Raw genomic sequence first — 72,089 nt, 5'->3', positions numbered from 1 at the left:
GGACATGTTGTGTGGACAAATTGTTATCATCTGATGTGGCATTCCTGACCTCATGTGGTGAAAACTGGCTATGGAACTGAGGTTGATCCTGTACCTACATTGACAGCATGATACAGATATTCAGTGGTGTTAGTGGCATCTGTCCATACAGGGCATGTGTACAAGGCATGGTATTTCGTTTGTGGGTTACATTTGCTGACTCTACAGTTGTTGCAGGTGTCCAGTGGAGAACATAGCAAAGGAACACTGTAAGCAATTATTTTCCTATTGTAGGGATGGAACAGGGTGCCATGTTCTCTGTAGTCCACTGCAATCACACCGTGGTTACTATCTGTGGGAAATATGCAGGGAACTGCCAACATAGTGGTTGTTGCCTAGCCAAGTGGTGTTTGTGTATGAGACATGGGTGGAGAGTGTTCTCTGGGTAATACAAGGGTTGCCTATATTGTTCCCCAATCCTTAATGTCACATGTAGGGGTATGGATTGTCTACACCAGCCTCTCTGCTGTTTGACATCGGTTGTCCTTGTAAGATGGACATTGTGACATATAATAGGCCCTCAATATAAGAAATTTGAAAAACCCTCTCCACAATGAGTCCTGTTATTACACAATCACAGCTACCTCCACACAGGATACCAATGACAAACACACACACACTTGATAGTGCTGAGATTCAAACCCCTACCTAGTTATGTATTGTTACTACAGGTTACTGCATTTATCGTACATGCCACGGAGCTTATAGGGCTAGTCTTTCCCAAAAAATATATTTCAAGGTGAATGACATCAGCAGGCTTGCCAAAATAGGGCAAAGGAAATTGTAGTGACTGTGAATGGCATCAAAAGCATTGATCCCTCCACAGACAAACACACACACACACACACACACACACACACACACACACACACACACACACACACACACACACACACACACACACACACACACACACACACACACACACACACACACACACACACACACACAGAGTTTCACAGTTGCCATGTCTGGGATTAGAACTCCTACCTAATTAGTACATCACACTATAGCATTACACAGTTATAGCATGCGCCACAGAGCTTATAGGGTTAACTCTTCTGCAAAGGTGTATTTCAAGGTGAATGACATTAGCAGGCTTGCCAAAGTAGGGCAATGGAGAGTAGTGACTCTGAATGGCCTCAAAAGCATCGATTCCTACACAGACAAACACACACCCACAGAATTTTACAGTTGCCATGTCTGGGATTAGAACTCCTACCTAACTAGTACATCACACTATAGCATTACGCAGTTATAGCACATGCCACCGAGCTTATAGGGCTACCCTTTCCCCAAAGGTGCATTTCAAGGTGAATTACATCAGCAGGCTTGCCAAAGTAGGGCAATGGAAAAGTGTAGTGACTGTGAATGGCCTGAAAAACATTGATCCCTATGCAAACAGATTCTTGTAGTTGCCATGTCTGGAATTAGAACTCCTACCTAACTAGTACATCACACTATAGCATTACACAGTTATAGCATGCACCACAGAGCTTATAGGGTTATCCTTTCTGCAAATGTGTATTTCAAGGTGAATGACATCAGCAGGCTTGCCAAAGTAGGGCAATGGAAAGTGTAGTGACTGTGAATGGCCTCAAAAGCATTGATCCTTACACACACATACACACAAACAAACACACACAGAGCCTTACAGTTGCCATCTCTGAAATTAGAACTCCTACCTAACTAGTACATTACACAGTTATAGCAGGCACCACAGAGCTTATAAGGCTAGCCTTTCTGCAAAGGTGTATTTCAAGGTGAATAACATCAGCAGGCTTGCCAAAGTAGAGAAATGGAGTGTGTAGTGACTGTGAATGGCCTCAAAAGCATTGATCCCTACACACACAAACAAATACAAACACACAGAGTCTCACAGTTGCCATGTCTGGAATTAGAACTCCTACCTAACTAGTAGCTCACACTATAGCATTATGCAGTTATAGCATGCACCACAGAGCTTATAAGGCTAGCCCTTCTGCAAAGGTGTATTTCAAGGTAAATAACATCAGCAGGCTTTCCAAAGTAGGGCAATGAAGAGTGTAGTGACTGTGAATGGCCTCAAAAGCATTGATCCCTACATAAAAACACACACAGAGTCTCATAGTTGCAATGTCTGGGATTAGAACTCCTACCTAACTAGTCCATCACACTATAGCAGTATGCAATTATAGCATGCGCCACAGAGCTTATAGGGTTACTCTTCCCCCAAAGGTGTATTTCAAGGTGAATGACATCAGCAGGCTTACCAATGTAGAGCAATGGGGAATGCAGTGTGTGTGAATTGGCCATAAACCATTCATCTGGAAGCGCACACACAACACTCAGTCACACACAGGTTTACATTTAACAGGAACATGTATACAACTGCTAGATGAATAATGACTTGTACAGTCATGTTACACAGTTATCACAAGCACCACAGTCACTATAGTGCTGAGGGATACCAGAAGCAATTGTCTACAGTGATAGACATTTGCACATCATGTTGTATTGGCCAATTGGATGTGTGCTGGGTGGGACAGGCCTCATGATGGGAAGCTCTTTGTCACTGTCTGTCACTCTCTTCCACACATCTATGTATGTGTATGTTTGGCCAATTATAGTGTGTTGTCCTTGGATATATGTGTGTATTCCTATCTGATGTGTGTGCAAAGCATGACTGGTGTGCAATGTGGAGTGTGTGCACAAACATCTGCGACTGAGAGATATGTATAGTCCACTGTTGTTGCCAGACATGGAGTTCATTTCTGTAAGTGTGGGAGCATGCCCAGTATGACCTTTCAGTATTTTGTTGTCAGACACAGGCTTTGTTTCTCTAAGTGTGGAAGCATGCCCAGTATGCTCTTCTGTACTGGATGTGTGAATCCATTCCAGGTATGTTGTACTCCACTGCAGGCATTTGTGTTCTACACCTACAGCTAGCAACTTGTTTCTGCAGGATATTTGTAGATTGGTTGACAATATGGGGTCACAATTGGGAAAGGATAGTGGGATACTGTAACTAATTGTGTTTGTGCTGCTTCTGTTATGTGGTTTTGGTGTTAGCAGAGATATTCAGACATATGTACTGTTTTACACTGTGATGTTTTATGTCATCAGCTACTGACAGGTGTAGATATTTGCTTGCAGTAATTTCCTGGGGAACACATGATGAATAAAGCTGTGTCCTGTATTGTGGTCTGCAGCCTACATATTCTTGCTCAATCATGCCATTCTGGAGGGGGAGCTGTAGACACTTACTGATGGATCTGTGTAAATGGTTCAGCACCTTGGTACTGTGGTGGTTGAGGATCCCATGCTTGTACATCCATCATCATGACAGTATGGCCATATCCTGCTGTGGCCATACCTCACAGCTGTACAGATTCACACAGGTTACCCAGAGGCAGGGCTAATATTTCTGGTCATTACCCCTTCACATTGTGGTTTATGAGCAGGTTTGTAGCCACCCATTCCTGTGTTTGCAGGCAGGGATAGTATGTGCACACATCTGAGTTTCAGACTTCACACACTCCATGGCGTCCATACTTCTACCCCCATTATTCTATCATCTTCTGAACATTATGCATACATTATCTGATAAGTATCCCTATAGTTATCACTTCATCCCAGCAGTATTTAGGGGTTGGTCCACAGTTCATGCAGTAGGACATGGTGGACATGCTACTGGGATTTGTTGACATGGCCTTGCATTTGTGTTCTGTGGACTGTGTTATGTTATTAGTGAGTCCATGAGATAACATACATTGGCAGTATGGGTAAGACACAGGCCTTTGACAGAGGAATGTAGGGCATTTGGTAGTGATGCAGGCCATCTGTAGCAGGCCGGTGCATTGTGTCACTTCTACAGTCCCAGGCTGCAAGCCACTATATTCTCCTGTGGTGACAGGGTAGGTGTGCAAGGTGTTAATGTCAATAGTTTCTGTCCTTATTGATCCATTACAGCTAGGGGACACACTTGCATGGGGCACCTCTTCAGCATGCTGCATTCTGCGGCTATTCCCATACAGAGGTATTGTACTCATTCCCAACAGCAGGGATAATATCTGTGAGGTACCTGTGGCTGATGGTGGGTTGAGCTGTGTGCATGTGTGCTATGGAAGCTACTTGCAGCTGACTCACAGATATACGTAGGGCATTCCACTTGTGTTGGCTTTGCAGGGACATCAGCAGTTTCTCAGTACTTCATACCTGTGCCTTTTGTGGTCTGCCAGTGTTTGGCCACACTACATCAGTATTCCATACTACACAGCCAGGTAATGTGCTGCTAACTTTATGTACAATTCCAGTGTGTCCATTTGACAGTAACATATTATACACTCTCTGTCTAGGGTACTTCCACATGTGTACTGTTTGTGTGTCTGGGTCCACATTCATGACATTTCCATCTTTCAGATGGTGACAGATATTACATCCAAACAATTAGTATGGATTACTGCAGGATTGTGTCTTGCTGGGATACATTTTGTTTGGCACTGCAGTTGTGAGAACTTGGCCCTGTCATCAACAGTACTGGCCACCAGGACACAAACCTCTATGCTTACATGCTGACCACTTTCACACATTATACAACACACAACAACCTAACACACAGAGCCCTGCATATTGTACACTTGCTACAATCTATCCTGCTACTTAGGCCAGCTCAGGTAATCTGTGCTCCACTGTTTTTATACCTACAAGTACATGGTATATCTACATTTCTACATAGGATTGTGGGGGGGGGGCACACCTGACAACTGTAAACATTTGCTATGACTATACTGGCATTTCAGGTACTCCATTTCATTCTGTATTCTGACCTACCATGCAGAATAGAGGCATATCAGTGTATTACAGTTCTTAGGTTTTATTGACCTACATTTCAGTTTCAGACTTCTTACCCTTCAGAACTAACATCCCATTGCCTGATCTGTTGTAGTCTGTCTGTGTAGGTCTGGAGGGGGGCTGTTCTCCATAGCCATCAAGCAGAGGCCTTGACACAGCATTTCTTTGTGTTTGTCTACACCTGTCCTGCTGGCTGACACTGTTGTTGGGTATGTGAGCCTCACTGACATGCATGTGTGCATCCTATGGACACACATTTGGCCCACCACATATCCTGCAGTGGGTTTTATCATCTTGTGCAGTACTGCCTACTATGTTGACACCAGTATTCATCCTATTCAGCCACCCAATTCCCTAACATGCTCACATTCATACCATAGATACAGGTAGCAGAACATACTACTACATTCAGCAATTGATAGTGAGTGTGACTTACCTTGTGGCTGTGCCAGTACTGAGGATGGTGCTGGAGGGCTGACTATGTTGGATGCACATAGTACACTCCCTATACATGGTTAAGCACAGGTAGTGTCATGTTTGGCATCTGTTTTAATGTATGTGCGAGTCGGAATGAGGTGTCATTCCCTGGGTTCCTACCATGTCAGTGTATGTGCTATGTGTTGCCTCTTTGCCTATGCCTGGGCATACTGGGCATGCCTCCTTCTGCCTACTGGGGAAAGCTCAGGTTGTTGCTCCTCCGAGTCATTCTGTGCCTGTTCTGGCCTTGGCAATGGTGGGGAGCTGTGTGGCCCTGCCCCATGTTGTTCCTGCTGCAGCTGTTTAAACAGGATCATATTGTGTAACATGGCACATACAATGATAATTTGGGTACATGTAGCTGGTGAGTACTGCAAGGCTCCATTGGATATGTCCAGACACTGGAACCATGACTTGAGCATCCCAAGCACATGCTCTATTATGATTCAGGTCTGTGTGTGTGCCTTATTATGGAGTTCATGTTCAGGTGTGTATGCATTTCTGATGGGTGTCATCAGCCATGGCTCCAGTGCGTAACCAGCATCCTCCATTAGGTGGCCATATGAGATGTCCCCATTGGCAAATCTCTAGTACAGCTGTGTCATATGCCAGATGTGGGAGTCATTATAGCTTCCAGGGCTGCCAACACACACACACATTCATTATAATGCTCTGGGCATCGCACATGATCTGGCAGTTGATGGAGGGGAAGTCCTAGCAGTTTATGTAGACCCTACTCTGCTCACTGGGTGGTGCTTTGATGTGTATGTGCATGCAGTCTATAGCACCCACTACCTCAGGGTATTCTGCTATTTGGTGGAAGAGATGCATATTGCTGGTCAACGCCTCACAGGTGTTGAGGCAATATATGTGTTCACCAGCATGTGCTGAAATGGCATCCAGAAACTGATGGAGTACCCCCGATGCTGATACCTGTGAGATCCCCATGATATCCCCAGTTGGCCTTTGGAAGATACCTGTGGATAGTGTTCTTAAGCCTACACATACCTTGGTATCCACTGGGATGTTTTCCCCTCTGTTGGTTCTGTGTATGAGGTGTGGCTGGCACAGCTCAACAATTTTCTGTAGGAGGTCCCTGTCCACCCTATAGCACTCCACTATCTCCAGCTCATGTAGCCCCTGGTAGATTTCCCTGGGCCTGTACACTCTTCTCCTTCTCCTCACTGTGGGTTGGTCATCAGCATTCTCATCCTCACCATCCTCAGTCTCTTCCACATGTTGATTTATGAAAGTGAAAGCAGCCCCCTATCATTTTGTTGCTTTTGTTAGGCAAAATTTCCCCATTTGTGTACACCGGTGGTATAGAGTTTGTGGGAAATACCAGAGAGAAAGGTGTTTGCATAGTTTATAGTAATGTGCTGGGCTGGGCTGCTGCCTGTGTAATTGGCTGATTCTGATACAGTTCACCTGCCAGCTATACTAGCTCTCCTTGATTACCTTCCTACTGCTGTTTTCCCATCCTATTGCCTTCCTGTTTAAGCCCCGAGGCACGCTGCACAAACCCAGTGCTCAGATGTGAATGGAGCTGCTATTTCCTGGTTTAATTTTTTTTTATTTCAAACCCGGTGCACACACCCATTTAGGCAATGTAAGGACTGCTAGGCAGCTTCAGACACACCCCCTTCCTTAGCTCTGCTAAGCTAAGGGCAACCCCGAGCCACAGAGCTCCAATAAGCTTACAGTATGCCTGACACACCCCTCTATGATGTCAGTATGGTTTTCCTGCACCTACATGGTTGGATGCAGGCTAGCCATGAGGGGAAATCTGTGATTCAGTATCATTCACCTCATTTGCATAGAATTGACTCCTAATGCCTAGTTGCAAGTCTGACACTGAGCCTTCCCCCTTAGCAATTACTATTCAGTGGCCTTGTTGTCTTCTGCCTGCCATTGACTATAATGGCAAAATTGCGATTTTGCCTAAAAAGCTTTTTTCAAGGTTTTAATTTTATTTTTGGGCCAATCCTGTTTGCGTGCCACTGCCCTATGCCTAAACGGCCAAAATCGGCCCCCAAAAAATGAAAGTTATTTTTTGTTATTTTGAAACAATGTTCCATGCCAGTGGCCATATATCCATTGGCATGCCTTCCACATTATATACGCCCTTTATTTGGAGCTGTCATGGCTCAGTTTTTTAGTTTGCAGTAATGTACTCGGTTACTAGCTCATTACATTTCTGCAGGTTACGCTACTCCTGCACTGACTACTGCCAGCTTCCTGGATCACTAATTCACCTCATTTGCATGGTTTTCACCTGAAAATGGGGTAATTAGCATACAGGAGCTGTGTCCGTGCAGTAATAGTGCAGGAGCACTCGTGCACGTCCCGGGAGCTTGTTCCTGGATCTCTCGGCAGCCATATTGCCTCCAGCAGCTCTTGCACTATTCCTGCATGCTGTGCAGAGCTTGCTGAATCCCGGGGTGTAACAAATGTAACAATTTGATACTCAAAATGTATACAGTGTAAAAGTCAACCTTACCACACTGCAGTCCAGAATGCTAACATAAATCCTGCTATCACTTGTAAATAAGTCAAACTGATTATGAATGTGTGGGTAAATATTGAGATAGTCTTGAAAATGGTCATGAAAAACAACCTCCTGCATGAGAAAACTTAAATTGCAACTTTCCTACTGATATAAGATGTTATAAATACAAATATTAATGCCTGTTTTTCATAAGCTTTGATTTTCAATAAACTATTAATTGTTATAATGTCATGAAGCCCAGGGGTATTGAAGCATTTAATTAAATTTGCCACAATAGTTTGTGTTGCTCAAGGATAATTCCCCCACAGACCGCCTCTGGGATTCCATTCAACTTTCTCCAAAACTGTAAATAAAAAAACGTGGTCGGTATTATCCTTATCATTATCCTTAATGTGTTTGTACAGGGCATTAGTGTTTTTTTTTCTTTTTTATTTAGTAAATATGGTCATATATATGCTCCCTTAATTTATGCTGTCTTACCAATATAAAATCTGTAACATAACTTACATAAAGTAATATAGACCGCACCACAAGTATTACAGTTGAAATGCCCAGTAACTTTAAAACTTTTACTTCCAGCTCTTATAATGTTCCAGTCTGGATATAGTGGCACTGAATACAAACTCTACATATAGCCATATTACCCATAATATTTATTGTAACATTAGTTATATTATCAAATATATCCTTACAATTGGCACCGCTTTTGTAAACTATCTGGGTAATCCACCTGATTTTGCCCCTACTTCTCTTTCATTTTGTATGGCTTGCCAGTTTTTAAATAAGATATTACAGATACTTTGATTGTCAACAGAAAACGTGGTAACAAATCTATGACTAAGCTGGCTGTTGCTGTAATTGATATTGTTTCCACTATTACATGTCCTCCCCTGGTCAATGGAGTGGGAATTATTCTTACATTGTGTTCTGTGCTTGCATCTAAAATACAATTATTGCTCAACAATGAGACATTATTGTTATAATTAAGTCCCATTGTTGAGAGGTAATAAACATATGATAATTCACTCCCTGAAGGACACCACAGCAAGCTTCAATAGCATATAGGAATGAATCTGTTGTCTACAGCCGAAGCAACCCAAGTTCATTTAGTGACTCAGGTGACTTGAAGCTGATATGGGGAAGTGAGGCATGAGGAGACTTACCATTTGGAGAGAGGGGTGTGGAATGTTTGTCTGAGCATGCTGCCCATGGTTGAACTCTCAGTCAACACAGGGGGTCAAATGAGGGAGGGAATTCTACAAGAAAGTTCAGGGTCACTTTATTAACTCACACTTGGAGGCATTAACAAACACTACAAAGGTCCAATTCACAACAACCCTTTGGATTTAAATGGGCATACAGAGGAAAATGTAGGGCATAATGAACAAACTCCACTTTCCCAGCATAGAGGTGACAGACCCTGCTCTAGGTTCACTTGACTATCAATCCAGGAAATGAACAGTCACTCAAAGAAGCAAATAAGTCAGCAGTAAGACTGGTAGTGTACAGCTTGATGGTCTGTATGGTGGGAAATGAGCAAAAAGAAGGCCTAAGGACACTGTGTTGCTGTATGCTGCATCTGCACTTGACTGGGGCAGGATGTGCATATTTTCTTTCCTTAATTTAGGTCATGTCTGTTAAATGAATCAAACACAAGGCGAAAGCAGATCCTATGCAGCTTAATTCTAATCTATGAGATCACTGCTAGGGCTCATTTACATGCAGATTAATATACTTGTCTTCTTGTATAACCATGTTAAGGTAACCATGACCATAGAGGCAACAATAATACTGTTCATAGATATGTAAAAGACAAGGGTGTAATGGAATGCTTTACAAACCAGGTAACATACGGCTTTTCAACCTTGGCCTTGTATACCTCCCTCCCTAGCCTCTCCTTTTAGTCTGTTACTTGCCATTTAAGTAAATCAGTGGGAAGGCTGAATGGAGCACCCCTTATCAATTAGATGAAATTATTATGATTGAAAAGACTGACATACAGGATTACATTGTATAGAAGTGCAGTGTAACTGAGATGAAATATGTTGTGTGTTGTATGTTTTCTCTTTGATAGGTTATATTCTAAGAGTGTCTTATTAGCTCCATCACCAAAACTATTTAGCCCACTTAGATTTATTAGCCAAAGGGATTTCTAGTTGTAGACGTAATAAAAGAACATAATTGTTGAGGATATAAAATAGTAGAACTGTTAGTTCAGTAGATCAAATAGTTCGTTTCCAGGGGATTTTAGAAAACTGACTGATATAAGCTTTCTAATTTGTAATGTTCATCATCATTCAAGATTCATGGTGCTTATCACTCCAGGAGAAAGGTTTTCACAGGAAATGCAGCTTCTTATTCAATTGCAGCAGCAGGATTTTATGACGCACAGCTGTAAAATGAAAGGTTATTCATAGGGAACCTGGAACCAGGAAATGTTATATTACAGTAAGTTAGAAGGGTCTGTATTTTCTTAGGACTGACTCCAGAAACAAAGCCATTCTTCTAACACTCACCAGGGAGTGGATAAATACCTTGTCACTTATGATATATCAACTCTGATTCAATGGATATGCAAAAACTGGCACAAAATAACTGCTGAGTAAATGTTTCAAACTAAAGTAGAAGAAGTACTGTACATACCAGTATTGTTACTGTAGTGTGTGCAGTGTAGTAAAGGAAGGTAACACACATACCCCACATTGTAACTCATGAATGAGGCCATTTATTATGTCTCTAAATGCAGGTGATAAAACCTCCACAAATTCTGGCAATGAATAATAGAATATCAGGGAGCACACAGAAAAAGCTTGCGTAAATAATGCCTTATGTTAAATATGTTTCACTTTGTAGAAAAAGTCTTTAGTTTTATTAACACATTTTAGAACAGTCTAAATAAGGCCGAACATGGTGGCTCCTAGAAAACTGCTATACCTTACAAAGAAGCAGAGTGGGAGGGTTAAGTTTTGTGCATATAACCAACTGGTTTATTTGACAAGGTTTGTTTGATGCCAAGGCTAAAACATCACTTTATGAAATGCCAAGAATTAGCTTCTGTCTCAGACATCTTATGCTATCATTATGTTGTATGAGATCTTATGAAGAAAAGATGACTGTAGAAGCTTACAATTTAATTATATTAAGCAGTCTGCTATTCTTTCATTGTGTTTGATGTTTTTTTTTTGTCTAGAAGCTAGACAGTTGCATTGCTGTACATGGAGGGTGGCTTAGAAGACTATCTTGTTGCAGTTTGATAATGTGGTTACCACCAGTGTTAACAGGGGTACTTGTAGGATGTAGTGTACCTCTTTTAATAATGTCTCAGATACTGTTCTTATTTATTTTATTTTATATGTTAACTTTACTGACCAGGTAGTTGGGCTGGTCTGCAGGCCATTTTTAACCAAGACCCAGGACATATAGGCACCTACATGTTTCAAGAGAGAATACAATTCTTTATTTGTCCACTTCAAAAAGTGAAACAGTTCATTTGCAGAATAACAGAGGTGTGCCATTGGCAAGATAAATACAGATGACAATGATACAGTATAAATATATTATTTGTACAAGTAAATCAGTGTGACAGTCTGTTTGCAGAACAACACTGGAGTGACATTTAGAGGATATAATTAAATTCCAACAACAATGATAGCTGACAGTTTATAGATACACAGAGATTTGTGAAGAAAAGCTAGAATAGACTAAATAAGGAATAGAACGCAGTGTTTCCATATGTGTGACATATCAAGCAATTGTATTAATACAGTTTAGAAATAAAATAGTGTTAGCTGTGCAAGTATGAGCTAGTTGTTATAGTCATCATTTAGTCACTGTCAAAACATTAGCTTCTTTTCAAATGTACTTTAATTTGTGTTGTTTTTTTTCCATATCTTGAGTTTGCCAGTGGCAGCTGGTGACTTCAAATTAAAGGGGGGCTGCAGGAGACAGGTAAATGGGTGGGGCCAATGGGAAGGAGTGTGGCCAAATAGAAAAGGGTGGAGCTATGCTAAAAACTGCAAAAACTGGGACTTTAATTAAATGCGCTGCCCTGGGTGCCACTGCCAAACTGTCATTATGAGAGTCCAATCAGGACAAAATAAATTGTAGAAGAAAAAAATATTTCAATCCATTGGCTACATGACAGCTTACTTAATATCTAGATGGAAACAAAAAGTTTGTGAGGCATGAAAAAATAAATTACTTTTTAAATACATTACTGGAATGCAAGTCAAAATCAAGTATAAAAAAAACAAGCAGCACTCAACTCAAACCACTTCTCCTTGCACTGCAGTTCTAATTATAATTTATATTCAGCTATATAAAAGTACCAATTAACATGCTGAAAGTAGCAATCTCTGTGATACCTCCACTTGTAAAAATGTTTATTATCCAAAAAAGATCTGCTGCCTGGCAACAACTATCTATTGTTACATGGGGAAAACATGATCAAAGTAAAAAATAAACAGCAAACAAGAAACAAGCTCAAGATAAATTGTTTAAAGGATTACTGCACAGGTTATAGACTACAAATGATAGACTGGCATTCTGTTTAGTTTATGGGTAAAGCCTGCAATGATGACTACAAGTCTCAAACAAATGCAACAAGCTTCTGAAAATACTGTAATCCTGTCCATTATTACAAATACTGTCATATGTATTTCAATACCTAAGGCTTATACGCTATCTAAATATGTAAATATTCTCTGCATGGCAACAACAAAAAGGCTTTCAATATTGGTAATTCTTTAACAGTATGCTTATTAAAGCTAACTTGCATCTTACAGTCTCAGACAAGCTTACCTGATGGTCATTAAAGCATTGCTACTTAAACACAGAGCAACAGGCTCTGCAACAACACGTATTTTCTGAATAAGAAGATGCATAAATCAACAGTTTAAAATATGACAGAAAACCAGAACATTCTGCAAAATCAAGGACAGATGAAAAGCCACTGTAGTACATGTGTCTACCTTGGATGGGGGGATACTCTGCACACTTACACTGCATAACTGATCATTGCCTTGTTTGGACACATCCAGAGTCACTACATTGGGGAGTGGGCTGCAACAAGTATGTCACGATTTGAAATGTCTCTGGCTGACGGTAATGGCCTTGACACATTTGTCATACCTCGCAGCCTCAGAGCAAGAAATCTGGACAAAGCCATAAACAGAAGTGGGACAAAGGCCCAAAAATAAGGACAATTTTTAAATATTGCTCTTATAAACTTAGAAATCTAATAGAATAGTAGGTCTTGCATTAGTATGAACTTTCTGAAGGGTATGAAATCTGAAACTCAAATGTCTGTCATTATCTTCTAACTTCAATCTTTAATGATTTGCCACTAATTTTCCATAAAACCACAATTTTATGAAAAATGGACCAAAAATTTGATGCAAAAATATAAAATAGCCACACGATACAGCTGGGATCCTATCAAAGAAGGGACACTTTTTTTAATATTAGTACTGTTAACTTGAGCAGCTGGCAAAATAAGAGAATCTACATGCATTTCTGAAATTAAAAGTGATCTGTAACAATCATTACAATTACTTATTAATTGTAAACCCTCCACGTTTTCTTCCAAGTTTGCCATTTTGCAGAGAGATTGCTAGAGGGAGAGCAACATTTTGAGCCAAAACTGGGGATAGTTGAGAGGTTTGGATATACCTAATTCTATAAAGCAATTTATTTTCCCATACCTCTCATCCTCTTAATGCAGGAAATCTGGACAAGGCCAAATATATTGGTGGAACATACAAGCCATACTAAAAATTCCTCTTGTATAAACTTAGACAGTTGACAAAACAACAGGTCTTGCATTAACATGCATTTTTATGAAGAGTATGAAGTCTGAAACTCAATGTCTGTCATTATTTAGTGACTGCATTCCTAGATGATTTGCCAGAAAACCACATATTTTATGAGGAACAAACCAAAAATAAGAAGCAAAAATCTATTCATTCTGCAAAAATTTGGACAGTTAACAGGTATAGTTCAGCTGGGGCTGTCTGAGATTGCCGCCCTTTCCCCCTCATAAAATTGTGGTTCAATGGGGCCTACCCCCTGCAGCTATTCCAACATCCCATTACTTGGCTATTTCACCCCATTTACCATAAACACTGTAATGTGCATACTCCTTTACTTCTATGATGATTTGGATTTCATTTAAAAGTTTTATTTTACACCACAAACACTAATAGATATCTGCTAAACAAAGCAATGCAGTTTCACAATGAAAATAGACTTAGCATTAAAACTTCTCTGCCCTTGAAAGTCACATTCATTAAAACAGCATTGAAACCCACATTCAAAGAAAATACATCTGGCCAGTGGCAGATACAGATTAACTTTGGGCTGCTTTCAAATCATAGGCCCCATGCACATGAAACATGCATATGTTCTTTGATACACCTTCCTGATTGTATTAAATTATATTCCTTGTATAATACAGTACAGCTGTTAGACAGCATTTTAAATTTATTGTTTTGAACATTTTTCCAGTAAACAATGAAACAAAATGCATGCACCAATAATGACAAAACTGGCCAGTTCAGAACATTTCCATCATAAAACTCTACTAAAACTTCTATAATCTACCAGTATCAGTAAATATGCACAATCTCTGCAGAAGTAAAAGTCATTTAAATAATTCCACATTAAAGAGATCTGTAACTAATGAAGAGGTTGCTGCTAGCAAACAACTTTATATTTCATTGTTTAATCTACAAATAAAGTTCCTATTGCCATTGAGGAATAAATTGCCTTTGTTACATTAACAATGATAAGCTAGTAATATTGCAATAGGGAATGGATGGCAAACTGAAAACAGGTTTATAGTTACTAGGTATCTCCTCCAAGGAGGATATTCCCAGGACTTTAGAATACACCCCCTTTAAAACTACAACACAGTACACTATCAGCAATGCATCTATATACTGTGGGAGTAGAACCCACAGCCTTCTGCATCAAAAGCAAGTACACTACCTGTTGTGCTATTAACAATACAAGATGACTCAGCATAAGCAGCATTAAACTTCTCTTCAAGCTCTCAGCTCCTTGTAAAATCCACTTGACACTCAGCTGTATCTCTCACCTTCGAAGCACAAGAAATCTGGAAAAAAAGCCAACATTTATTGGTGGGGGAAAAGCCAAAAACTAGGGACACATTTTAAACATTGCTTGTATAATCTTGGAAAGTTGCTAGAATAAAATGCTTTGTTATCACCATACATTTCCCTACCAATTCTTGAACCCAGGACCCTGTGCACTACTGCCAGAGCAACATACCACTATACCAAATCAGCTGCTGTTTGAAAGGCAGGTAGACTGAAACTTAAATGGCTATCATTTAGTGAATGCAATTCTCACCATAGCTCTCAACCTCTTAGCACAAAACCTAGACAAAGACAATAATGGGGGACTGCACCCACAAAATAGGGACAAATTTCAAATATTGATCTTACAAACAGAAAATTGCTAGAATAAAGGGTTTTGTGTTACCATGTACTTTATGAAGAATATGAAGTCTGAAATTCAAATGCCTGTCATTATTTAGTGAATTAAAAATCCAGAAAACCACAAATTTCACAAGAACAAAAATATGAGGCAATAATTTCACAAGTGGTGGGGGGTAGGGAATTCAAGCTCTTGTTACCTGCTCCCATGCTACAGGGTTTGAGTCTAGCCACCAGGTATGAGTTCTCTCTAGCCACCAGGTATATTTAACTGGGCCATTTCACACATGCACATACACACCAATTTGAATGCAATGAAAATAGAACTCCTAAGTGCACAGTGTACATAAAACAGTACTTCTCACTGGCAGAAGTCTGATGTTGACCGGACTGCAGGTGAACTTACAGTAGATGACATAGACAGGCCATGTGTGAGACAATAGTTTGAGAGGCCTGCATAGGTACATTGCTTCATAGTGTCATCTGAAGCTAGTAGCTTAATAGGAGTAGGCTGTTTGGAAGCCTAGATGTGAAACAACACAAGTTCCCTTAGTGAGCATACTTGGCTCTTTGGGTTTTGCAGAGCAAGGCTGTGAGCACCACCAAGTGGCCCTGTCCATGAGTGAGCACACAACATTATATATAACACTTTGTATTGTGGTTGATAAATGTGTGGAAAAAGTAATGAGACCCCCCCCCCAGGGTTGTAGTCCTGGTTTGGGGGGGGGGGACAAATGAATGCATTGTAAATATATCACATATAGTTATATTGTGCCCTTAGTTTACAATTTTTCTACATGTAGTTTTATATCATAAAAAGCAACTGGGTAATAAATCCCAATAATAAAATATCATATATACAAGCCCATAGTGCAATGAGCATTGGATTTACACAATGGTTAACAAAGTATACATGCATGTGAGATAGGTCTGTTTGCACAGATGGAAGCAGTGCACAAACGTGAGCCACATTGCTAGTCTTTGCCACTATATCTCGGTCCCATCTGTACTCCATGCCGGCTTTTAGAGATGGCTAAGAGCATTAATTGAATGTGTCCATTTTCTATCTGCTTTCTAGGCACTCTGTATTCTCCCTGTTTTCATAATATTGCACTTTGCACAAACAAGATAAGCTTGGCCAAACTGTTTTTCAGGACATGGTGCAGAACACAAAAGTGGAATTAAAAAAAGACAAAGAGAAAAAGATAATAAAAGTAAGGGGCTCATAGGCAAGATCTGTGAAAGCATATGAGAGGATTTGAACCCTCACACCAATACAGCTTCAGGAAACAGGAGGGATGCCTTAGTCCTCTTTGCCACACAAACAGCTTTGCATCAATGAAATGAAGTCATTCTTCACACAACCTACTGCATCAGAATGTACATTGCTATCAAACCATCTGCTGTGATTTGTATATTTAATTCTCTACTATATTTGGACATAGAGCAGTTTGTAATCACACAACCTATCATAATTATGCTTACAAATATAAAGCTCTGTTTTACCTTTCTGTGTTTCTTGGTCATTCATCAGTTATCAAACACATGCAGTGTGTAAGCCATCCCGTATCTTTGGCCTTAACATGTGAGAGGATATTAACTGGGAATAATATGATATGCAATCCAGGTTGGATGGCACAAACACTCTTATACTGTCCTATTGTGGGTAGCATAGCTGAGTTATTGTTACGGCAGGAACAAGGGTACAATTTTATTTTGGGCAGGACAAAGCTCAGTTACTGTTATGACACAAACAAGTCCTAAGTCTGAAACTGCAATGTGTATCATCACCTTCTAACTTCTGTCTTTAATGATTTAATAGTACAAAGGTATATTGATAAAATGAGGCCAAACAGGGAACATCAGAATTCTTCAGAGGTATGACTGTGTGAATCTTTCATGCCTACGGCCTAATAATTACTAATGTACAATAAGTGTCTGGTGTCACATGTTAAGGTACATTCTGTACAAATCCACCACTATTTACTTGCTTACTGTACCAAGTTAGGAAATACAAGTATATGCCATAATGTTATTAAAAAATGCACTCTATGTTCAGGACTTACCTTGCAAATGCAGCAGTTGACACACCTTTTGTTCAGGGCTGATTCTGTCCAATGCAAGCAGTACACAGCCAATACACAGGGAGGTAAAGGTTGTGTGAGTTGCCTAGTATCAAGTTTACTATATATATATATATATATATATATATATATATATATAGGAGGAAAAGTATTAGGTCCCTGGGTGGTCAGTGAATGTGCTATGTGTTGTCTCTTAGACAAAGCAAGGGCATACTGATCATGCCTATGTCTGCATACAGGGACAGCAGCTGGGGGTTCATCCTCTGAGTCCTCCTCTGACTGTGGTGACCTAGGCATTGGTGGGGGATGTCTGTCCCTTCCCCTTGCTGGATCTGCTACAGCTGTTTCTGTAGGAGCAGAGCACATACTGTGAATATCTGTGTACATGTGCCTGGATTATACTCCAGGGCTCCACTGGCTATGTCTAGGTACTGGAACCGTAACTTCAGAAGCCTAAACACATGGTCTTTGATGGTTCTAGTTTGAGCGTGTGCCTCATTATAGCACTATTCCATGGTTGTGTGTGCATTTCTCATTGGTGTCATCAACCATGGTTCCAGGGCATAGCCAGCATCCCCCAGTAAATGGCCCCATGGGATGTCCCCCCTAGCAAACATCTGTACAGCCATGATGTGTGCCAGATATGAGAATCATGATAACTGCCAGGGCTGCCAGCGCAGATGTTCAAGATAATTCCCTGGGCATTACAAACAATATGGCATGGTATCCATTGTGGTTAATGTAGATTCTACCCTGCTCACCAGGTGGTGCCTTAATGTGTACATGAGTGCAACTATCTATGGCACCCTGTACATTAGGGTAGTACCCTACATGGTAAAACAGGTCCATATTGCTGTCCCTATCTTCAGAACTATGGGGAAAATATGTCCTCACTGACATGTATGAGCATAACATGTTTGCTGATGTACAAGGCTGACCAATAATAATGAACTGTGACATGTTTAATTATGTCATTACTTATTAGCATTCAATTGTCTGTATATAACTGTGTGTTACTATATTTTAAACCAATCTTCATGAGCACTTGAGTGTTGCTGCTAATGCAGACATTGGTAAAATGAAGCAGTGTCCACACCACCTGTAATTATTCCTGGTGTAGTTACCATCTTCTGTATCACAGTTGTCCCCATGGATGGACAGAAGATAACAATCATCTGGTGTTAACTTAATAAGAGTCAGAGGACTCCAGGCCATGTTCCTCTCAGATTGTCTTTGCCACTTTTACCAAAAAGAAGTTTCCCATACTTCTTAAGTGCTGCCATGAGGTCACGATTTTCCTCGTGGCTAAAGTTGTCTTTTTTATGCTTTGATCCCTTATTCTACATAACCACTACATGTAAAAAAGGGCTACAGTCAGACAGTATGAAGTAATGTTTGGATGTAATCATCTGTTAAAGTACAAAGAACTGTTTGTTTCTTCCTGCTACCCACAGTAACTGTTAACACAAAAAAGTGAATAACTAATAGAAAACTTCACTCCCCTGTCCCCACCATATGTACCCCATGACATCCCTACCACCTGCCCTCTACCTTGTATCACTAAAGAAAAGGTTGTGAACACCCTCTCTAAGGTCAAAAACACAGCATCTATTGGACTTGATAGCATCCCAAGATGTGTCCTACATAGGCACAAACAAAAATTAGCAACACCATTGGGTACTCTTTTCAATCATAGCCTAAGCAATGGCTTTGTCCCAGCTGAATGGAAAAAGGTCACCATTATCCCCCTACACAAAGTTGGAGCTTCCACTGACCCTAGGAACTATAGACCTATTATCCTGACTAGCCTTATCTGCTGTATGGAGCATATCATGTGAAGAGCACATTTGGCTGCATCAAACAATGAAACAATACTAATTTCATGAACTTTAATCATACTTTGACTTAGGAATGGGGTCCATTCCCATCATGGTATTAAAAACTCAAAAGATTTGGAGAAATTAAAAAGGGAGAGACCTTATCAACAAATATACAGGTAATGTCCAAACACTTGACCATACTCAATTTGGATTTGTCAAAGGGAGATCATGCCTGTTAAACCTAGTTCACTTATTCAAGACAGTCACCAAGGCCCTTGATGAGGGGAAATCTGTGCATACAGACTACCTAGACTTCACCAAGACTTTGACATTATCCCCCACTCAGACATCATTGACAAACCCTCCCAGCTAGGTATCAACCGTTATATCATTAGATGGATTGCTAACTGGCTCATTGATAGAACCCATATAGTCAAAATAGGGAAATCCACCTCCAACAGCAGACCTGTAATCAGTTGTGTTCCCCAGGGATCACTCCTGGGTCCTCTGCTATTTGGAATCTATTTATCCAAAGTACAAACTAAAACTCAAGGTCTGTGGCTGAGAAAGTGTGCCGATGACTGCAAATTGGGAGTAGTTATATAATCACCAAACAATGTCAACATCCTACAAGAGGGTCTTACAAAAAGAAAGGATTGGTGCCAAAGTCATGGCCTTAAACTCAATGCAAAAAATGTGTTATCATCCCCTTCAGTAAGAGTGATGTTCCTTCTAACTACCACATCAATTACAACACCCTAAGTATGCACTTAGTGGTGAGAGACCTGGGTACACAGGTTGACAACAACCTTACCTTTGATCACCATGTCTCCTCAGTGGTAAGAAGGACATTCTGTATTGCTCATCTCATAAGTAAGGCGTTGCTTCCAGAAAAAAAAAAAAAGAAGTTATAACCTCTATGCACTTCTCCCTCATCAAGTCAGTAATTGAGTATGACTCTTTTGGCATATTACCTTTCCAAGCACTTGCAGCAATTGGAGAGACCACAAAGGTTCCTCACAAGGAAAATTCGAGGTCTTCAAGATCTGTACTATGAGGCTCATCTGAAATCATTGTTATTTTATTCTGTTTCATACAGACTACTCAAAGCCAATCTCTGTCTTGCAAATAAGGCATTCTTTGACACTGCTTTATTGGAAATGCTGCATATCCATAAGTCAAATACTACACGGATGACCCACTCTAAAGGCCTTAACCTGGTATATGACATTAATAGAACCTACTTGAGGGACATATTTGTCTTCCAGAGGTTACCACATCTTTGGAACAGACTCCTGCTTCATGTCAAGCAGAGCACCTCATTGGCCCTCTTCAAACACAATCTGGATGATTGGATGGGTAACCATAAATTCATAGCAGGGGTCCACCTGTGTCCCCCTTGGACAGGGGTCAGAGGTGCTGATCATGGAAATAAGGGTAAAACTTGGCTAGGCTTAAAAGGGCCCTAGGGTCATTAGCCTAGTAACCTCCTATGATCTTAAGATCCTATGCAATTTCAATATATCCATGCAAAGAACAATCTAGTCAATCACTTTAGTCAACAAAAAATCATTGCCCTATCCTCTGCCATGCATCTTCTTTTCATCACTGTCAAACATTATAGATTCATCACACATGCCTGTTCATGTCCTTTGCATAGTAAACTCTGCGGCAAATTAATGCATTTACTCCAGTGGCAGCTGGTGACTTCAAATCAAAGGGAAGCTGCAGGAGACAGGTAAATGGGTGGGGTCAATGGGAAGGGGTGTGGTCAACTAGAAAAGGGTGGAGCTATTCCAAAAACCGCAAAAACTGGGACTTTAATTAAATGCGCTGCCTTGGGTGCCACTGCCAAACTTTCATTATGAGAGTCCAATCAAGACAAAATAAATTGTAGAAGAAAAAAATATTTAATCCTTTGGCTACATGACAGCTTACTTAATACCTAGATGGAAACAAAAAGGTTGTGAGGCATGATCAAATAAATTACTTTTTAAATACATTACTGGAATGCCAGTCAAAATCAAGTATAAAAAAAACAAGCAGCACTCAACTCAAACCACTTCTCCTTGCACTGCATTTCTAATTATAATTTATATTGAGCTTTATAAAAGTACCAATTAACATGCTGAAATTAGCAATCTCTGTGATACCCCCACTTGGAAAAATGTTTCTTATCCAAAAAAGACATGCTGTCTGGCAACGACTATCTACTTGTTTCATGGGGAAAGCATGATCAAAGTAAAAAATGAATAGCAAACAAGAAACAAGCTCAAGATAAATTGCTTAAAGGATTACGGCACAGGTTATAGACCACAAATGATAGATTGGTATTCTGTTTAGTTTATGGGTAAAGCCTGCAATGATGACTGCAAGTCTCCAACAAATAAGGCTTATGTGCTATCTAGTTATGTAAATATCCTCTGCATGGCGACAACAAAAAGGCTTTCAATATTGGTAATTCTTTAACAGTATGCTTATTAAAGCTTACTTGAATCTTACAGTCTCAGACAAGCTTACCTGATGGTCATTAAAGTATTGCTACTTAAACACAGAGCAACAGGTACTGCATCAACATGTATTTTCTGAATAAGAAGAAGCATAAATCAACAGTATAAAAATATGACAGAAAACCAGAACATTCTGCAAAATCAAGGACAGATGAAAAGCCACTGTAGTACTTGTGTCTACCTTGGATGGGGGGGGGGATACTCTGCACACTTACACTGCATAACTGATCATTGCCTTGATTGAACACATCCAGAGTCACTATGTTGGGGAGTGGGTTGCAACAAGTATGTCACAATTTGAAATGTCTCTGGCTGACGGTAATGGCCTTGACACATTTATCATACCTCTCAGCCTCAGAGCAAGAAATCTGGACAAAGCCATAAACAGAAGTGGGACAAAGTCCCAAAAATAAGAACAATTTTTAAATATTGCTCTTATAAACTTAGAAAGATAATAGAATAGTAGGTATTGCATTAGCATGAATTTTATGAAGGGTTTGAAATCTGAAACTCAAATGTCTGTCATTATTTTCTAACTTCAATCTTTAATGATTTGCCACTAATTTGTCAGAAAACCACAATTTTATGAAAAATGGACCAACATTTGAGGCAAAAATATAAAATAGCCACACAATACAGCTGGGAACCTATCAAAGAAGGGACACTTTTTTAATATTAGTACTGTTAACTTGAGCAGCTGACACAATAAGAGAATCTACATGCATTTCTGAAATTAAAAGTAATCTATAACTCTGATCATTACAATTACTTATTAATTGTAAACCATCCACATTTCCTTCCAAGTTTGCCATTTTGTAGAGAGATTACTAGGGGGAGAGGAACATTTTAAGCCAAAATTGGGGACAGTTGAGAGGTTAGGATATACCTAATTTTACAAAGTGATTTATTTTTCCATACATCTCATCCTCTTAGTGCAGGAAATCTGGACAAGGCCAAATATATTGGGTGAACATACAAACTGTACTAAAAATTGCTCTTGTATAAACTTAGACAGCTGACAAAACAACAGGTTAACATGCATTTTTATGAAGAGTATGAAGTCTGAAACTCAATGTCTGTCATTATTTAGTGACTGCATTCCTAAATGATTTGCCAGAAAACCACACATTTTATGAAGAACAAACCAAAACTAAGAAGCAAAATTCTATTCATTCTGCAAAAATCTGGACAGTTAACAGGTATAGTTCAGCCGGGGCTATCTGAGATTGTCATCCTCCCCCCCTCATAAAATCATGGTTGAATGGGGCCTCCCCCTTGCAGCTATTCCAATGTCCCATTACTTGGCTATTTCACCCCATTTACCATAAACACTGTAATGTGCATACTGCTTTACTTCTACAATGATTTGGATTTCATTTAAAAGTTTTATTTTACATTTTACACCACAAACATTAATAGACATCTGCTAAACAAAGTAATGCAGTTTCACAATGAAAATAGACTTAGCATTAAAACATCTCTGTCCTTGAAACTCACATTCATTGAAACAGCATTGAAACCCACATTCAAAGAAAATGCATCTGGCCAGTGGCAGATAAAGATAACTTTGGGCTGTTTTCAAATCATAGGCCCCTTGCAAATGAAACATACATGTGTTCTTTGATACACCTTCCTGATTGTATTAAATTATATTCCTTGTATAATACAATACAGCTGTTAGAGGGCATTTTAAATTTATTGTTTATAAAATTTTTCCAGTAAACAATGAAACAAAATGCATGCACCAATAATGACAAAACTGGCCAGTTCAGAACATTTCTATCATAAAAGTCTACTCAAACTTCTACAATCCACCAGTATCAGTAAATATGCACAATCTCTGCAGAACTAAAAGTCATTTAAATAATTCCATATTAAAGAGATCTGTAACTAATGAAGAGGTTGCTGCTAGTAAACAACTTTATATTTCATTGTTTCATCTACCAATAAAGTTCCTATTGCTATTGAGGAATAAATTGCCTTTGTTACATTAATAAAATGATAAGCTAGTAATATTGCAATAGGGAATGGATGTCAAACTGATAACAGGTTTATAGTTACTAGGTATCTCCACCAAAGGCGATATTCTCGGGACTTTAGAATACACCCCATTTAAAAGTACAACACAGTACAGTATCAGCAATGCATCTATATACTGTGGGAGTAGAACCCACAGCCTTCTGCATCAAAAGCAAGTATACTACCTGTTGTGCTATTAACAATACAAGCCAACTCAGCTTAAGCAGCATTAAACTTATATTCAAGCTCTCAGCACCTTGTAAAATCCACTTGACACTCAACTGTATCTCTTACCTTCGTAGCACAAGAAATCTGGAAAAAGCCAACATTTATTGGTGGGGGACAAAAGCCAAAAACTAGGGGCACATTTTAAACATTGCTTGTATAATCTTGGAAAGTTGCTAGAATAAAATGCTTTGTTACCACCATACATTTCACGACCAAGTCTTGAACCCAGGACCATGTGCACTACTACAAGAGCAACATACCACTATGCCAAATCAGCTGCTGCTTGAAAGAGAGGTAGACTGAAACTTAAATGGCTATCATTTAGTGAATGCATTTCTCACCATAGCTCTCAACCTCTTAGCACAAAAAACCTGGGCAAAGACAATAATGGAGGACTGCACCCACAAAATAGGGACAGATTTCAAATATTGATTTTATAAATAGAAAATTGCTAGAATAAAAGGTTTTGTGTTACCATGTACTATATGAAGAATATGAAGTCTGAAATTCAAATGTCTGTCATTATTTAGTGAATTCAAATCCAGAAAACACAAATTTCACAAGAACAAAAATATGAGGCAGAAATTTCACAAGTGGTGGTAGGTAGGGAATTCAAGCTCTTGTTACCTGTTCCCAAGCTACAGGGTTTGAGTCTAGCCACCAGGTATGAGTACTCTCTAGCCACCAGGTATATTTAACTGGGGCATTTCACACACACACACACACACACACACACACACACACACACACACACACACACACACACACACACACACACACACACACACTGCATAGACTTCTGGGATCTCTGCTGCTGAATGCTGTCTTCCTAATCTGGACTGTCTCACCAGCAGTCTGGATTCTATGTGCATGCTCCAGATAGATTAATTAGCAGTCCGGATATTGGGAAAAGCCACGAGTGTGCATGCATGAAGTTCCAGGACTTATATTTGTTTTTATTGTTTTCTAGCTGTTTTTCTTTTCTTTTCTTTCTTTTTACAGCTGGGTGGCTGCAGTCCTGCAGTCTAATAGCATGAGCCACCTCTGATTTACTCCCATGTGTGTATAGTGAGTATATTACACTTCTGTAATGTTCATTTGCTGAAATCAGTATTCAGTTCTATAGCTTATGTCATGAAATGCAACTTCAAAATGAGGAAGAAATTTACAACTTAGGTAACATTATCATTTGTGCATGCACAATATGCATCAAAATTCACTTCAAGTGAACTTTGCAGTAATATTAAAATGTTTTTGAAGTGTTATAAAAAAATATTAATTTTCTAAAATTTTCCTTACTTTAGTATGTCTGAGGTATCCTAAAACATCTTCCACCTATCCTAGCTATTCATGAATTATTATGGTGATGCTCAACTTATTGACAAAAATTCAGGGCCATTTAGATGTTATATACAAATGAGGCTAATTTATATGCATTTTTTGTGAATCATAGTAGTACTCTAATGTGCCCTGAGATATATCAGTGAAATTCAGCATTTTGCTGATTGTGAATGTGTGTCCAACCTTGCATGAACATTTTTTTCAGAATGACATGGATGCTCTGCAGACATTTTCAAAGTCTACAGCACTATGCAGTTATCCAAAGCTTTTCACAGGAATGTGTCAATGCCCTAAGCTAGCCAAATTAAGAATGCAGTTAAAAAATGGAGTCATCTGAATGTCAGGTTTACAACAATTGGAAGCTTAATCCCTGTCCCTCCAACACTGTGTGTCACACCATATTTTTAATTTTTTAAGACACACGGAAAGGAAAGGTAAGTGTTTTCCTTTAAGAAAAATCAGTATCTGACAAAGCAGTTTTGGTTACACCAGTCTTGAACATGCTAGCAAAAAGAGTTTGATTAAGGTGATGGCATGCCCTACTGCGAGTGTTTATAACCTTAATGCATCCCTCACCATACTTTCCTCATTCTTGTTCTGGTTCATAGAAAGATGGAAACTCCTGTGGAGGCACAAGGCTGTGCTCCTAGCTGGTCTTATAAAAAGACCTTAATCATGCTTTACCTTTTACATGATTCATACTTGCAGAAGTTCAAGGCATGCACAAGACACAGCACATGGAAAAAGATTGATATTTGGCAGGAATTGGGTGACCACCTGTCAACCCTGACAGGTATAACCCACTTTGGTCAACAGTGCCATCCCAGGTCTGAAGACTTGCAGAAGCTTAGGGCTGATTAGCCAGCCGATTGGGTAGACCAGGTTGTGGTGAGAAGGACAGAGTTTTATAGTTTAACTGACAAATATATTAAAAAAGGGGAGGTTAACAAGTTTGCATAAATACAGGTATATGCGAACACAGATCTGTGTAACTGAAAATATTACTTGTACTGCTAATATGAAATGTTTAGGATGTCATGGGCATGTTTGTAATCAAGCATGTATTTTTTTGAACACAGAGGAATATTACTAATTTGTTAGATTATAATAATAAATAGAAATGCCAGATAAGTGTATTAACATAATAATCTATATGTCTCACTGTGTAAATCATGCACTAATTTATATGTACTCATAATGGTGACTGGATTTATAAAGTTATGAAATAAGAATTGCAATTAAACATTTATAATTTATTACCATTACAGGAAAAGAGTTATAATGTTCATGTTACATGAAGCCAGTTTTGTGTAGGCCTCAAAAATATAACTAAAACAGTTGTTTAACGCAAATGTTTGTTCAAAAGTATTTTTACCTGCACGTACAACATGGCTGATGTTCAAGTAAATGAACAGCACATTTTTTTTCCGAGAACATGTTGTTTAACCTCAATATTACCTGTAATCAGACACATTTCTGCAGAAAATGAAATGCACACTTCCATGAATTGATACATTTTTATTGTATCAGAAGATAACATTACATACGTTTTGAAAACAGCATTCAAGACATATTTCATATTTAATGTTTTCCTCTTGAATTAAACAGGAATATTACTACAGTTTTGTACTAATTCATACAGGTATGGATATGCAAGTGAAAATTAAAAAGAAAAAAAAGGAGTTATTGTTTAGACAGGAATAAAGACATATTTATATTTTTGTGGAAAATATATTTAAATACAGGTAAACAAGATTTCCTTTCTCTCTTTTAATCATAGCAAGGAAATCAGATATAATAGCTAGCAGCAAAAAAGAAGATTAGAGAGATTGGTGGAATCTTCTGGTAAGCATAACAAAGTGTCTCAGAAAATATTTGTGTCTTACTAGTTCATAGTATGTGTAAGAAATCATTATACTAATGTAATGGTAAAAATAAAAGTAAACTAAGCACTTTTTACAACTGCTTTCTGTATTATTCATAAGGAAAATATTGTTATAGCTTTGCAGATGAAGGAAATGTAACTGAGAGCTTAACACCTCAAGCTAGTGTTTTCTAACCTGATTACCTACAATAATTAAGGAGCATTTTTGTACTATATTCAATTTATTGAATTCAATGTAACAACATAAGCTGACAAAAACACACACCCCTTCAAAAAGTCAAAGGTCTTTGTCATATGAATTAATCATAAGTATGCATAAGTACTACTCATATCATTCTTCTCAAGTACAAAAACAAATCCCAAATCACTACCCCCAGTATATGCATAAGCACTTCCCATACTCAAGTTTTACTTCAATAAAAATGTTTCTGCAGTAGTTCAATAGTGTATGAAATTGCATGTAAACAGTGCTGTGTGATTTTATTTTGTTTTTTCTTTTTGCATCTCTCCAAACCATTTTTATCTGTTTTCCTAGTTTGTTTATACAATTCTTTCTCCTTTTTTGTTTTGTTTCTCTCCCATTTTTTACTTTTTTCCACAGGTTCAAAGCCATCAGGAGCAGACCACACATGTACCTCCGAAGTTAGGGAATGCTCACCCGCTGTCAGTTTGAGGACATCCTCATAGAGTCAGCATGGAGACAATGGTCCTGCAAGCACTCTAGTACATGGCAACCTGGCAAGCCTCACTGAAAGGAGGCTTCAGAGCTGAGTTGAGAACTTACTGGTAGAGGCAGTGGACAGGAGAATTCAGCCAGTCAAAGTCTCGCTTCAGTGTGTGCAAGACATGCTCTCCTAGCTGGTACTGACCATTGTGCCAACACAGGCTCCTACCCCCTCAACTGCAACCCCATCTGGCAGTGGATATGTTTGAGGCTTTGTGGACTGGGATTCCAGCTGGCACTTTCTCAGCCCTTCTTCCTTTACTCTTTTTCCTTCACTCTCTTCCCTATTTCCCACACTCTCTGCCTTCTCATTAAAAAAAAAAAACATATGGGAGACTACCACCAACAAAAACATAGTGCCCATCCTCTCCCACTTCCTTCAGCACAAACCCTCTTGATGTTTCCCCTTTTGTGTTCCCTTCTTTGTTTTGTCTTCCCTATTTCAGGCTTTCATATCGCCCCTTTCTATTCTTTAATGAAACCATCAGTGTCCAGAAAAAAAAAAGATACTACTATATAAAAATTATAAACTGGTTTTCTTTTTAAAAAATCCATCTTAGCTGCTGTGTAGTCCACATCTTTCTGAAAGTACTTTGAGTGTGACTGTGCTCAGCCACCCTCCCCCAGATATGAGAAAATAAAATAACACCAATATGATTTTGTGAAGTGCTTTGCAAGTTTGTAATGCTGAACTTTAAATAACATATGCGTTTGCAAAAAGTGGTCATGTTTTCAAATAAGACTTGATTTGCATATCCGTGTAGTGTCACTATTCACAGAATACCAAGCAACTAATAAAGAAAAAATAATAACAAGATGAAAGATAATACTAGACTAAGTTGAGTGCATGTAAGTTATTTTAGTTTTTACAAAGAAACCAAGTTCACAGCATAATAAAGTCATTGGAAAGAAATATTACTACAGTATAGTTAGTTCCTTCTTGTTGGCAGACCTCTGTGTTGTTGCCTATACTACTCTTAATTGAACTAAATGTTACAAAAGAAACAATCTTGCCTGCTTGACATACAATGTTTCTTTGCTTATCTAATCTTGCAAATTTGCCTTGCCTCACAGTTGTTTTTCAAATATTTAATATAAATCTAAGAAATAGTGTGCAAGTAAAAGCTAATATTGTTACCGTTAACGTCATATCTGTCATATTTCCTAAAAGGAAGCTGCTATATAGTTTCCTTTAAACAGAAAAGAATTCCTACAGGGCAGAACCCCTATGAAGATAACAATTCATTCTTTACATTTGAATGACAAAACAATGCATTGAGAAATGTATTCAGGGATTTGTATGACACATCATTGCAGTTGACCACAAGGATTAGATTGCAATAACATGGGGATGTAGAAAAGAAATCCCCAAATGTATAAGAAGAGGTAGTTCCCAGGAGTATTTAATGGCACATGGACCAGAAAGCTAAACTTCAAACACTTCCTGTTCAGTTTAATCTCTAAGAAAACAAACCTCAGGCTGAAGATAGTTCTTAACCATACACACAGCAGAATCTGTTTGATACTGAGGCAATCTGTTTCATTTCTGACAAGAGTAGTGGATTCTCATTTGCCCAGTGCTATGCACTGGTTGTTTGTATCTTCACCCCTCTAAGTGTCGTGTATATGACTCAACATTAATATTTTCTCTAGTTGCCTGAAAATTATGCTCAAGCTAAGCTAAGTGAGCAAAACAGCAGGCAAGAGGGCTCTATTTACAGTATGATGAGGAAGAAATACATATCAGATATACACCCCTATTCCTGCTTGCCTGAGAAAGAAAACAAAGACAGATACAGGGCATGCTGGCAGAGGTAAGCAATTACAGAAGTTGTGATGCATTGAAATATGCCCATGAGACTGCTGATGTTCAGATGTACAGAAGTAGTTTTAAAGAATGGCCTAGTTTTCAGCACAGAAATATTGGTAAAATAATTGAAGAAAAATCAAAGGTTGTGACTTAAATACAACTAAACCTTTAGTTCCTACAATTCACTTTAAGGAAATGTAAGAGAAAGAAAACACTGATGGAGTTTATCATCACAGTTCTCAGTTTATTTCTTCCATTTTTTAGCTTTCAGTTCTTGTAGTGGATAGTTTTAAGTTTTTTTAAAGCATTGTAAGCACTTATTTGTATTTTGGTATATTTTCTGCATTTGATTACTAGCCAGGCACATCAGGAATCAGAAATTATTTTTATTTCTGTGTTAGAATATAAGAGTCCACGTAATGTAGATAACTGTTTTCAGTGCTTAAAGTATTACAACACATGACACTAATGTTTTACATCATCTGGCTGTATTGTGTTAAAAAGTCATTTATAACCAGTACATTAGCTTGGATAATAAATTCAGATTAATAAAACACTGAACAAATGCACTCAATTGATCAATCAGTTATCAAGCAGTTATAAAATAATTATTCATTACTATGGTCCTTAAATTGATTCAAGTACAGTAGCACTTCATATCATGAAGCAGGCATTTTTGTTTTTCATTTTATATAATATTTTATGGATATGATATCTCTGACCAGCATCATACCTCTCAACCTCTTAGAGCAAGAAATATGGACGAAGCCATAAATAAAAGCGGGACAAAGGGATAATTTTTAAATATTGCTATTACAAACTTACAAAGTTGATAGAATAACGGTCTGCATTAGCATGAATTTTCTGAAGGGTATGAAGTCTGAAACTCGAATGTTGGTCATTTTTTTCTAACTTCAATCTTTAATGATTTGCCACTAATTTGCCAGAAAATCATAATTTTCTGAAAAACAGGCCAAAAATATGAGGTAACAATCAGGACATCCTGTGAAAATATGTACGGTTGAGAGGTATGACCAGCATTCACTCCATCCAAGCCAGTGTGGTCACAACAGTGGGACTGTCTTCATTAAATGGGAAAAATTGAATAGGCTGCCAGTGAAGATCTCAAAGCTTCCCCATGCCTTTGAGAAGAAGGATGGGTTCCCTTCACCTTCCAAACCAATGTATTTGTTTCTAAAGCTTCCATTCCTCAAGAGCAAGTTAGAATTCCTTTCATTGAATGCTTTTTTGGCCTATAAGGCATGAATAATTAGACTTTGGAAACACTGTTATCAATACAATAAATTAAAGAATACCATATTTTAACTTTTTTTTAGAGAAATTTCTTTTATAACTTTGTTTTGTTCCTTTTTATATCCTTACACATTTTTGTGTATGTCACTTCACAGTGTAGCTTGTGTCCAATTACTTTATGCAGCAGCATTTTCAAACCTAAGAAAAAGAATGCATTGAGTTTCCCCCTACCTATTTTGGTTTTCTGTGGTCCAAAAGAGGAATTACAGGCTTCTCTTTCATCTGTCAGCAAGAATGTCTGTAAATTTAGACAGCATGATAACAGCATATACAAGAGACCTGTTTAAAAGCAATCCTTTAGTAATCCATGCTGCAGTACCTTTGCTGATTTATGATGAATGTTAAAAGGGTAAAAAAATATATAATCCACACACAATAATCTTAGTTCAAAATGAATTGCAAAAGAAAGTTGCACATAAAAGCATGTAACATCTTAATGAATATTTAATGTTGTGTTTTTTTCAGATTCCGATTAAATAGCAGGACAAGATAATTACTTCTTATTTACCCGCTTTGATCTCTGGTATAAAACTTTAGAAAATAAGCATACATTCACAAATGTACTTCCCTGCTGTCACCTACAATTGTTGCACTTTCTATTGTCTTATGGGAATACAGGCAGGCTGTTCAAAGTAAAATGATTTAAATAACAAATGTTTAATGTCCGACTGAAAAATGTACGTAAGCAGAATCTATTTCAGAGACAGCAGCAAATGGCAATTTGTGTGCGTGTGTGTGTGTTTGTGTGTGTGTGTGTGTGTGTGTGTGTGTGTGTGTGTGTGTGTGTGTGTGTGTGTGTGTGTGTATCGTAGTGCAAAGATTCTGGGAAGGAAAAGCTTGGGATTATAAACAGTGATTCAGGATGGGTTGGTGGACATTAGTGGTATCTCAGGAAATTGGGTTAGTGAAAAGAGCCGATGGGACATAGAGGGCATCTGGATAAAAGCTGCTCAGAGATGACACAGAAAGGAGAGCTGGTGAGGGAAAAGCAATTTACATAAAGGTAGGCATCAGATGTGAACTCAGAGTGGAAGAAGAGTTGTAAACCAAGAATGATTCAAGAAACTGGACGTAGTCTGAAGCTAGGTTACGTGTCTTAACAGCTAAGGTAGAGGAAGGAGGGAGAGCTCATGTAATCTTACAGTGTATCATCCTATGAACACAACAAGGCAATATGTGAAAACATGAAGGAGAAAATAAAGAAATGGGACAGGAGAAAGACAGAATTACTCATGGAGAATTCGAATTTTGTTAGCAGCAGACTTGGAGATTCTGAACTCCAGGCCACAGAGGGGATATGTAACTGAATGAAACATTAAACTCCAAGGAGTTCAGATAGCTGGTGCAGGACTGTACCAGAAATTATATAATTCTGGATATGGTCTTAACCAAAGCAGAGGGCTAAGGCTGTTGTTACCCAGCTCTAATCATGCCACTGTGCAGCTTAGAGTAGGAGGGAAGATTAACAATACAAGGAAGAAGATGATGTTTCAAAATTTTAGGAGAGTAGACTATGCTGTGCAGGGGAGAGGATCATGTTATTAGGAAACAGAGCAAACTGAGGGAATAAACACACTGCAGGAACAGATCAGTAATGGAGTATTTAGGGCTTAAAGAGAAGGGTGTGAAAAAGAGAAATATCCCATTATAGGAATGTGAGGTAAGAAATCAGAGCAACATATAGGACATATTAGCAGGCTAGCAGAAAATCAACAAAGATAGTGAGGAGAGCACAGATGGATGTCAACAAAAGGCAGCAAGAATGGGAATTTGTCGGGTACATAGCACAATGGGGAATGAGAGGGTCAGAATAGGCCATGTTGAGCAAAGATGGAATGGAGTCACAGAAAACGGGGAAAAAAGTAAAGGTACTGAATGAATACTTTGATTTAGTCATCACAAGGGAAAGCACATAAGAGGAGCCATGTAGACAGTGAGGCAGGGTAAAGGAGGAGACAATGAATATGGGCTAAATTTTTGGCTAGGTCTGTAAGGGCCTCAGGCCCAATAGCCTATTCACTTTGTATGATCCTATGATCCTATGAACAGGCAGGAGAATAAAGAGAGGATGAATAGAGAACTAGCTGCAGTTAGTGGAGGCTAGATGGTGAGATACTGACAGCCATTCATTCAAATGTCAGTTGATCATGGGAATATTATCAAAAAACTCTCAATAACAGTGGAGTTGTCTCTTTTCTCCACTGTTGTGCAACCACAGAGCATATATTTATATATATATATATATATATATATATATATATATATATATATCTATATATATATGGGATCCGGACACATGCTTGACTAGCATATGTCCGAATTACAAAACATGGAACACACATACATGAAAGCGCTTAACATCCACAAGCACTTCCGTGTATGTGTGCCTGTTTCGTAGATCAGACTACAATGCAGGTAAGGGAAAATTCCCTTTTCTCCAATGTAGTGCGATCTCGGAGTGAGAATAATAAAATAGGGGGGTGGGGGGTGCAGGGGGGCAAAGCCCCTCTGCAGAAATGTAGATTTTTTTTTTTTGAACTACACATACACGGAAGCGCTTTTGTGTATGTGTGTTCAATGTTTTGTGATTTGGACATATGCTAGTTGAGCATGTGCCCTGGACTCATAAACATATATATATATATATATATATATATATATATATATATATATATATATATATATATATATATATATATATATATATATGTTTGAGGTGTTGGGTTCCCCTATAAAAGGGGTGCAGAGGACATGTCCCCTGTCAAAAAGAAATACTTCTGAGTTTCGCCCAAAGTTGTTTTGGCATTTTATTTTTCATCTAGTAACACTGGACATGATTCTGAACCCAATGAGTTACATACATCACAAAATCCACAGAAATATGTCATGTATATTGGCAGACACCTTGACAGAGAGCTTTGACAGTTCACCCACATAGTGTAGAAATGCCAAAGGACTGAAAGTTAGCAGTGTAGTACTCTCAGATAAGATGTTCAAGCAGGATAAATCTAATGAAGTAAAGGCCTGATTGCTTAACAGCAGATGCAGATTAAGTCATAGAATGATTCCTGAAGGGAAGTCTGGTAGCCTTTTGAGAAGCCAGCCATAAATAGGACAGCAGCCAGTATGGCATCATAGCAAAACAAACAAACAAATAAAATAGCTGTGAGTCAAAACCAATTTATTTTTATCAAGTATCACAGGTGGACTTTCTGGTCTGTATGTACCCCAGGAAGACATTTCACTGTATTATACAAGATGTTGATAAGAAAACCTGTAGAGGTTGGGGTATGGCCAATACAGAGTATCTGGATAGCTGCATTGTTGAGTGATAGAGGGTTGTGCTAGGAAGGTTGATGTCAGGAATTAAGAAAATGAGTAGAGGTGTGGTGCTACACTGGAGTGGAAGCTGTGTTAGTATGTGAATGTGACCCTAACACTGGTGACATGAGGTATCATGTTAGACACAAATGATTTTGGACCCATTGGTATGACCAGTATTTTTTATAAAATCATAAAGAGAATCATAATGGAACTTACCAGAAAGATACATGGGACCAACTTGTGTTAGATATGGAATAATATGTGTCTGTTAAAGAGAGGTATTGCCTCTTACTACTGTGATACTTGTTGAATTGGTAACAGCAAGACTTTGTGAAGATCATCTTATTCTAATCTTGCTAACACATCAAACACTATCGCACAGAATGGAATATTTACTAAATTTACATTTGTTAATCTGGTAAATGAGCTAATCTGATTACTTTTTTTAGTCATGGCCTGAGCCATCAGGGAGTCACATTCATCATTCTCTTTCGGCTTTTCCCGTTAGGGGTCGCCACAGCGGATCATCTCTTTCCATTTCTTCCTATCCTCTGCATCTTGCTCTGTCACACCAACCGCCTGCATGTCCTCTCTCACCATGTCCATAAACCTTATTTTAGGCCTTCCTCTATTCCTCTTACCTGGCAGCTCCTTCCTTAGCATCTTTTTCCCAATATACCCATCATCCCTCCTCAGCACATGTCCAAACCAACGCAATCTTGTCTCTCTTGCTTTGTCTCCAAACTGTCCAACATGAGCTGACCCTCTAATATACCGATTCCTAATCCTATCCATCCTAGTCACACCGATTGCAAATCTTAACATCTTTAACTCTGCCACATCCAGCTCTGACTCCTGCCTTTTTGTCAATGCCACTGTCTCCAACCCATATAACATAGCTGGTCTCACTACACTCTTGTAGACCTTCCTTTCACTCTTACGGATACCCGTCTGTCACAAATCACTCCTGACACTCTTCTCCACCCATTCCACCCTGCCTGTACTCTCTTCTTCACCTCTCTTCCACATTCACCATTACTCTGAACTGTTGATCCCAAGTACTTAAACTCGTCCACCTTTACCAACTCTACTCCCTGCATCCTCACCATTCCTCTACCCTCCCTCTCATTTACACACATATATTCTGTCTTAGCCCTGCTGACCTCATTCCTCTGCTCTCTAGAGCATATCTCCACCTCTCCAGAGTCTCCTCAACCTGATTCCTACTCTCACTACAGATCACAATGTCATCTGCAAACATCATAGTCCATGGGGCCTCCTGTCTGATCTCATCTGTCAACCTGTCCATCACCACTGCAAATAAGAAAGGACTCAGAGCTGATCCTTGATGTAATCCCACCTCCACCTTAAATGGATCTGTCACTCCCACTGCAGTCCTCACCACTGTCACACTACCCTCGTACATATCCTGTACCACTCTTACGTACTTCTCTGCCACTCCCGACTTCCTCATACAATACCACAACTCTTCTCTAGGCACCCTGTCATATGCTTTCTCCAAGTCTACAAAGACACAATGCAACTCCTTCTGACCTTCTCTGTATTTCTCCATCAACACTCTCAGAGCAAACATTGCATCTGTAGTGCTCTTTCCTGGCATGAAACCATACTGCTGATCACTAATCATCACCTCGCTTCTTAACCTTGCTTCCACTACTCTTTCCCATAACTTCAAGCTGTGACTAATCAGTTTTATCCCTCTGTAGTTACTGCAGCTCTGCACATCACCCTTATTCTTAAAGATAGGTACCAAAACACTTTTTCTCCACTCCTCAGGCATCCTCTGACTTTCCAAAATTTCATTAAACATTCTAGTTAGAAATTCCACTGCCATTTCTCCTAAGCACCTCCATGCTTCCATTGGTATGTCATCTGGGCCAACAGCCTTTCCATTCTTCATCCTCTTCATAGCTGCCCTTACTTCCTCCTTGCTAATCTGTTTCACTTCCTGATTCACTATCCCCACATCATCCAACCTTCTCTCTCTCTCATTCTCTTCATTCATCAGCCTCTCAAAATACTCTTTCCATCTACTCAACACACTCTCCTCTCTTGTGAGTACCTTTCCCTCACTATCCTTTATCACCCTTACATGCTGCACATCTTTCCCAGCTCTGTCCCTCTGTCTAGCTAATCGGTACAGGTCCTTTTCTCCCTCTTTAGTGTCCAATCTCTCATACAACTCTCCATATGCCCTATCCTTAGCTTTCCCCACCTCTCTCTTTGCCATGCGCCTCATCTCCTTATACTCATGTCTACTTTCTTCATCTCTTTGACAATCCCACTTCTTCTTCGCCAGCCTCTTCCTCTGTATACTCTCCTGTACTTCCTCATTCCACCACCAGGTCTCCTTGTCCTCCTTCCTCTGTCCAGATGTCACACCAAGCACCTTTCTAGCAGTCACCCTTACTAGTTCTGCTGTAGTTACCCAGCTATTCGGTAACTCTCCACTGCCTCCCAGTGCCTGTCTTAACTCTTCCCTAAACTCCACTTCACAATCACCCTTTTTAACTTCCACCATTTAATCCTTGGCACAGCTTTCACATTCCTCCTCCTCTTCTTGATCACCAACGTCATTCTACATACCACCAATCTATGCTGCTTAACTACACTTTCCCCTGCCACCACTTTACAGTCTCCAATCTCCTTAAGGCTGGCCCTCCTACATAGTATATAATCAACTTGTGAGCATCTTCCTCCACTCTTGTACGTCACCCTATGCTCCACCCTCTTCTTAAAATACGTATTCACCACAGCCATGTCCATCCTTTTCGCAAAATCCACAATCATCTGACCTTCTGCATTCCTCTCCTTAACACCATACCTACCCATCACTTCCTCATCCCCTCTGTTCACTTCACCAACATGCCCATTAAAGTCCGCTCCAATCACTAGTCTCTCACATTACATATAAAAATTTACAGATGTATTTAAATGTACACACATACACATACACACACATAAATTACATAATGGTAGATGTATAACACTGATATAAACAGAAAAGTAATTGCAATTATATAAAACAAAATGCAATTAGATTTTATTATATGGAAATAACTGAAGAGGTCAGCATATGGTGGAGCAATTATTTCAATATACTTGAAAATAAAACAGAAGCTAATTTCATAGTAATACATATACAGGGGGATTCAACAAACTCTGTGTAGGCTTTGCAAAGAGCATACACAGAGTTTACATGTTAGTGTGGCAGTGCCCAGTGTGTGTCAGCATGCAGTACATATTAATGAGGCACCGCATGCCTCATCTAGGTTTCGCTGCTCGCAACAGTGTTGCTGGCCTTGAAACCTTGTAAGCAAATGTGGATAGCAATTCAATGTAAAGAAGAGCACCTACGGTGTGTGGATTTGCACAGATTGCCACAGTCATCACCAGGGTTTACAAATAGCTGCCATTTTGTTAGTGCAACACATCTGCACAGAGGTCAACTTAATGAGAGGACAATAATTGGTAATAGGGACATATTTAACATAAATGTCACATAGGAATGTGTTAGAATGTAACACTGAGAAATGCGGACAAAATCATAAAAATGGTGGGGGAAAAGGCCCAGAAATAGAGACAGATGTTTAATATTGCACTTCCAAACTTAGGAAGTTAATAGAATACATAGGTTGTACATTTGCATGAACTTTCTGAAGAGCATGAAGTTTGAAACTCAAATGTCAGTCATTAGTTTCTGACTGCACTCTGCAATGTGATGCCAATGGTTTGCCAGGAAATAAAATGTTATGAAGAAGAGATCCCAAATATGAAACAAAAACTGCACATTCTGTACAGAACAGGACACTTGAGAGGTATGCATTCAAATATATGTCACATCAGTCCAGAGATCATCCCAATGATATGGCAGAAAGAAAAACATCTGGAAATTCTGGGAATATCTGGATAGTTGAGAGGTATGAATGTGATATATATGGTCCAAACACAGTACACAGCAGTGTACCTACAGTGCAGAGTATTGTGATATCCCATTTCTGGCATACTGTACTGAAGCTGCATTAATGATCTGTAACAGGACATGGGACTGCCATGCAAAATGATCACTCAGGAGAAGTGTGGGAATTGAATAGGGACACACAGATGAATTGTAGGAATGAACACAGGTAAAGAGTACAGTTGAAGCCCCCTCATGTTCAGCAGAGGAGGACATGTCAATGGAAGATGGTTGTAGCAGCAACACCAAGCATATATCTATATGGAACTTATGGACTGTACAGTGAAAATGTGTTGTCTGTGACTGTCACACAAAGTGACATAACAATGGGGAGGGTGTGTGTTTGTGTGTGTGTGTGTGTGTGTGTGTGTGTGTGTGTGTGTGTGTGTGTGTGTGTGTGTGTGTGTGTGTGTGTGTGTGTGTGTGTGTGTGTGTGTGTGTGTGTGTGTGTGTGTGTGTGTGTGTGATAAGCATTTTTACATGAATAATGCAGAGGACATCTATAAGGGATCTGACATACAGTTGGGTTAGGGTGCATACTGGGAAACTCTGCACACTGTTATAGCTGAATATGGTGCACTCAGCAAAGGTATCCAGCAAGGTGGCTACATATAAAGGATCATGGCAAATATTACAAGACCCACCCACAATCATGGACAATATCACAATAATCCCATCACTAATCCCATGCTTGTGACATAACATATGTGATGTGAAGTGATAACAGATGAACCTGCACACAGACACATGACAACTATTATGATACATCTTCACTCTATGAGGGTAACCCATACACACTGTCCTGGTAATGTAATATCTGCAAGAGGTGTTAGGAGGGACACTGCTATACCTGTAGGTGACAGTATGGGCAATGCAGGCTACTTGTCTTGTGTGCATGGCATATACCTCGGGCATAATCCACACTGTCACGAATGATATACATGCCATTAATGTTGTCAAACATCTTTGTATGCAGTGTGTGAATAAGCTGAACAGGTGGCACACATGCATCTATTGCCAAGAACACTACATCAATGAGCCCAGACAATAATCCAGAATGCCTTCTAAATAGCAATGAAACATGACCTATCAGGCCATCTGGAATTGATATTTAACTGTAGCCTCCAAACGTGATTAATTCCTAATAAATGGAGAACAACAGTCATCCCTCTGCACAAAGATGGGCCATCTACAGACCTTGGAAACTACAAAACCATAAGTCTCACTAGTCTTATATGTAAAGCCATGGAAAGAATTATCATGGAAATGATCAATAGTGATATAGTAAACCTCCAGACACTGGACTCAACCCAGTTTGATTTTGTCAAAGGCATGTCATGCCTACACAACCTGGTGGACTTCTTTGAAAAGGTAACCAAAGTGATGGATGAAGGCAAAATGGTTCACACTGCCTACATTGACATAGCCAAGGCATTTTACACAATACCCCACTCGGACACTGTTGACAAACTCAAGAGGTTAGGTACAAATCCGTATGTCACCCAGTGGATAGTCAACTGGCTCACAGATAGGACCCAAGAAGTTAGACCTGGGGCATCCGCCTCTACAAAGAGGCCAGTCACAAGCGTAGTCCCTCGGGGATCGGTACTTGGACCGTTCCTTTTTGGCATTTACTTCTCTGAAGTCAAAGGCAATGTCAATGGTCTCTGACTGACTAAATATCCAGATGATTGCAAATTAAGATCTGTCACTGAATCCCACATTGACACAGATGTTCTCTGGGAAGGGCTGACACAGGCAAGCAACTGGTGTCAGAGCCATGGACTAAACCTAAATACCAAGAAATGCATAATAGTATCCTTCAGGCAGTTATCCACCCCTGTTGACTCTCATATTGAAAACACACCTCTTAGTAGTCAGGGACTTTGGAACACACATAGACAGTAATCTAGCGTTTGACCATCACATGTTTACAGTAGTGAGGAAATAATTCTATGTTGTGCAACTTATAAACAAAGATATGGCATCTAAGTCCAAGGAAGTCATTGTTTCACTGTATTTGGTATTCATCAGACCTATCATTGAGTACAATGTCCCCTTTGGTATGTACCTAACCAACTATAACCAATAATTGGAATGTCAACAGAGGTTCCTCACTAAAAGAATACAGGGTATATGTAAAATGTCCTATGCTGAACACCTCAAGACCCTATCCCTATACTCTGTCTCATACAGGCTTTTGCGGGGACTTCTATGCCTGGCATACAAGGCATTGGCAGACCCTACTCTGATGGAACTCCTGTATATCCACAAAACACACAACGCCAGAATTACCTGTTCTAAAGAATTAAAACTTGCCTGTGATATAAATTGTACCTGCTGGAGAGACAGGCATGTATCCCAGACACTACCCCATCTCTGAAACAGGCTTCCCATCCATATGATGAAGAGTTCTTCTGTAACCCAAATTCAAGTGCAACTTGGACAATTGGATGGGGAACAGGAAACTCATCCCTGGTTTGGCACCTATGTCTCTAATGCACACAGGCAACCTGCAAATGGTTCATCTCCCAGGCCTGTGCTTGTAAATGTTTCATTTCTCAAGCACTGGCTTACACTTATCGAAGGTATCAGAACTTGTCAGAGATTTGGGATGCCAATACCCTAGTAAACACCTATGAACCTATGAAACTGTTGGTGTTCCACACCATCCAACAGTCATGTATATTCCCCAGAAAGAATACCTAGGTATGGCCAATAAGCTGTGTGACAGCACACTGTGACAAAGGTAGTGCACTTCAGTTACACATCACTGGAAGATGTGTAGGGAGGTACTTAAAGAAGGGTTTATTGTACACGGTTAATGGTGTGATGAAGACTGGGAACCATGAAGTTACTGTGGCCTCTGATGTGCATGTCCTTCACATAACCAGTAGTTGTGTTACATTCAATGGAGTAGTCAGCACTGTGACCACATGCTGTTGGCTGTACCATTTACCCTCTACCCCAGGACACAGGTCACATACCTATTGGTCTGATTATAGGATGTGATGTCTACATTATATTTGGGAGGTGTGTCTGTTTCCTGATTCAACAAATCTCTCCATGTGTCTCGTCAATGCAGGTGTTGTCATGGCTGTGGCAGCAATCTCTAGTATGTGTTGATACTGTTTGTATGTATTATACTAATATCACAGTTGGAGTCAATGACAGCCCACAAGCTGTAGTCCTTCAGGCAACTGTTTGGACACAGCATGTGTATGTCATCTGTGATGCCCATCACTTAACTAATGTGCAGGAAAGGGCCTAGCAGACACCTCTGATGTTCCGACTTGATTACTGCATGCACCCGAGATATAGGTCATGTGGCACAATTCAGCATAGTGATATGCCACGTATATCATACACTTGTCTACCCATTTAGTAATATAGCTGTTCATGGCCACATATGACAGTGTTGATTTAATACTTCAGTGTGGATTTTTGTCAAATGCCTTGACCAGTTTAAATTCCACAAGATGATATTGTTGTCATCATGCATGCCCTCAATGACCTCTTTGAGGACATGTATCAGATGTAACAGATCAGATGTAGCAGTAACAACTCACAAAGCTCTGTTTCACACACCTGGAATACTACTACTGTACATGTGGAAGAGGTCCATGATGACATGCTTGTCTACCTCACAGTCGAGGAGAATCAGAATGTCCCTATACATGCATGCATCAGGTGCTGTCCCCCAACTCAGGTGGATGCATGTTGATGTACACCCTTTTATGGAAACATAGACCATGTGGAGGGTGTGTTGAACTGTTTACTCAACTGTATCAGGAAGGTGTATATGCCGGGTCATGCTATAAGTGATCAGTGATGTTGTCACAGCACATGGATTCCATGTGATCTGCCTAGATGAAGAGAAGACAATGCATACTGCCTATTGTGACCTGGCTAGGGTTTTGATGCAACAACACATGCAGGTATCATTGAGGAAACCCCCAAGCTGGGGATTATACCTTACATCAGTCGATAGGTAAACAGTTGGTTCACTGACAAAATACATCATGTAAAAGTTGGTGGATCAACCTGCACCAGTAGAGGTGGCACCACTGGCAAATGCCATGGATCTGTGCTTGGCCCTTCACTGTTTGAACTCTATTTCTTGGCAGTTCAAGCTAAAGCATATGGCCTTTGGCTTACCAGATTTGCTGATTCTTGCATATTGTGTGCAATCATTTAGTCTACCAATGGTGATAACATAGTACAGGAGGAGCTAATACACACAACTGAATGGTGACAAAGGCACACAATGTACAAATCAATGTAGAAATGTGTGTTTGTAATGTTGTTTATCTGAAAAGTGGAGTTCCATGTTAATCACAGCATTGACAAAAGATGTGCAATGCAGAAACCCAGTGATGCAAGTACTGGAACACATTTAGAGAGCCAATATGTACTTTGACCACCAAGTGTCCACACTGCTATTGAAAGCCTATGTAGTGCACATCATACATCATGTTATCATACTGAGATTTTATGATTGCATGTCAGCACTGTAGTCAAACTTCATTAAAGCACTAATAGAGTATAATGCACATTCCCACATGTAGCTCACCAGACACATGTAGTAGCAGGAGAGACCACAGTGTGTTCTCATCAAGATAACATAAAACCAACACACCATGCTGTATTGTATATGGATAGATTAAAAGCCATGTCACTGTAAACTTTATTGCATAGAATGAGGTGACTTCTGCCTGGCACACAGTCCAGTCTCTGACCCTACCCTTGTGGGAGTACTGCATATCTAAAAATGTGATATAGCTGATGATAGCAGTGTCTGTTGAGAAGATGACAGCATCCCACATGCTGGTGTAGATGCTCTCTATAATATCAAGCAACAGCTCAGACACACACACACACACACACACCTAGTTGTCTGCAGTGAAAACAGACCCCCTATCTATATAAATACACTGACTACAGAACACAGTACTTTAGTCAAGCACCACAGCTCAAGTCAGACTCAGACTGCATCAAACAACACTTTATAGCTGATGAGATCAGCAGTGTCTGTTGAGGAGAAGATAACAGTGTCCCATTGCTAGTGTAAAATGCTCTGTGTAATGTCAAGCAATAACTTACACACACACACACACACACACACACAGTTGGCTGCAATGAAAATAGAACACCTATATATGTAAGCAGACTACAGAACATAGTACTTAACACAAGTTCCATAGCTCAAGTCTGACCTATGCAAGAGTGCAGATGAACTTATAGTAGATGACATCATCAGGCCATGTGGAAGACAAGATGTCGGGAGGCCTGTATGAAATGGGTGTGTAAACATGTGCAAGTATCAAAATATTGGCAATCCATGTGATTGGAGAAGCAACTGTAAGATAAATACATCTGCTCTGCTGTCTAGACACACACACACACGACACACCCAGTTGACTTCAGTGAGAACAGAACCCCTACTTATCTAAGTATATAGACTACAGAACACAGTACTTTACATAAGCACCATGGCACAAGTCTGGTTTATACAAGAGTACAGGTGAACTTATAGTAGATGATATTATCAGGCCATATGGGAGAAAAGAGGTTGGGAGCCCTGTATGAAATGGATGTGTAAACATGAGCAAGTAACAAAATACTGGCAATCTATGTAATTGTAGAAGTAACTGCAGGATACACATGTCTGCTGCACTGTCCACACACACACACACACACACACACACACACACACACACACACACACACACACACACACATACAGCTGACTACAGTGAGAACAGAACCCCTACCTATCTAAGCTACACAGACTACAGAACACAGTACATTACAAAAGAGCCATGTCACAAGTCTGATATACACAAGAGTGCAGGTGAACTTATAGTAGATGGCATCAGCAGGCCATGTGGGGGTCAACGGATTGTGAAGCCTTTATAGTTACATAGTTTCATAGGTTCATATGAGGCTACTAGCCTAATAGAATTAGGGTGTTTAGATGGCTAGCTATGTAAAAACACAAGTACCCATCTTGAGCATATTTGGATGGTCATTTTTAGCAGAGCTTGTTTGTGAGCAGCACCAACTGGCCGTTTCCATGAGGGACATAGGTGCCAGCTCCGAGGTGACTTTACAATCACCCAAACAGTAGTCAAAGATGCACTTGAATAGGGTCTTTCAGGAGTACTGCTTCACATTAAGTGGGAGCTTATTACAGAGGAGTGTGAATAGTTGTGAGATATATCTGTCTTCCCAGCATGTTTTGCTTATGTCACAGGCTAGGTTGAGAATCCTGGGGCAAATTACAGTTGTCCTATTTGAATTAGCGATGTCCATCATTTCCAGAAAGCAGGACAGAGACTGCTCTGTAGGGCAGCTTTAGGTTATCTCTCAGCAGGCTGCATGATACTGTGCACAGTGACAGGTATGTTAGTATATATATATATATATATATATATATATATATATATATATATGTCATGTATGGAGGCCTTGGAGTCCCTCTGGTACAGCCCTGTGTTCCTCCGAATTGCTGCAGGTGTCTGGTGAGGTAGATAGAGAGATGAGAGCATTGTAGTCTATTATTGGTGTGATGATGGTAGAGTACAGCAGAGGTATGACTACCCTGTCTTGGATGTGATGTCCATATGTATGATGTGTACAATGCAGATTGTGTGTGTGTCACCACTATGGACACATGATAATGAAAGTGTAGACTGCTATGAACATATGTTCCCAAGTCTCACAACACTGTGTTTGAGCTTAGGGGGGGTGCTATGTATATCATAATTTGCATGGGGTATGACAAAGAGTCATTGTATGCTTAGAGATCAGTCCGTGATTTTGTCATTAATCATCAGTCTGTGTCAGCACCTACTGTAATATGTTGCCATCATTGGGGGACTCAGTGTATCCAGTTAACGGTCATCAGCAAAAGTGGTAAACCACAGGCCTTCTACTGTTGCCTGTGCTTCAGGGAAGTATTTCCCAAACAGTTGAGTGCCCAGCACAGAACCTTGTGATATTCCACTAGTGAGTGGGCTAGTGGTGGAGGTGCATTCTCCAACTTTGAGAGTGTGGGTTCTGTTGTTCAGCCATTTGGTCTCCATATAGTACTGTATGGACTAATTCCCAGATGAGAGATCTTCACTATGAGACATGAATGGGGGATAGTGTCAAAGGAATTGGATAACTGAACATAGGTGGTATGCCCTATTTTCCTTCATCCAAGTCAGTATCAGAAAAGTCCACATTGGTCAATAAGCAAGATCCACCCTTGATAAAACCAACATAGGTAAAGACAAGTGTGTTGAAGGTCACTTATGTCCTTGTGGATATGGTCCATGCTGATTCCTGCAGTAGACTTGCAGATAAGGCTTTGTAGGCATATGAGTTAATAGTTGTAGTTCTGCATGTTACTAGTTGATGTGCATTGCATAGCACACAACGTATGATATTACATTTTGTAGTGTGGTTGATATATTTGTGGAAAAAGTACTGAGACCAAAGAGTTGTAATGGGTAGGGGGTTGCCAACACATGGATGTATTTTAAATATATACTATATAATTAGATAGAGCCCTCAGCTTGTAATGTTTCTACATGCAATTTCATGTTGTACAAAGGAAATGGACAGTAAACAGCAGTAATACAACATAGTATAAACATTCCCATAGTGCGGCGAGCAGCAAGTTTGCGCAATGGTTAGCAAAATGGATATACATGTGAGATACAATTTTGTGCACTGCTAAGCACTCTGCAAACTCGAGCCATATTGCTAAAGTCTGACAGTTAGCATTGAGTCTCTGGAATAGACTTAACTATTCTTATTGGGGGCCAAATGATACTGAGTTCAAATACAACTGAATCTAACACTTTTAAGTTCTTTCATATTAGCTTTGCTGCTAATTGGTGTGCATCACAATAATGCATTAAGGAAAACAAATGGGGAAGATAGGACAGTAGTGAAAGGGGAGAAAGCAGGGAGAAGAACATATGGAAAGCAATACAGGAATGTGCAGGACTGAGGTAGAAAAGAACAATAGCTATCCATTTCTTCAACCATAAAAACTGATAATTTATGCAGAATATTAGCTGAATTTGGACTGCCACCTCTAGAGAGAGGGGTGACCACAACACAATCATGTTGTATAGCCAATTGGACTGAATAAAGTGTGTCAAGAAGATATGTCTGTATGGGATGATTTATTTTGTGAGTGGAATGTTGGGGAAAAGATGTAGGTAAGTCTGGGTCAGGTAAGTTGGGTAGGTGAGGAAGCAATTGTAGACAGACAAGACAAACAAGACAAGACACAGGTACTGTGATGGACACAAGAGGTCAGTGGTCACCATGGATGGGGTGAGGGTGGGAACATCGGGAACCCATAATCATCAAGCTGGGTAACACTGAGAATGGTGTCCTCACCCACTGGACTGTCATCAATGTCACCTCACTCCGCCACTGGCTGGAGCACTCAATGTCCCCTTTTCTTCCTCCTGGTTCTATGAAAAATGAGGGAGAGGAGCCCCTCCATCTGGCATATTCATGCACCAACAATGCAGTACACAACCCTACACACCATGCCAGGCTGTTCAACAACGGTGATAAACTCACCACCTCTGCCACTGCTTCCAGAGGGAACCACGAGACTACCTGAGGGGGCAGGTAGTACAGGGGCAACAGAAGTGGTGCTGCCAGGGTGGCTCCCAGATGTGCTGGACAACTGTGCCAGGGCCATGGGAATGGGAGTAGCAGATCCTGTGGGGCAGGCCTATCCAGCTGTGCTGTGGGGTATTTCATGATGTGGTACACGTGGATGACATGGACACATTTTGATGACAAATAATAATAAAAACCAAACAAAAAAGAGAGATAAGGGTTGGGGTTAGAGAAAAAAAGATAAGATTAGTACCTTCATATGTAACATACAATGCATTAATACAATTATTTGACTCTTGTTATCTTAACCTTTTCTCTTAAGACTATCACCCCCTACTTTTAAGACTACCAGCTCCTAACAGATACACACTACACTACAGATTGCAGCAAGTACTCCTTTACATGTGCATACATTGCACATATGAATGTTCCAGTTATACAAATTACAGCTTACAGTAGGGCATGTGTGTCACTGGTATAGAGCTTTTACTTTAAACCTTTAAGTTACACATAACTGAAGAATTAACAGTTTTGTATATTTGGGAAGTTTGGTATTTGAACCCACCACCTCTGACTAAAGTATAATATTATACTCTTGGTATGTGCTACAGACTAAACCATGTATAGTTGTTTTTACAGTTCAGGTATACATGTTCAGTTTGATGCAACTGCACAAAATACCAAACAAGCTATCTTTAACTTTTCATGCTACAATAACACTACTCTTCTGCTGCATACATATCACATGCCTCCCTCATCCTCATCAGTCTTGCACCATGGGTCCTAACACTGTAGTCCCTTTCCATGGCAGCTGTGGAAAAACAAAACAGAATACCATTATGAATACCAGTCTTGCCTATATTCAGCTTTTAAGCCTTAGAAGTACTCTCTGTAGTTGATACTTACACATCTGTAGGATGTCCTCCATCCTAAATTCCTCTATCCAAGTATCAAGAGTATCTCTCTTCCTCCTCCAAAGGCTGTTGTAGTGATGCCTACATTGTTCTCCAGTGCTGGGGACACCAGTGGCACTGGTCACAGCCCAGGCCCAACTATCCCAAGCCTCCGACTTATATTGGGACCCAAAATAATCCCACTGCAGCAACCTGGCACTGTGGTGTTTCACTAGGAGTCCACCAAAATTCTTGTACTCCTGGACACCCTGTCTCTGAACCCTAAATCTCACACTGCCTCTATGAATGCCTACCATGTCTAGTATGGATCAAGAATAATGGAGAACGATGGTTTCCCATCAATTTCAGTTATCACATTTACTGGGAGAGTGCATACTGTTTGAAAATGTTGATCACTGCTTTCCATTGTGCAAACACAGTGTGCAACAGGTGCAAGCAAAGCAATTTCAAGGTTGTTTGATGTACAGGTAGTTGTGTATGCCTGCTTGACAAATGTGAAGGTCATGGCAGTCCAGACAGCGGAAATATACTTACAAGAATATTGTACACACAGTATACCCACAGCCATATATTTGATAATAAATGTGATAATGCATAGATACATACATTCATACTAAGCTAAATGCCCTTGTGAGCCATTTTAAGCCTAGACAATTTTCCCTTGTAAGACTCAAACCCTGCACTTTGTGTTTGTAAGGCAAACACCTTAACCATTAGGCCACCCTCCCAACAAAAATAAACAGCCTCTGCAAGGCTCGAACCCAGGGCCCTACACACCATAGACAAAGTGGTTTACCACTAAGCCCTGCCAGATATAATAAATAAATAACTACCTGACACAATATTAGTTTCTCAGCCCTCATACATATAATTATTAATATCATGTACACTATGTCGTGTTATAAGTGAGAGTGACTATAATGGGAAGTGGAACAACAGTAAAAGTGTATGGACTATGCTGTATTTGAACCCAGAGCCATGTGCATGGCAGTCCTACACTAACACCTGTTGCTACAAGAAAGTTGAAGTAACAGCTGTTCATGTTTCAGTTCATTGCTACAAACTGCCATGGCACAACAGTAAAATGAAAGTTGCACACCCTGTACTAGAACCCAGGACCATCTATATTCCAGCCTACACTCACACATGCTACCACAGGAATAGTTACATGGCATTCTCCATTTTGCTATTCATTCTTAAGGTCTCGATGTTAACCACAGTACATTGTTTAGCAGGTTTGCAAGATGCCCAATAGTATTAATCAAATGCATCTGGTTTCTATTTTTGGCTATCTGGGTCCTATCTGCTTCCTGGGTGGACCAGTCTGTGCACTCCTACACTTTACGCACACCAGATAAACACAGATAAACCCAATATTCATTTTTATCCATTTCCCTGTTTGTGGTGCATTGAGAAACACTGGAAAAAAAATTAAAGAGAGATAAAGAGAAAAGGATTCTAACCCAGTGCCATCTGTTCCAAAAAGGAAAATATCAGTGCATTAACTCATGCTGCCAGAGACTCAGTTAAGTAGTAGGTGCTTTTCATAGACATGTGTATACACTTTGATACCAGCAAACCTGAAACCCTAGTGTCTCAGTACTTTTTCCTCACATATATCACGTACACTGCAGAAAGCAATATCAGATGTTGTGTCATATGCAATGCACATCAATCTGGTAACATGCAGAACTACAGCTATTGATCCATAAGTCTAACAAGCCTTATCATCAAGACTAGGGAAGAGATCAGCGTAGACATTATTCACAGGGACATAGGTGACCTTCAACACACTTGAGTTAACCCATGTGTTTCTGCAGGATAGATCTTGCCTATTGAACCTTGTGGACTTCTTTGATACTGACACCGAAGACCTGGATGACAGATAACCGGGCATACCGCCTATGTTCAGTTATCCAAGGCCTTTGACAATATCCCACATTCATGTCTCATGGTGAAAATGCCCCATTTGGGAATTATGTCACACAGTACTAGCTGAATAGCCAATTGGCTAACCAACAGAACACACATTCTCAAAGTTGGGGACTGCACCACCACAACTAGCCACATACCAATGGAATACCCAAAGGATCTGTGCTGGACCCTCAAATGTGTGTAAATTACTTCCCTGAAGTGCAGCCAATGGTAGATGGCCTGTGGTGTACCATGTTAGCAGATGACTGCTAATCAGATGCACTCAAATAGATTCCCCCAATTATGGTAACATATTACAGAAGGGTCTGACAGAGACAAATTATTGGTGCCAAACTCATAGACTTGAACATTACAACAAACAATGCCTCAGTGTCCTCTTTGGCAATGAAGAACCCCCTGCCAATTATGGTATGCAAAGCACCCCTCTCAGATCAAACACAGTGTTGTGAGACTTGTGAACACATGTTCATACCAGTCTACCCTTTCATCACTGTATCCATAGTGTTGAGACACACATTCTGCACTGTGCCCTCATACATATGGATGTCACATCCAAGACCAGGGAAGTCATAGCTCTGTTGTACTCCATCCTTCTCAGACCACTAATTTAGTACAAGACTCCCTTCTGTCTGTATCTCACCAGACAACTACAGGAATTGGGGAACAAAATGAGGTTTGTGACTGTGAGAATGCAGATCCTCCATACATCACATACATGGAAAGACTACAAGACCTGTCACTCTACTCAGTATCCTGCAAGCTGCTGAGAGGTGACCTATGCCTGACCTACAGGGAGGTCTCAGACCCTGTCCTACTGGAAATGCTGGACATATGCAAATCAAATGTGACAGGAATAACTTAGTCCTGGGTTCTCAAACTAGCCTGTGACATAAACAGAACATGCTGGGGAGACAGGTATATCCCCCAGCAACTCCCATCCATTTGTAATAGGCTCCTACTGCATGTGAAGTAGTGCTCCTCAATGACCCTGTTCATGCGCAAACTTCACTACAGGTTGGGTGATTGTGAAGTCACTTCTGGGCTGGTACCTATGTCCCTCATAGACAGGCCCAGTTGTTGCTGCTCACAAAATCGTTCTGCTAACAACAACCATCTTAATACACTTAATAATGGCACTTGTGTTTTTACACATCTAAGCTTCTATTGCCGCAAGTATACTGACAAACATGTACTCCTAAAACTTACAATTAAAATATGTGAGAGATACAACTATACAATGAAGCTAGAATAAATATTCTCTCTTCTCTCTCTCTCTCTCTCTCTCTCTCTCTCTCTGTCTCTCTCTCTCTCTCTCTCTCTCTCTCTGTCTCTCTCTGTCTCTCTCTCTCTCTCTGTCTCTCTCTCTCTCTCTCTCTGTCTCTCTCAGGTAACACCAGATATCAAACAGGTTATTGGCACAGACTTCACCTTCTCAACAAACCAAGTGTACAACTCATAACTCCACATAGGAAAGGTACTCCTTAGAAGTTTACCAAAAGAGCAGAGACCTCGCAAATGCCAACCTTCTGCACATATTATAGTCCTAACAGAATCCACTACACATAAAAGCAAACATATCAGTGTGTCACGCATGAAGGCCTTAAGGCAAAATACCTGAAAACCAATGTCTTGGTCACAGGCAAATCCATAGTGAGACACACAGATGTCCCCCTCACCAGGTTGTACAAGTAGAAAGTCACGGCCAGCTGTCTGAAAGGTGCCAGGATCCGCAAAGTTATGCACGAACTTAAGTCTCTCAACAACAAGCACAGTTGTACATCTGTCATACTCCATGTTGGAGTAAATGACTTGAGACATACCTCACTGGATTATATGAAGAGACATATGACTGAGCTCTTAGATTATGTGTCCCAGACAGGTATGTCCATACCCTAAGCAGCATTCTATCTTCATCCAGCATGATGCCTCAGTACAAAAGAAAAGAATTATCGCCTTCAACAATTGGCTTAGCTACTGGTGTCAATCCAGGGGGTCCAGTATTTCTTGGCCTGCCCTGGTATGAGATGGTTGACAGACCACACTGCTTTACCAGGGATGGTCTTCATCTGTCACCTCTTGCCTTTCAATTATTGGCCAACGTAATTGCCTTCCCCAATGTGCCTTTTTTAGGCCATGTCATAAAACCAAAATTTCTGACATAAAAATATCCTCAAAAGACAAGGAGTGTAAATCAGAAACTACTCTCAATGGTGGCATTACTTACTTAGGATGTTTATGCAGTCACAAAGACATGGTTTAGGGCCACAGAGAGCACTCCAGCCATGAAAGGCTATAATGCCTTCCACATGTTCAGGTCACAAAAATGAACGTGAAAGAACCAAAAGAGGAGGTGTTTTCATCTTCATAAAAGACAAATACACCTCAAGACTGGTTAAGCAGTACAACTCCTTAAAGTTACTCCAAGTCTAACTAACTGTAGGAAAGACACCCCCCATGTCATTGTTAACTACAGGTCCACCAACATGAACCATGAAATCCATGCAGTGCCTTCCTGGACCTACTTGCATCACTGATAATACAGCCAAACACCCTAGCCATGGGTGACTTTAACTATCCTTCCATTGACTGGGATACATATACAAGCTCAAACATGTCTGCCCTAAGGTTCCTCCATGTTGTAAACACAAATACTCTGAAACAGTTAGTCCACACCTCCACAAGGGGCTGCAATGTCCTTGACATAGTACTCACCAACATGGGAGATCGCTGCACCACCCCAGGTGTGACACCCTCCCTGGTAAGATCTGACCATTGATTAGTCACGTTCAATGTAACAATCATACCTGACTCCACCTCAGGATCCAAAAGGTTGAAAAGTTTCTCCAAAGCAAACTATAGCCTCCTAAGTGATGGCATAAATAGTTTCAAACCTCCTGCCACCAATGACAGTAAATACTCTATATGGAGGTGTATACAAATGCCCTGTATGCACACCTTTACAAGTGCATAGACTTAGCTGTACCAGAACAGATCAAAACTTGCTTATGAAAAAACAAGCCACCCTGGTGGGCATCTAACATTAATAGATTATACAACCAGAGAAAGAAACTGATGTCCAAGAATTAGAGGGAACAGTGTCAGCAGAAGAACATCCTTGATAGCTTGAAGAAGCAAATGAGACATCTTGTAAAGTCCTCTAAAGCTAATTATGAAACTAAATTAACATCCATAGCTAAGGATGATCACAAGGCATTTTTTAGCTACTGTATGTCTGTAATGTAAAAGGGAAGACCGAGCTTTGCACTGAATTCATAGTGGACAGTACCAGTCATACTGAACCTGGGGCAATGCCAAACTGTTAGCAGACAGGTTTGGCATACATTTTACACTCCTGCCTTCAGCAATCATACCCCAAAGCATACCTGTCACCAATTCTCTACCTATTATCTCCAAAGAATAAGTCATACCACACTCGCCAAAAAACACAGCCTCTATGGGACTGGATAACATCCCAGGCTACTGACTAAAATGTGTAAAGCGAGAGTTACTGGAACCAATGGGTACTCTCCTCAACCACAGTCTATGTACGGGCTTTGTCCCGAACGAGTGGAAAACAGCACCTGTAATACCTTTGCACAGAGGGGGCCCCTCAACTGACCTATAGACCCATAAACCTGACCAGCCTTGTCTGTAAGGCCATGGACAGAAACATCTTGGACCTTATCAATAAGGACATTGGTGACCTTAAAACTCCTTACCCAACCCATTTTGGCTTTAAGGGCAGATCATGCCTGTTAAACCTAGTGGAATTCTTCAAGATTATCACCAAAGCCAAGAATGAAGGCAAATCAACACATACTGCCTATATGGACCTGGCCAAAGGTTTTGACACAATCCCCCACTCAGGCATCATTGAGAAACTCACCCATCTAGGGATTAACCCATGCATCATTAGATGGGTAGCCAACTGGTTCACCAACAGAATGCTTTCAGTCATAGTTAGGGATTCCACCTCTGTCAGCAGACATGTTACTAGTGGCATTCCACAAAGGTCTGTGCTGGGCTTCCTACTGTTTGGAATCTATTTCTCAGAAATTCAGGTGATAGATGGCCTGTAGCTCATACGTTAGTTGATGACTGCAAACTGTGTGCACTCACTGAACTTCCAAATTATGTCACCATACTACAAAATGGGCTTAGATAAATAAATGTTGTTGCCAAAGCCACAGACTTACACTTAACCAAAAAATGCGCTATTATCCCTTTCAGCAAAGGAGAGGTCCTTGCAAATTACACTATTAATAATACCCCTCTAAGTTCCAAAGCAATGGTAAGAGAGTTCAGAATGCAGGTTGACAGCAATGTCAACTTAGATTATCATGTGTCCACAGTGGTAAGGAAGGACTTTTACATTGCACACCTCATAAGTAAGGGCATAGCATTCAAGGCTAAGGATGTTATCAATCCACTGTACTCACCCCTCACCAGACCAGTAATAGACTACAATGATCCCTTTTTGCATGTACCTTACTAGACACTTGCAGCAGCTGGAGACCTAAGAGGTCAACACATGACCTATATGGACAGACTGAGGGCCCTATCACTGTACTCTATATCATATAGACTGTTGAGAGATGACTTGTGCCTGGCCTATAGAGCACTGTTGAACTCTGCCTTAATGGAAATACTGCACCTCCGCAGATTAAATGGGACAAGACTTACTCACTGTAGGGACCTTAACCTAGCCTGTGACATCAACAGGACATGTTGGAGAGACAGATATGTCTCCCAGAGATTGCCACTACTCTGGAACAAACTCCAAATTCACATGAAACTGAGCTCTTCAATGACCCTGTTTAAATGCAACTTGAACAATTGGATGGGAAATCATAAATTTACCTTGGGGTTTCACCTATGTCACTCTTAGACAGGGGCACCAGTGCTGATCATGGATTCACAAATATGGACAACATATCTTTGTCTGTAAGGGAACAATGGTACAACTTTGTTAGACCCTATGGCCATTAGTCTAGCAACCTCCTATGAATCTATCAATGGTAGCAGCTTTGCATGAACCTATGAAGCTATGAATCTATGCAGGCCTGCCAACATCTTGTCACACACATGGTCTGCTGATGTCATGTCCTATAAGTTCAGCTGCAGTCTTGTAAAATTTAGACTTGTGCTATGGCACTTGCATTAAGCATGGAGCTCTGTAGTCTGTGTACTTAAATACATAGGGGTTTTATTCTCACTGCAGTCAATTGTGTGTGTGTGTGTGTGTGTGTGTGTGTGTGTGTGTGTGTGTGTGTGTGTGTGTGTGTGTGTGTGTGTGTGTGCTCTTGCTTAACATTACAGAGAGACTGTTACCACAGCGTGTGGGACACTGTTTTTACCATATTCTCCAGAGTCACTGCTGATGTCATCAGCTATATCAGATGTTTGGATATGCAGTCATCCCACCAGTGTAAGGTCAGACACTGGCATAGAGGCCAGGTGGGTCTATATTAAATCAGCAAATGCTTAAAAAAGTGAATGCTGATTTATCGACCCCATGTAAGCAAAAGCTTACAATTCCGAACACTCGGAACAACTATTTTTTTCCCAGGGAAAAAAAATCGCTGTTCCACAAAAAATAAATAAATAAAAAACTTCAAAACATTACATAAAGTGGGGAGCTTTGCCAACTCCGAGATCACACTACAGTGATGAAAACAGCAAAGTAACTGTGGCAGCCAAGCAATTTCTTTCCCAGGGAAAGAAATCGTTTATATGCTGTTTTGTTATTTTGCTGTTTTGTGCTTTCAAGTTCAATCAAGATGCATTTGAAGGATTGCATCTTTGATTATATAATAGGAACCCGGCCAGGCAGACATCACTTCATCCTATATGAGACAGATTACAGTGACATGGCTTTTAATCTATCCATACACATCATGGCATGGTTTGTAGGTCCTATGTTATGTTGCTGAGAAACCCCTGTGGTGTTTCCAGCTACTGTATGTGTCTGTTGAGGTACATGCAAAAGAGAGCATTATAATGTATTACTGTTCAGATGAGGTTTGAATACACTGCTGTCACACAATCCTAAGGTCTGAATATGATGGCATGACTTATGATGTGTATCATACATTTGTCTTGGAAAATCATTAAAGAGAGAAGTTATAAAGTAATGATACACATTGCAGTTTCTGACTTTACAACCCTTACAAGAGCATTCAGTATACAGTTGTGAAAATGTAATGCTATCAACTGTCAGGCCAATATTATTCAAAGGTACAATAAGCAGTTCAACAACACAAATGCAGATATACTAAGCACTAAGTTAGCTTTGCACCCTGAGCATCAGACACAGTTTTTGTATTCCAGAAACCAAAAGATAAAAAACAGAAATATGACACAGTTATCACCACTTGTACAGGGTGTTGTGTGAGAGGGGACAAGAAGCCTAGGCTGACACAAAAGATCGGTGAGTGTGTGTGAGTAAGAAGGAGAAGAAGGCAGACATTGTGATAAAACAACAAATGGTGAGTGAAACAAAATGAGTAACTGTTGTGTATGTGTCTGTGGGGGGTTTCTAAGTGAAATTGGTGTGTGAGTGTCTGCATGAACACAGCCAAGCTCTGTGCTAGCTCTACATCTTGGTCTTCTGGACAGGTGTGAGCCATGCATGGTAGAGGTGGCAGTTCATTGTTGTTGTCTGTGACCACAAGAACTGGCTCTGCCAGGAGTTGCACTGGCACCTCCACGCCCAAGGCCAAATGCAGTACTGCTACCTGAACATGACTTATGTCTGCTGGATGAGCTCCCTTCATGGGGATGCCTATGACCATAAACCCATGGCCTGCCATGTCTGGGTGTGGACAGCACACTCACTGATGGAAAGTGGAAGTACTGCCACTATGGAAACGTGATTGAGCATGGCCACATTGGTTGACAGCAGATTATGTGGCTGACCTACGCACATGAAAATGCTGTTCCAGTCCCAGCACATGTTCCATCACAGACAATGCTCATTCCATGACAGCCACCCCTTAGTCCATCACAGACACCCCTTGTTCCAACATGTCATTCATCCAATCCAGTGATTTGGCAACACAGTAGAGGCAGTCACACATGTCAGAATGTGTCACATCCACAACCCTGAGTATTTGTCTGGAGCAGCTATGGGAACATGCTTGTGCCTCCATGATGGCCCTAAACATACGTTGAGTGACACGGAAAGTAACACTTGCACCAGGTGGAAGAGGGACAGCACGTATGCACCAAGCACCCCAATCAATCCTCTGTGTGGCACCTTGTCCACACTTTGGTAATGGCCAGACTCAGCAGGCACTGAATTTTCAGTAGCCACACTTCCTTGATCAATGTCCTCACTCTCCACCTGTCCAATATCTATGGGCTCAATGGACTGGATAGGCATAAGCCTACTAGCTGTGTCCAACGGAAATGCAGGGGATGGCTGTATAAAAACCTCTGTGTCAGATTCAACCTCTGCACCCCCGGCTGTGCCTCAGTTTGGCCACCATCATCAGAAGAGTCTGCTGTTACACAGATGGCACAGGGCCCACGCTCGCACTATCATGATCACCTGTGATAAAAAGTAAAAAAACAAAGGAATACATTAATACCTGAATTATTATAGTGCAATATATTGTAACAAATTTGCAATGCTTTCACTATTACAGTCAGTAAAGCAATATACATAACAGGCCTGAGATCAAAATCACACACTACAATATTTCTTTAAATTGCTGAGCAGTACTGACAAAAAATATTTGGCTTATCATCAGCAGAAGACATACTGCTCTGTACTCCAGATGGTCCTGGAAAAATTAAGCAAGAAGTAAGGGCAACATCATCACAATTATCATTAACACAGGGGGTAATACATTTATCCCTTTATATGTGCATTAAGTCTAATTTCAACAAGAACATGTCCAACAACTCAAACCTAAGCTTATAAATTCAGCAATCTTCAATACCCCTTAAAAAAGATACGTGACACAAAGTTAACTTATTAATTTCAATTGTTTTACTATACAACAGCATTCACCTGTTCAGATAATAAAGCCAACCAGGAAACTCCTCCTCGGACGAACTTGCTGTCTCAAAAGGTGGTACACCCACATCAGGTACATGTTGCCCTGCACTCTTCTGGAAGCTGTCTGGGTTTCTGATATTAGCCAGGAACTGTTCATCGGGGTTAGTGGGCGCTCCTCAGCAGGCCCTCCCCTGGTAGCCATTTGATCACGACCCACTTCAGGTGCTCACCTGCATGCATGTGTAATCATGTAAGTGGCTCTGTGGTGCACCTAATAATATGTTCTGTTGTGGCCACCCATGTCATTCACATTCTGGAGAATCTGCTGCCATATTTGTATCCTGCATGCCATAACTCCCCATCCCCTTTCCAGGAGAAAAGCACCATGTTGCCTAAACCAATCAATTATGACTTGGTTTTTGGTATTGGTAAAGGTGGGGGGGGGGGTCTCTTTGGATTGACATGCCTGAGTGGCATACTCGTAGGTGTCCTAAAAGACAAAAGAAGTTTAATACACATAAGTATCACATAACTACAAAATAACAGTTTCCAGATAAAACAGAAAAGGTAGCCAGTCAGTATCATCCACTGAAGAAACATAAAACAGTCTACAGATGTGAAATACTAACAACAGGCAGGATGCAAAACAAGGAGAGTAACAAGAGCAACATACCCTTGTTTGTGCCATAACAGTAACTCATCATTGCTTTACCCCACAAAAGAACAGACAAATGACACTTTTTGCTAACAAAACATCTTTGAAATACTGAAAGTGATATCAAACATCCTGTCCCTGAAACATATGTATATATTTATGACACAGCATTCCATTTTCATGTATTGTAAATCATATGTAGCTCTGAAATGTCCTGACAAACATGCCTATGCCATCAGTACACTTTTAACTAATGTGTACAGGTAGAAGTGTAAAAACCTTTGCTTAACATTATTCTTAAAAACACTCCAGCATAAGCAGTATGCAGGTGACAAAATGGGAGTAACCCTGCTGAAGTTCAGTACTCATCTGTACAGATATGTCCTGAAGAAAAAGCATTTTTGCAGTCTTCCAAATATATACAACTCTCCTCAATATCAGATTGGCTAGCTACAGGGTTGCCTTTTTATATGGTGTAGATATTAATGGATTGAATCTGTCTTTATGTGTTTCATAGATGCTAATTACAGCATAAGCAGCAGAATTGCATGCTAATTAAAGTGGAGCTATTCAACAAGCTATAAGGCATCCATGTAGACTCCCTGCTGGTTCTTCCAGCAGATTTCAAAACTTTTGGAGTACAGACATGGAAAGTCTACACAGACAGAATGTTAGGGGCTGCTGCTGCTTTAATCCATTTGTATGTGCTAGAGGTTGAAGTCAATAATGCTGCTGCGGCTGCAAATAAGCCTAGGCCAAGAAGGAGAAGAGTTTTCAGACCCTGTTTAACTTTTCACAACTTATATGATGTGGAAATTGTAGAGCACTACAGGATGGACAGGGGCACACTACGGGAATGCTGAAACCTCTGCTGCTCTCAACTTAGAGCCAGAGCCAATTGAAGGGACATCATCCCAGTGGAAACAAAGGTATGTGTAGCCCACAGAATCTTAGCTACAGGTACCTTTTAGAGACAAAACAGGGGACATGCTGGGGGTGTCATAGACATCAGCATCCAGGATCCTCCACCAGTTCCTGGATGCTATCCTCCAGCATGCCAGTGAGCACACATATTTTCCAATAGATCTGTGGAGAGAGCCAGAAATATGCAACAGTTTTCCAGGTAGTGCACTACCCTGAAGTACTGTGTGCCATAGATTGCACTCATGTAGAAATTAATGCACCACTTGGGGAACAGGGTAGGTTGCACATTAATAGAAAGGGCTACCACTCTATCAACTGGTAAGTCATGTGTAATGCCAAAGGAATCATCTTGAATGTGTGTGCTGGCAACTCTGGCAGTTTATATGCCTCACATATCTGGCACACCTCCCAACTGTTTGCTAGGGGGATATCCCACAGGATCATTTAATGGGGGGTGCAGGCTATGCACTGTAACTGTGACTGATGACACCCATCAGAAATGCATACACACCAATAGAAGAATGCCATAATGAGGCACACACCTCAGACCAGAAATGCCCTACAGCATGTGCTTGGGCTGCTGAAGTCATGGTTCCAGTGCCTAGATACATCTGGGATTGCCCTGCAGTACAATCCATGGAAGCGTACAGAAATCTTTAAAGTATGTGCCATGCTACACAGCATAATCCTAAGGAAACAGCTGCAGCAGGAGCAGCAAGAGGAAGGGGCACACATCCCACAATGAATGACAAGGTCACCATAGCCAGAGGAAGATGAGGAGTCAAAGGGAGAGCCACCAGCTGATGTGGGTGTAGGCAGACATAGGCATACTCAGTATGCCCTTGCATTGGCTAAACGACAATGCATAGCACACTCACTTACCACCTAGGGACCTAAAACCTTCCTCCTACTCGCATACATATGGTAACATTGATGTGAGGCAACTCACACAACCCTTACTTCAACATGTATTAGCTGTGTACTGTTTGCATCAGACAGAGTCAACCCTGAACTAACACTGTGGCAACTGCTGCATTTATAAGGTAAGTCCTGAACCTGGAGTGTGTTGTTTAATAACATTATGGCATATCCTTGCATTTCTATTTTATCACTTGGTACAATAAGTAAGTAAAATGTGGGAGATTTGTACAGAAATTACCTTAACATATGACAGCAGAGACTTATTTGACCTGTATGTGTCGATTAGTAAGTAGCAGGCCTCAATCATCAAAGATTCACACAGTCATACCTCTCTATAGTACCGATGATCACTGCATGACCTCAGTTTAGCACTGCATGTTTGTACTAGAAAATCATTAAAGAGAGAAGTTAAAAAGCAATGATGCAAATTGCAGTTTCTGACTTCACATCCCTCACAGGATCAAACAACAGGCAGGATGCAAAACAATGAGAGTAACAAGAGCAACATAACCTTATTTGTGCCATAGCAGTAACGCAACTTTGCTCCCCCCAAAAAAGAACAGTCCATTCATGTTTATATCATAACAGTAACTCATCTTTGCTAACCCCAAAAGAACAGATTGTGCTTGTTTGTGCCATAACAGTAACTCAGCTTTGTTCTCCCTCAAAAGAACAGTGTATCATTGTATGTGCCATCACAGCAACTCACCCTTTCTTACTGTCCCAAAGCAGCATTCTATGCTTGTTTGTGTCATCCAACCTACCCCTCAGTTGTTAGCAACAGCATATCATGTTATTCCAAGTTAATATCCTCACACATTTTAAGGCCAATGATATAGAATGGCTTACACACTGCATGTGTCAGAGTACTGGTCAGATAACTGATGAATGACCAAGAAACACAAAAAGGCAAGCCATGGCTATATATTTGCAAGCAATAATCATGACAGATTGTATGGTCACTAAGTGCACTACATCCAAATATAATAATTTTAATAAATGTAAAAATAACAGTTTATGGTTTGATAGCAGTGTACATTCTGTTGCAGTCGGTTGTGTAAAGAATGACTTCAGTTCTTGGCTGCAAAGCTGTTTGACAAAAAGAGATAAGACACCCATCCTGTTTTCTGAAGGAGCATTGATGTAAGAGTTGAAATCCAGACCTATGTAGAAATATCTCATCTGTACTAACATTTTTATGGTGTGTATCATAGATTGCTTTTCCTCATTTCAAGTATTTCTCCATTTTTTTTCTTTTTTTTGGCCACTGTTTGCATAATGCACTGCTTAGCACAAATACAGGAAATAGAGACAAAGAACATCAGGCTTGACTGTGCTTATCTTGAATTTTGTACAAAACATGGCAATGTGCAAACTGCGTAAGCAAACCACCCAGAAAGTAGACAGCCAAAAATAGAAACCAGATACATTCTCTCAAGGCTATTGCCTGTAGCAGCAGGTGTAAGTGAAGGGGTGGAGTACAGATGGTCCTGGGCTCTAGTATAGTAGGTGCAACTTTTTTCACTGTCACATTGCAGTTTACAATGAACTGAAACATGAACAGCTGTTATTTCATCTCTCTTATGGCAACAGATGTTAGTGTATGACTGCCATACACATGGTCCTGGGTTGAAATGTAGCGTATTCTATGCACTTTTACTGTTGTTCCTCTTCTGATTGTAGTCACTCACACTTATAACACTTGACATAGTGTACATAATATTAATTAAATGTATGGTGGCTGAGACACTAATATTGTGTCAGATATTTATTTATTTATGTATTATCATATTTGTGGTCTAATGTATGATTGTGGGTGTAGTGTGTACTATATTCTTATAAGTATATTTCTGCTCTCTGGACTGCCATGATCTTCACATTTGTCAAACACACATACACAACTGCCTATACATCAAATAACCATGAAATTGCTTTGCTTGGCACTGTTGCACATCCTTTACCATCATGCATCATTTTTACGAGATGGTAAGTGGTGAGCAACATTTTCAATCATTGTGCAGACTCTCAGTAAATGTGATAAATAGAATTGGTGGGAAACCATCATTCTGCATTGCTCTTCATCCATGCTAGATATGGCAGGTATTCATGGAGAGTGTGTTAGATTTAGGGCTCAGAGATGTGGTGTCCAGGAGTCCAGGATTTTTGCTGGACACCTAGTGAAACACCACAGTGCTAGTATAAGTCAGAGCCTTGGGATAGTTTGAACAGGGCTGTGATCAGTTCCACTTGTATCCCCTGCATTGAGGAACAATGTAGGCATCACTGCAATGACCTCCAGAGGAGTAAGAGGGGTACCCTTAATATATGGATGGAGGAATTTAGGATGGAGGACATCCCACATATGTGTAAGTATCAACTGCAGACAGTACTTGCAGTCTTAAAAGCTAAATAGAGGCAAGACTGGTGTTCATAATGGTCTTCTGTTCTGTTCTGTTTTTTTCCACAGCTCCCATAGAAATGGAATGCAATGTTAGGACCCATGGTGCAAGATTGGTGAGGATGAGGGAGGCATGTGTTATGTATGTAGCAGAAGATTGTCTTATTGTAGCATTAAAAGTTAAAGATAGCTTGTTTGGTATTGTATACAGTTGTATCAAATTGAGTATGCATATCTCAGCTGCAGAAGCAAGTATGCATGCATTAATCTGTAGCACAAACCAAGAGTACAATATTAGACTTTAGTCAGAGGTTCAAATACCATATCTCCTAAGTATATGATACTGTTAATTCTTCAATTATGTGTAACTTAAAGTTTTAAAGTAAAAGCTCTATACCAGTGGCACACATGCCCTGCTGTAAACTGTAAGCTGTATAACTAGAACATGTATATCTACAATATATGCACATGTAAAGGAGAACTTGCTTTAATCTGTAGTATAGTGTGCATCTGTTAGGAACTGGTAGTTTTAAAAGTAATTGTTATCTGTTATAGGGTGGCAGTTTTAAGAATAAAGGTTAAGACAATGGAGTCAAATAATTGTATTAAGGCATTGTGTGTTACATATGAAGGTACTAATCTTATCTCTTATCAATTCTCTCACTCCAACCCTTATCTCTCCCTCTCTCTTTTTTATTTTTTGTTTTGTTTATTTTATATTGTGTCATCAAAATGTGTCCAAGTCATCCATGTGTACCACATAACAAAATGCTCCACAGCACAGCAGTGTAGACCTGCTCCATAGCATCCACCTGCTTCCACTACACCAGCCATGCCACCATTGTCCAGCATTTCTGGGAGCCAACTTGACAGTACCACCTCTGCTGGTCCTGCACTACCTGCCCCCTCAGGAAGCCCTGCCCTGGAGGATAGACCAGTGGTTTCCTCTGTGAACAGTGGCAGAGGTGGTGAGTTTATTACCTGTGCTGAACTGCCAGGGGTGGTGCATAGGGTTGTGAATTGCAGTATTGGTACATGCCTATGCTGGATGGAGGGGCTATGCTCCATCATTTTACATAAGACCAGAAGGAGGAGAAGGAGATTTCGAGCACTCCAGCCACTGGTGGAGTGAGGTGACATTGATGACAATCCAGTGGGTGAGGACTTGATTCTCACTGTCACCCAGCTTGGTGACCATGGGTTCTGGGTGTCCCCACCTTCACCCTATCCAGAGCATCAATTGATCTCATGTCCATCACCATCCCTGTGTCTTGTCTTGTTTGCCTTGCCTGTCTGCAATTGCTTTTTCACCTACCCAACTTACCAGACCGAGACATACCTAGGTCCCTTCCCCAAAATTCCACTCACTCTCTCTCTCAATAAAAAAGGACCTGTCCCACATAAAAAAGTAAAAAAAGAAAATCTTCCCATACATAGCTCTCCATTTCACGCACGTGTCTTCTTGACACACTTGATTTAGTTCATTTGGCTATACAACATGATTGTGTTATGGTCATCTCTCTCTCTGAAAGTGACAATCCAAATTCAGCTAATATTCTGCATATATTATCAGTTTTTACTGTTGAATAAATGGATAGCTATGGTTCTTTTGCTACCGTCCTCCTATTCATTCCTGTATTGCTTTCCATTTGTTCTCCCCCTGTTTGCTCCCCATTTCACCACTGTCCTATCTTCCCCATTTCTTTTAATGGATTATTGTGCAATGGTGTGCATCATGGACCAATGTGAGGCAATGGTAATACAAAGAACTTAAAAGTATTAGGTTCAGTTGTATTAGAACCCAGTACCATCTGGCCCCAAAAAGGAAGGTATCACTGAATTAACTACATTAACACATGCCATGGCAGTCAGTTAAGTAGTTAGGTGTATTCCAGAGACTCAGCACTAACTGTCAGACTTTCACATCCCTATTTCACCACTGTCCTACCTTCCCCATTCCTTTTCTTTAATCCATTATTGCGAAATGCTGTGCATCACGCACCAGTGAGCAGAAATGGTAATACAAAAGAACGTAAATGTGTTAGATTTATTTGTATTCAAACCCAATGTCATCTGGCCTGAAAAAGGAACATAGCACTGCATTAACTGTATCAACACCTGCTGCCACAGAGTCAGTTAAGTAGCAGGTGTATTCCAGAGACTCAAGACTAACTGTCATACTTCAGCAATTCTGCCACTTGAATAGTTACATGACATTCCCTTATTTACTAATCATTCTTAAAGTCTCCCTTTTCCCTGTTGTGCAATGCCATGCAAACAAGATAAGTACAGCCAAACCTTCCATTCATTCCTCTGTTGCCCGTGATTGCACTAAGTGCTGTATTGCACAAACTATAGCAAAAAATAATAAAATAATAATAGAAAATTGACAGTGAAAACACAATTTGCACACAAATGAAGAATAGGCTGGATGTTAATGAAAATGAATCTGTGAATTGTGCACTGCTTACTTGCATTTCCAACCCTGACAGATATATGTGTAATACTTTGTAAGTGTGGTCTGACACACCCACCTGATTTAAGCATTCATAGTTGCCATACATTAAACACAAACATTGAAGGAGTTCCTGCACTATGGTTACATCTCTACACAGATCCAAGTGCTTGGAATTCAGCAATTCTAATGAGTGCAGACCTCATTTGCATCTTCATCATGCTGACAGCCCTGAATCTACTCCAAATGGCAATGGTGCAGCTAGGGTAACTGAAGGGGAGATGAATTGTTTATGTGTTGAACACAAAAGAGAGGATATTCCTTTGGGATATATCTTCACAGCGGAGTATGCCTGCATTTCATCAGCTACATATTGCATATGCTGACATAACTATGAATAGTCTGTTTAATCGTTTTTATAGTGATATTGATTAGCAGACACTTTTACACATTTATGGATGCATTACTTACAAGTGTACTGCTAATTTGGGGGTGGGGGAGCAAAGCTGCATTTCTGTTACGGCACAGAAAAGGATTATGTTGCTATTGTTACTCTCCTTTTGTTGTATTCAGCCTGTATCTAATGCTGTCACATGTTAAGGTCAGTTCTGTACAAATCTCACACCTTTTACGTTTTATTCTGTCCATGTAGACTACTTTCCATGGCTGTTTTCCAAAAGTTTTGGAATTCATGGGGAACATCAGCAAGGAGTCTACACAGTTGATTTATAGCTTGTTGAATAGCTCCACTGTGTTAGATTGGTTAATTAGCATGCAATTCAGCTGCTTATGATGTAATTAGTATGATGCAGTGTTTACATTGTTTGCATAGGGATGCGTGCCTCTACACAGCACTTACTGAATCTAAAAGATTTCACGCCTGTGTGCACATCGCACCACAACATGCACACGGTGGAAAACGACTGGGTGGGCTTTATCGACTCTCCCAAATTACTGCAATACTACACAGCAGTAAATAAGTAATTATGTATGTATTTGCAAATTACTATTTTCACACAATAAATTAAGTTGTGCTTAATGTTTATGTTGCATGGATATACTGAGTTACTTATCCAGTGGAAGAAGAGGTAAGTTTGTTAGACTAATGATAATAATAGTGACAAAAAGTGCAGACAGACATCTTTATCAAAAAAAAAAAAAAAAAACTAATGCCTCTATCTCAACAGAAAAAGTACTTGTTAGGATGTTAGACATGGTTTTGGAGGCAAGATTTTATGAGATTCTTTAAGGACAATTGACCCCAAAATGATTAGCAATATAATAATAGTCATACTACATTCCCAGATCAAAACATAACTTAATCTACAGTTTTTTGTCACATACCCTAAACAGATCAGTTTATGTCTAATATTTTTCTATATTTCTTCCATCTATTACTGCCAACCCTCAAGACTTTGCCAATCTGTCTTGAGCACATTGTTTCCACTATAGTAGGCATCTCCAGAGCAGGGCTGACAGATAACCAGAGCAGTCTTTAGCCAGCCAACCATGGAGGTTGTGACGATTGGGGAGAGATGGGCGAAGGCTGCCAGCCTAGTCAAATAGAATTTGATATATAATTCTGGCATTTGTAAATAAATGTAAAATACAGGCATGTTTTCTTGAGTGCAAAAGAATACTGTGAAATGTGGAACTGCAAAATATGTGATAACATTGCACTCTACTGGCCCAGTGAAGCATGTTGTGACCCTTTCATGTTAGAATTTGGCTCCAGCACGTCTGGATGAAGGTTTCATGCCCATTGTTTTAAGGCTAAAGTTTATGACCAGAATTTAGATGTGGAATGTGCTTTATTGCTCTGGTTTCTGAGTATACATGTGAAATGACTTATATTGATGTAAGTTTCTGAGCAGGTGTTAGATTGCTAAATAATGCAGTTTGTGGCCTGAGAACTCCAGACTAAGTGTCAAAAATGATGTAATTTGGGAGGGCCTTAGAGACATGTTTGCTAGTAATGTTTAAATACTATTTCTCACAAGAGGGGCATTTTGATCTTGGATATCTAACTCAGCACTCTGCCTAAGCTCACATGTAAGTTTTAGCACTGTGATTTCTTGTAGAAATAGTTAAAGCTAGTAAAGATTAATTAGGTATTATTCTTTGAAATCAGACCTGTCCTACTGTATGATTTTAAGTTTCTGTGTAATCGCTGAACTCTTAGATATCTCTGTGGTGTAGTAGTTTTGTCTTGTGTTTTAATTATTTATTATTAAATATGTTTAAAACCTTCTACCTGTGGCTGGCTTATGTATAGATAAATTATGCTTTAGAGTACATTATATATTTATAGAGTTTACTGTCTAAGCCCTTCCAATAAGCCTAGACTGAATAGTCACATTACCATTGGATAATAATATTGCACAGTAATAATTGGACACCCTTTTAAGGGCCTTTTAGTAGCTGATATTATTAGCTGGGTGGTGACAGAGATTACTACCGTATGGTCTGGGTAAAGGGGCACAGCTGGAGAATCTGTGTCAGCCTTTCCCAGGAGTGTCTGTGAAGTTGTATAAATACTTATCTCAAAGTGTGTGTGTGTGTTGTCAGCTACTTGGGCAGGGACATGAAGCACTGGTTGGGCAGAGAGGGTACTGGAGGTTTTAGCTTGCCAGCTAGGCTATGACCTGGGCCCTATAGCTGTGCCAGTGGGGAGTCTTATTGGGGACCTGGTGAGCAAGGGAGCAACCAGCCCCAGACTGACTGCGATCTCTGTGTGCACTTAAGGGAAATTGTACTTTACTGTGTGTGTTAGTTATTCTTTCCTCTCTTCTATGAGACAACCTCCCTGGTGTTAGTGGTGAGGATTGAGGCTCCTTGATTGCTGGGCCAGGGCATGGTCATCACAGAGGTATCTGGTTCACTTGCTGGTATCTTGACAACAAGACTATTTCTATTAGATTCCTAATCCCTTCCATGTTGGCTGACATGAGCATCTGCTTCTCTATTGGGCATCTTACTCCAATCCTTTCTTATGTGTGCTTCAACCTGCAAAATGCAATAGCTTTCATCACCATGTTGGAATCACCCAGCCCACATCCTCAGCTCTAGCCATTTCAGGCAAACCACCACATGAATGGTGATAGTAGGCTGATGTGAACCACAAATCTCTCAGCCAGGAAAGGTAAGCTGGCACCAGCTACTCAATCCCACCCCCACCCCAATCCCACCCTTTGGTCATCTGAATCATAGTCAAGGCTCTATCTTTGTATGCCATATGACTGAGCAGATTGTAGCAAGTGTTTCAGAACATAATAGCATTAAATATTAACTCATATGTAACTTAATGGATAAAATCCTAGTTAAGACAAAGTTTACAAGTCAAGATGAGAAGTTACTTTGCTATCCCAAGAATTTATCAGGTATGTCCCTCATGGATAAGTATTGGGGCTTCTTCTTTTGGACGTTTTCCTCGGTCAGAAAAGAAGGAAATTTACTATGGATTACACACTTTGCTGATAACTGATATGATATAATGACTTCAATGATACTACACTTCTCCAAGATGGCATAAAAAATTTCATAACCCTGGAGTAGTAATGACCTTACCTTTAATCTCAACAAGTGTAGTACCAAGAGAATTAACAACAAGGAGATAAATTGTGACAACAAAAGAAATGGTCAGATCTTTAAGGTCAACACCATAATTAAGCATTTATGGACAATGGTGGACAGCACTTTAAAATTTAATCATTGTTTATCTACCAGAGTTAGGAAAGCATATTCTGTAGATCATTTAATCCAAAGGTCATGTCTAGGGACTCAATGGAGATAATTGTAACACTTTATAAATGTCTGATTTAACCCATTTGTGAATACAGTATTGTGTTGTGATACCTCAAACAAGCCAACAAAAGCACTTGAAGAGGTACAAAGACTTCTCACTAGGAAATTGTAGCAATGGAAAACGGGAACTGTTCAGAGAAGCTTAAAGAAGTAGCATTATATTCCTTTTATTATAGGTTACTTGGAGGCGACTTCATTTCTGTCTATAAGGCCATGTTTAATCCAGTTCTGTCTGAAAGACTATGACTGAAACACATTACTTGTGGACAGAAGGCTAAGGAAATGAATACTAAATCTATACAACAATAAAACAAAAAATGTGGCAGATACATTATATAATGCCTCAGAGAAAATGCTACTAACATTTGCTTATATTAGGAGAAGTTGTTCATTAATTTAATATAGCAAAGTGTCTTCCCTCAAGACTGCGTCTAATACTGCTCAACTCCTGGAATTACACCTGTGCTCTGTTGTATAGCCAGTTTACACAAAAGTATGTTCTAAGCTCATACCACAAATTAGCCTTACTTTGTCTGCTGTACAGGATACTTGCATACCACTGAGACCCCCCCCCCATACTCACCTGTTTAGAAACCTTGCCTCTGTCTCTCTTTGCTATCTATAAGTTACTCACTACCCTAGTGTCAACTCTCTCTTAGTTAGCTATACTATTTTTGTTTTTCTGTTTGTGGTTTCCTTTTAACTGTTTTATCTTACTGCAAATACCTGTGTATACCTCACTATAACATGTCTTCCTTCTCTGTCTACACCTCCCCACCACTTCTACTTACCTGCTGACTCTCACTGTGTGTTCTTTACTGTTTCCCTCTTGGCCTGCTGATTGTTTCTTGTGGTGACTGCCGTTTCCTGGCCCGTCCAGCTCCATTCGTCCTCACTACACTCGGGCTCACTTCGCTCCCCTTCCACCCCCATTCTCACCCACCTCCCATATCATTTCCTTTATACCTAACCACCTAATCCCTTCCACCCCTAACTCCACCCCTTCCTGTCTGCTAAAACATTCTAAACACCTTACCCTCCCCTACTTATCACTTCATAGTTTAGTCTGCTGCAAATCCTCCTTCTTCCTACATATCTCCTACTCCCCCTACAGGTTGTTTCACTTAAATTTTACTTCACCTCTCTAACAGGTCCAACAACTTACTTTTCCTAGTTCCTTACCCACTCCTCACTCCATCCCAATCCTACTTCCTCACCTTAGGCCATGGTTATTGCAACGCTCTCTGTTTTCCTCTTGCCTCCATTACTTCTCATTTTTACATCTTGTACTACTCCATTACCAACTGTCCATAGAGATCCCACTAATCCCCATGCTCACTGCTTCTCATCTCTGCAGTACTGTATTACAATATCCTCCTCTACCTTTTCCATGAACATCTCTCTGCCAAAAATCAAACGTTCTCCCTCTCACTCTCTAGCATCTAAAACCAAGACTAAGTACTTGACTTACAACCCATTTAAATTCAAACTTTACTAACTTCATGTAGCCCTGCTTCTATCAGGAGACATGCATCCAAATCCTAGGCCCATCCATTACCCCACCATGAATAACTCTACCTCTCCCTACTTAATAAACTCATCCTCCCCAAACAAACATATTACTCTATGAATGCCCATAGTATTCTAAACAAAGTTAGTGAAATCCATGCCTGGATAGCCTTCCACATCCCTAATGTCATTACCCTAACAGAGACTTGGCTAAAACCACAAACCTCTGATAAAGACATTCTCCCCCCTGGTTATAATATACTCTGCATAGATCGCCAAAACAAAAATGGGGTGGCGTAGCCATCATCTACTCCAACCACCTCACCATTACAAGTATTATGAAACCTATCCCACCCTTTTCTCCTGCTGAACTACTTACAGCTAACCTTAAAATCAATGACCACACCACTATCACAGTAGCAGCCATCTATATTCCTCCAGGAGACAACATTCCTCTGCTTGAAAATATTTTTTATACTTTTCTCAACACATCCCCAATGAAACTATCCTCCTTGGGGATGTCAACATTAACTGTTTAACTCTCAGTAGTCCAAACTCTAATACTCATATTAATTTATATGGCTTTACACAGCTAATCTCACAACCGATTCATACAAACAGCTCTCACACATCTAGTACTCTTATTGACTGGGTACTTGTATCTAATCCTTCCAAATATCATAACCCTGAAACCCTACCAAACACCCTGAGAAATCACTCCCCTATTAAAGTGCTTAGGTTCACTCCCCACTTCTCAAATCCTCCTAGATTTATCACTTGTCACAAAATCTGTAACTTCCATCCAGAAACCTTTAATGCCCTCCTCTCTAAAGTAAACTGGAAATTCCTTACCCAACTCTCACTAGAAGAAGCAGTCCTAGCTTTCAACTCCACCTTCCTTAGCATCTTAGACTCACTTGCTCCCCCTCGCAAAGTCCGAATTAAGTCCACCATATCTCCGTGGCTTTCAAAAGTCACTCTCACCCTTATGATAACTAGAGGCAAATTATGGGAAAAAATGGTCACAAACTAAGCTCCCTGCAGACTTGCAAAAATATAAAGAACTCAGAAATCTGACAAAAAAAAACACATAAAGATAAAAAGGACTCTGATAACAAACCTCCCACAGCCCTAAAATCTAATCCTAAAAAATTTTGGACCTCTGTTAGCCAAATATTACATCCCAGTAATCTTAGCTCCCCAATCCATGCCAGACAAGACATTTGAAGAAACTGCCACTATCTTAGTTTCATAGTTTCATAGTATAGTACTAGGCTATCTGCCCTGGGGCATTTGTAAGCCTAGCCATAGTGATGTGGCTTTTGCCACCCCATGAAATGGTACAAAAAATGTACAGAATAAATTTAGAATACTGTGCCTCTGTCTAGTAGTGATACAATGACGGTCCCCTTAAATAATAGAATTAGTTTACTGTGCCCCTGTCTAGCAGTGACACAGATGTGACCCCTGGGGTAAACTTACGATCTCCCATCCACTCATCAAGATTTCTCTTGAAGAGAGTCAGTGAGGGGCTCTGCCTAATACGAACTGGGATCTTGTTCCAAAGCATGGGAAGCCT

This window comes from Protopterus annectens, chromosome 4.part1 (genome assembly GCF_019279795.1).
Source record: "Protopterus annectens isolate FY-2018-M chromosome 4.part1, PAN1.0, whole genome shotgun sequence".
Lineage (NCBI taxonomy): Eukaryota > Metazoa > Chordata > Ceratodontiformes > Protopteridae > Protopterus > Protopterus annectens.
This window is presented reverse-complemented; position numbering follows the sequence as displayed.